A 71,340-nucleotide genomic window follows, 5' to 3' on the forward strand; every position below is an offset into this window, starting at 1 on the left:
TAGGGGGGCAGGTTGGCAAATAAAAGGAACTCAGGTTGGCTCACTTGAGTTGCTTCTGCATTGAGATAGTCTCTTTCTAAGTAGGCTATTTTAAGTAGGAGTTAAAAAGAAACAGGAGTTGGAAAGAGGAAAAGGGGTTCCACAATGTACTGTATTTATACTGCTATATATTTATTGGACTGTTTTTGTTGAACTATAGTTCTGTACTTTTAACTGTTTATTTTTGACGGGTTTTCTTGTTTAACTGTTATTTTGTAGATTCTCTTCTTTTTTTTCTTTTTCTTATACTTGATTGTGAATATGGTTATGGGAGTTAGCAAGATTGATGATCTGACTCAATGCACATCTTGCTTCATGTATGCATGCCTGGATGAATCCATCCAGGGTCCATACCTCTGTGGCAGATGTGAGCAAGTGGTTTCTCTGAAAGCTCATATTAGAGATCTGGAGAAGCAAATTGCAACTTTGAGAGAGATAGACAATCTTGAAAGGAGTCTGCTGCTCACTGAGCAGAGTTTAGTGGGTGCAGGTAGTGAAGAGGGAGGAGATAAGTCAGCTGGGGAACAGGCATGTATCTGGGTAACAGTTACACGTGGTGGTAGAGGGGGAGGAAAGAGGAAAGGTTTAGCTAGTCCTGACCTTTATTTACCTCTATTATTAAGAGAGTAGATAGGGTAATCTGCCGCTCTGTTTGCTGTCTCCCAAGTGCTCGGGTCCGGCATGTTGCTGACAGAATGGATGGATTATTGGGAGGGGCTGGGGAAGACCCAGCTGTCATGGTCCATATTGGTAACAATGACAAAGTCAGTGGAAAATGGAAGGTCCTAAAGAATGATTTCAGGGAATTAGGAGATAAACTGAAGAAAAGGACCTCCAAGGTAGTATTTTCAGAAATATTACCTGTGCCACGCGCAACAGTAGAAAGTCATGGTGTAGGAAGGAGGGTTTTGGCTTTCTAGAGCACTGGGCTGATTTTGCGCTTGGGTACAATCTTTATAGCGGTGATGGATTGCACCTAAACGGAAGAGGGTCTGCTGTGCTAGAGGAGAGGATGGCTAGAAAGCTGGAGGGGTTTTTAAACTAGTGGTAGGGGGGGAGGGACACAGAGATCTTGAAAATGGAGATAGCGCAGAAAGGAGAGGGGCTTCAGATCAGAACAAGAGGGGTGGAGATGGGGGGAGAGGCAAGATCAGAACAGAGGAGGTATGTATTAATAAAAATTCTCATAAAATTCAAGAGACTCAGGGTAATATTAAATGTATGCTTGCTAATGCAAGGAGCCTAAATAACAAAATGGGAGAACTAGAGGCAATAGCATACACTAAGCAATATGAAATAATAGGCATAACAGAAACATGGTGGGATAAGACCCATGACTGGGCAGTTAACTTAAAAGGTTTTACGTTATATAGGAAGGACAGAAAAAGCAGGAAGGGAGGAGGAGTATGCTTGTATGTTAACAACGAGCTAAAGTCAAATATTAAGCATCTTGAAGGCGACAAGGGATTTGTGGAAGCTTTATGGGTAGATATCAACTTGGGGCAAAAAAAGGAAAAGAACTACTGGTTGGGATATGTTATAAACCACCTAATGTTAATAATGATGAGGAAGAGCAGCTGTTAGAGCAAATTGAGAAAGCTACACATCTGGGTAACCTGTTAATTATTGGAGATTTTAATTACCCGGACATAAATTGGGATAGAGGGACTAGTAGTTCTGCAAGGGGATTCAGGTTTTTGAACCTGTTAAATGACACATTCATGTCACAACTGGTACAAGCACCAACTAGAAAGGATACTTGTTTGGATCTGGTGATAACAAACAATGTTGATCTTCTGTCTAACATTCAAGTGGGGGAGCACTTGGGTAATAGTGATCACAATATGGTCTCTTTTGAAATAAACTCAAAAAAAAGAATTGCCCATGGGGAATACTAAAACGTATAATTTTAAGAAGGCCAATTTCAATAAGATATGGGCAGCTTTACAACTTATTGACTGGCAAAAACTCTTCAGGGATAAAAATACTGAGGAAAAATTGAGTATTTTCAAACAAATATTAGCAGGGTACTCTTCTCAGTATGTACCACTAGGAAACAAATATAAAAGAAACAAATTGAAACCGATGTGGCTTAGTGGGGACGTTAAGCAGAAAATTAAAAATAAGAAAATGGCTTTTACAGCATTTAAATCAGACGATTCAGAGGCATCCTATATAAGATATAAGGAAGCCAATAAAGCATGCAAAAAGGTGATTAGATGGGCTAAACTAGAAAATGAGAGGGTGATTGCTAAAGAGAGCAAAAATAACCCCACAAAATTCTTTAAGTACATAAATTCTAAAAAAAAAAAAAAAAATGAAAACGTAGGTTCATTAAAAACAGAGAGGGGAGTGTTGGTTAAGGAGGACCAGGAAAAAGCAGAAACTTTAAATGACTATTTTTCCTCAGTATATATTAAGGAGGAACCTATGGCAATGGATATACATAGGACCACTGAGAAAAATTCAGTCAAACTGTGAGTGGATGGCTCAGGACAAGGTGCTGCAGAAACTAAAGAAAATTAATGTTAACAAAACTCCGGGGCCTGACGGTATTCACCCACGAGTACTTAAGGAGCTGAGTCAGGAAATAAGTGAACCTCTGTTTCTAATCTTTCGGGATTCTTTTCTTTCAGGAATTGTACCAGAGGATTGGAAGAAGGCAGATGTGGTTCCTATTTTCAAAAAGGGTTCAAACTCTGTGCCCGGAGATTATAGACCTGTGAGTTTAACTTCTTGGCTGGGAAAGTATTTGAAGGGCTGTTTAGGGATAATATTCAAGAATTCAAGGGATCAATTCAAGAAATGGTGTAGATGCAAATTCTTGTTCTTGGGTAGAACATTGGCTTAGAGATAGAGAACAGAGAGTTGTTATAAATGGTAAATTTTCAAGCTGGTCAAAAGTGGTAAGTGGTGTCCCTCAGGTTTCTGTTCTGGGACCAATTTTATTCAACATATTTATAAATGACCTGGCAGTAGGCATTGAAAGTCATGTTTCTGTTTGCAGATGACACTAAACTAGGTAAAGTTATACAGGGCGAGCAGGATATTACTGTGCTGCAGAGGGATCTAGATAGACTGGGGGACTGGGCACACAAATGGCCGATGAAATTCAATGTAGATAAATGTAAAGTTATGCACTTCGGGGTAGCGAATGCACAAGCAACCTACACCCTAAACGGTAGTGAATTAGGGGTAACGACAAATGAGAAGGATTTGGGAATTGTTATAGACAACAAACTAGGCAATAATGTGCAATGTCAGTCTGCGGTTGCTAAGGCCAGTAAGGTATTGTCGTGTATAAAAAGGGGCATCAAGTCGCGGGATAAAGATGTTGCCTCTGTATAAATCCACGGTAAGGCCGCACCTTGAATATGCTGTGCAATTTTGGGCACCTATTCTAAAGAAGGATATCATAGCACTAGAAAGGGTGCAGAGGCAGGCTACAAAATTAATAAATGGAATGGAGCACTATAGTTATGAAGAAAGGTTAACTGATTTAAATCTGTTTAGTTTAGAAAAACGTCGCCTCAGAGGGGATATGATAACGTTATATAAATATATTCGGGGCCAATACAAACCATTGTGTGGAAATCTGTTCATAAACAGGACTATGCATAGGACACGTGGTCATGCGTTCAGACTGGAAGAAAGCAGATTAAGACTAAAGCAGAGGAAAGGGTTTTTTACAGTAAGGACAATAAGGATGTGGAATTCTCTGCCTGCAGAGGTAGTTTTATCGGAGTCTGTACAGACGTTTAAACTGGAACTGGATGGATACCTGGAAAAACATAATATTTAGGGATATAATCTTTAATCATGGGGAAACAGCTTTTTGATCCAAGGAGAAATGTGACTGCCATTTTGGGGTCAAGAAGGATTTTTTTTCCCCTGGTTAGTGCAAAATTGGAAAGAGCGAAACGGGGGGGTTTTTTTGCCTTCTTTTGGATCAACAGCAACAAATTAACAGATATAGGAAAGGCTGAACTTGATGGACGCATATCTTTTTTCAGCCTATATAACTATGTAATTACTATGTAAAATACTAAAATTTCTCAATCATAGCTTTTATTAAATATGAAAAAATAGTTTACATGAATTCATAAAGAAATGAAAGAATATCGTGAAGAATAATGTGCTCACTGAATAAAATGGAACCTTTTCATCTACAAATTTTTGCAATAGCAAATGTTTTGATTCCAAAATCAAAGGAGGGAGGCTAACGTTAGCCTTTTTTTAATAAATAAAAATCTCTGCTGCTGTGGACTACTCTTCCAGTGATGCTCAGCCAGCATTATGGTGGACACCTGGCTGGCTGAGAATCATAGGAATTTTAGTTCACAGCTAGCATCTGCAGCTTTACTGTTGCTGCACTTCCCATGACACTGAGCCAGTGTTGGTTATTTTTCTTATGCATGACGGTGCTGACAAAAATAAAGCGTGTTTTAAGTGGCGATGCAAGCGCGACATTTTAAAGTGTATTGGTGAGCTCCGCAAGATTTTTTTTTAAAAGTGTCCCTCTTTCACATTTTGAAATGTTGGACGGTATGTTACTAATACTGACCACGTCTTGTGTATTTTGGTTTTCAATTCATGAAGAACCTTACAGATGTGTAGGGAACTGTTTTACACTAAAGAAGCTGAGATGTGTGGAAAATTGTAGACAAACCAATATACCAATGTATTCCCTTTTCTTTGAGTTATCTTTGCTTCTCTTTACCAATCCTTACAAGAATAGCGTTTTTCATCCATATACAGGATTACACAGGTTTACTGAAATGCAAACTGGAAATACTGAAATTTAACTGGAAACCTTCTTGGAAAACGTGTGAGAGGGAGAAATGACTGGCCACAGCACGGAAAAGAATTAACAAATCTCAATGTAATTTCAGGGGTTTCACCAAAAGATGTTACTTTTGTTGGGGCCAGACAGTCTTAGGCTAGGTTTCCACTTGGTTTTTTTTTTGCTAAAAACGCCCATAAAAACGCCAATACCGCCACCTGGCGTTTTTTAAAACGCTGCAGCCAGATGTTAGCTGTTCTTCAATAGGAAATCGCACAATCCCATATCCACTTGGCGTTTTTTTGTTTGGCGTTTTTTCAGTCCTCTTTGGCGTTTTTTTGCTTTTTTGGGCTCTGTGGCAGTTTTTCAAAATCGCAGCATGTTGACACTCTGGCGTTTTTTGCAAGGAAATCTTGGCGTTTTTCTCCAATAGAAGTCTATGGGAGAGAAAAAACGCCATGAAAAAGCCATGTGGGTTTTTTGCCTTGGCGTTTTTTATGGCGTTTTTTTCCACAGTTACAATGCAGAGGATGGACCCAGTATCTGTGTGTCCTACGAGAAATAGGCTGGAAACAAACAGTTTCACACAAAACAAAGCTTATATTGAATTTTACACCATTGGGAACAAACATGCCATTACAAACAAACCAACTGGATCCTGCGTGCCAACAGCAAACAATTTGCACCATCATTTGGGGCCAATCTTCCTAGAGGAGCAGACATTCGGAATAAAGCATGCCTTACAAACCACAGAAAAGAGACAAAAGGGTCCGCCGGGCCGTGTTTAAGTAGAACTCTACCAAGTAAATGACATCAGGAGGGGGCAGATACTTGCCATTTATCCCAATCCCTTTTAGCTGGGTGAAACTTCTAACTTGTAAAGGCTGGAAAAACTGCCTAAGGTCAAAAAAAGCAATTTCCACAGAAAGGCTAAAACGCCAGGAAAAACTCCAGAAAAAACGCCAAAACGCAGGTAAATGCAGTGGCAGTTTTCTTGGCGTTTTTCCTGGCGTTTTTCATCAAGAAAAAAACGCAGGACAAAAACCCAAGTGGAAACCTAGCCTTAAGCTGTATTAGCATGTTGGCAGTGTTCCCAGAAAATGTGGGTTCAACTGTTATGGGTATAAAGTCACATGGGTTTCAATATCAAAAACAACATGGGATTACCTTAGGAAGATCATGTCAAACTAATCTTTTTTTTTTTTTTTGATTGGGTGAATAAAGTAATTGATCAAGGTAGTGCAGTAGACATTGCGTATCTGGATTTCAGTAAGTCTTATGACACTGTCCCAAATAGAAGACTTATCAATAAACTGCAATCTTTGAGTTTAGATCCCAATATGGTTGAATGGATTAGGCGGTGGCTGAGTGACAGAAAACAGCAGGTTGTAGTCAATGGTGTATATTCGGAGCAAGGTCTTGTTACTTCTGGGGTACCTCAGCGATCTGTGCTTGACCTCCCGGCTTGTTATATGGTTATCCACAACATCTAGTTGTTAACAGAACCACTGGATTTTTTACTTTAATATAATGTAAAGAATATTTACTTTACTGAGAGGGTGGTAGATAAGAGGAATAGCCACTCACAGTGCATCCTGGGGTGGGTTTTCTGTGTTGCTGAATGGCTAGCTATCAAGGCATTTCAGCAACACTGTTCAAGCTTAGATTGTTGATTGCCTCCTAAATTCTTTAACCCCTTCAATCCCAGGGCGATCGGGCATTTCTATCTGTAACAGCTTTCCGGCTTTGTGGAGGGTCCCTGGAGCAGCTTTCGGTGTTGCTGAATACCTTGTCATTCAAGTATTACAGCAACACTGTTTAAGCGAAGAAAGAGAACATTGATCCCTTCTTAGCTTATTTAATGCCATGACTTGCCAGGCACGCCATTGGTGGTTAACTAACCGTTTTTCCGTGACATGCTGTCATGGCAAGTGAGAACTGTACAGATATCTTTAAAGTATAACCACTATGCTCTTTCTGCTACTAATAACTAGCTATGCAACCCAGTGGCCTGGGTATTATAGCTACCAAGAATAAAGAATGCTCAGTTTTTGGACCAAGGTTTCTTCTTATGGAGTGGTTTCCAGATCTAGATACCTCTAATTGATAGGACAAGGTGACTTTTCTTACACATGTGATGCTTAATTAACCTGCATCTCCATGCAACATAATACAGAGTTTTATTTAGGTTTATTTAGCTGTATAATGCAGGATTAGGGAACAGGGACAGTTTCATCTTAATGCCACACTTGCAGGAAGAGGTAGTGATATCAGTAAGATGAAAAATTAGGACACTCAGTTCTGCACGGATAAAACAAGCTTCTTATTAATTGTTGATTTCTTTTAACATTTCTTCTTTTGACAATGCCATTGCGTTGTGAAATCCCTGACTTGTTCTGTTTTATACAACTCACAAACCATTTATATATTATATTTTGTATTGTGTTACCTTTAAAACTAACGTGCAAATAGTCCATTCAAATAATTGGAAGCTTACTATTAGGTGCTATCCGAGGACTACAAAGTTTCATGTTTAATGTTATCAGTCTCCTCCAGGCAGGGTGTGGGAACCAGGGGCTTATCTTGTCACAGAGTCTAGCAGCCTCAAGCAGTTGCTGAAACTTAGATGTCCTTTCCATGTTAACACCTGAACTGCCAGAGGGATATGTGTGGAATTCTTAATCAGAACTGTCAAGAAATAGAATTTGAAATACAGTTGAATAACCTGGGGCTAATTTAGTACATCCCATTTTTAGATATGTCATAGTTTAGTAAAATTGAAGTGTTGTTTGAGTATTCTGGAAACTTGCATCATATACAAGATCTTCTGAGTAAAAAAATATGTTGGCAACACTCCCATTACTCATGGAACTTTTTAAATTAAGATTAGGTTACGTTAATGCTTTTGCATAATAAAATATACTACCCACTATATAATTATATTTTTTTTTGATATGTGGGTGTTGAACATTAAAATTAAACTTTCTGCCACCTTTGCTGTTGAGGACTGTTGGTAACTTTGTTTTCCTCTGAATATTAGCATTAACTGGCATTAGAAAATGAGTTCATCATGAGTTACAGTTAGTCTGAAACAAAAGGACATATATATATGTAACAACATTGTTCTCTCTCCCCAGGCCCAGTCACCTAAAGAGCTGCTCTCAGCGCAGATAAGACATGCCAGTTACCTAATCTGATCATCATTCTGATCACTAATGCTATTTACAAACCTTAACCCTAACATTTACACTGTGTGCACATTTTTAGGCAAGTGAGTATTTTGATTATATCATCATTTTTATGTATATTTTCCAAATCCAAGCTGTATAAACTTGAATGCTTGTTGGATTTAAGCTTATCAGGTGATGTGTATTTGTATAATAAAAGAGGCTGTGGCCTAAGGAGAAACGAAGGGTGGCTATATTGTTCACTGATTATTTTTTGCAAATGTCACAAATGTTTATTTGTAAATTTTGAGTTGTTTGTTTAGTAGTCTCAATTTAATAGATGAAAATAAACACGTAAAATGGGACAATTATCATTTTTCATTTAGTTGCATAATAATTCTGCACACTAATAGTTGCCCAATAATTGTGCACACGGATATTCTTCTAAGAAAGCCAAATCCTCACTTATACTTTCTTAAATACTCAGGTTTAAGGTTTCTTAACATTTTGGATTGATGGAGAGCACCGTACTTGTTAAATAAATAAAAAAATCCTCAAAAATACAACTTGTCTCATAATTGTGCACACAGTGTAAACTATCATTATCAACCAACAGTACCCCAGCACTTCCCCTTACACTAGCTCGTTAGATTCTGCCCGCTTTGACCCGGCTTGTCAGCTTCCGATTTGGCTCTTATTCATGATCTGCTGGTATTGACTTGGCTTGCTCTGACCCTGTTCCTAGTCTCCAGATTCTGCTTGTTCCTGTGATTTGCCGGTTCTGACCTGGCTAGCCTGACCATGTCTGCCCTACCTGAGGGCTGCCAGCCCGGCTTCAGAAAGAGCGGATCCCTGCGAGACAGGCTATAGGTCAATACCACCAGTGGCATCGGAGGGGGGGGCAATTGAAACGCTGTTGTTGTTTTTTTTGCGCAGGCGAAGGAGAGAGGCGCCAAGCGGTTGCTCAGGAACTTCTACAAGGTGAACTTCAAGGGGGGGGAGGGTAGATAGTGAGGAGGGGGTAGATATGGGAGAAGGTAGTGAGAAGGGGTAGATAGGGGAGAAGGGAGGGAGAAGGGAGGGAGAAGGGGTAGATAGGGGAGAATGGAGGGTAGCAAGAATATTGAAATAAAGAGTGAGAGAGTGGATGGATTAATGTGTGGATGAATTGTGTGAATGAGTGAGAGAGTGGATGGATTAATGTGTGGATGAATTGTGTGAATGAGTGAGAGAATAAATGAATTAATGTGTGAATGAATTGTGTGAATGAGTGAGAGAAGTAATGAATTTGTGAGAATCCATTAATGAATATGTGTAAATAATTTGTGAAAGAGTGAAAGAATAAATGATTATGTGAATAAAAGTGAATTAGTGAGTGACTAAAGTGTGTGAATCATAGGTGTATAATTGGTTTGTCAAAAAGGCATGATATAAGCAGGATGTTTAAGCATTGGGGACCAAGATGGTGCAGGCAGGGTGTTTATGGGACAAAGATGGCACGGGTAGCGTGTTTATGGGACAAAGATGGCATACACTCGGCTGTTTGGGGACAATGTTGACTCATTCTGGGATGTTTGGGGACAAATATGGCACGTCCTATGTGTGTGTGAGTAATTTGGGTGCTGGTCAGGTTCTATGTGGGCAGTGTGGATGCCAGGGCTGGCTTTGGGGTATGCAACCTGTGATCTATGCCTGTAATTTAAGGTTTTTTTCTATACCTTTAATGCTGAGTTTTTATGTGAATTCAAATTGATCTATCCCTGCAAAGCTGGGTTTTTGGGTTATTCTGTAGATCCATATCTGCTATGCTATGTTTCCATACATTATTTATGTTTACCTGCAAATACAGGATTGGTATATCTTATTCAGTTGATCAATGCCTGGAGTGCTGTTTTCATGTGTGTATTTGATATATACCTTCAGTGCTGAGTTTACATGTGATTTCCAGTAGATCTATGCCTGCAATGCTATGTTTCCATACATTATTTATGTATACCTGCAAAAACAGGATTTTTATGTCTTATTCAGTTGCACGTGCTGTTTCCATGTGTTGTTTATTTGATCTATACCTGAACTACAGGGAGTAAGTAAAAGAGAGGTGTGGTTTAGTGAATGAGGGGACAAAGGGACTCTGTGGATGATTACTGGGGTGAGGACCTCTCAATATCACGGTGGTGCAGTCAGAAGGAGGGAAGACTGCACTGACTCTCACAGTCTTCCCCTGATCTGCAGTCAGTGTGGCATTTTTTTTTGTGTGTTGTAGTGGAGGGAGTGATTTTATGCTATGGAGCGTGGAGCAGAGCCCAAGAAAAAGCTTGGGTAGGATCCAATTTTTTCACTATAAAATATATTGGCAACAGGGTCTAACATTTTATATACATATATATTTACCGTATTTGCTCGATTATAAGACGAGGTTTTTTTCAGAGCAAATGGAAGGAGGTGCGGTTAGCAGCGGGGGTTGTCTGCGTCCATCGCACAGGCTTTCCCCAGCTGTCAGTGAGGAGAGTTCCGGTGCGGGGACACTGAATTGATTTGGGGAAAGGCAAAGATGGCACAAGCATGGTGTTTGAGCTTTGGGGACCTAGTTGGCACAGGCTGGGAGTTTATGGGACAAAGATGGCACAGGCAGGGTGTTTATGGGACAAAGATGGCACAAGGTGGGTGTCAGGCTCATCATATTGCAGCCCTTAACTAGATGTTGAAGTCCAGAGTGCAGGAGTGTAAGAACGCAGTGATAGAAACACACTTCACAAATGACACAAGCAGAATGTTTGGTTATAGGTATATTACACAAAGTAAAGCAGACATCTCACCATAAGCAGCAGAGTAGGAGGCATATCATGCATGCCATGCATACAGACTGCTGGGAAGTTTAAAGGTAGAAAAGTCCAGGTAAGTATCCAAAAGGGGTCTGGGACGGGTAGCAAGCAAAAAAGGGGATATCCAGTGGGCAGTCCAGGTCAAACAGTTAACAGGCTGGCAAAAGGGTAAATCCAAAAGACAGATCCAGAGTCTGGCATGAACTGTGGCTCCACAGAATTTAATGAACTCACACCTCTGTTACTGGGAGGTAAGGATATAAAGCCTGCTCATTAGATCAGGTTTGAGTTGTCTAGGCTTCAGGTGAGGGAGGCAGGGTAATAGTATAACAAAACACATAAATACACAGAACATTGATTATATACATGGCCAGATAATACAAACATGGTACAGGATGCCACAAAGTACAAGGAACAAGGCAAGGAACACAGGGGATGGAGTGAGGAGCTGAGATCCTCAGGTGTATAAGGGAAAGAGGGCAAAGGTACATAAAATACAGACACAAATAAAGGGGCGGCCACGCCTGGCAGTTTCCAGGGCTGGGGCTGAACCCTGACAGTGGGCTGTTTGGGGACAAAAATGGCTCACGCTGGGCTGTTTGGGGACAAAGATGGCTCAGGCTGGGCTGTTTGGGGACAAAGACGGCTCAGGCTGGGCTGTAATTTGTGTGTGTAATCTGGGTGCTGGTCAAGTTCTATGTAGACACCAGGGCTGACTTTGGGGTGTGCAACCTGTGATCTATGCCTGTAATTTAGTTTTTTTTTATCTATACCTTTAATGCTGAGTTTACATGTGATCCCCAGTTGATCTATACCTGCAAAGCTGGGTTTGTGTGTTATTCTGTTGGGCTATATGTTTACATGTGTTGTTTATTTGATCAATACCTGAACTACAGGGAGGAAGGAAAAGAGAGGTGTGAATGAGGGGACAAAGGGACTCTGGGGATGATTACGGGTGAGAGGACCTTTCAAAGTCACAGTAGAGTCATAAAGAGGGAAGAATGCACTGACTCTCACAGTCTTCCCCTAATCTTCCCCTAGTCTTCCCCTAATCTGCAGTCAGTGTGGCAAATATGTATTTTTTTGGTGTGGCAGCGGAGGGAGCGATTACAGGCTAGGGTGTGTGGAGGGAGTGCAAAGGAAATAATTGCCTAGGGTCCAATTTTAAATAGTTTTCCCCCCTATATTTAATGTATTTAAGGTACATTATTGTTACCAGTGTTTCCAGTTATATATTATTGTACTTGTTTGCACTTGCACTTAAATACTGTATTTGCTCGATTATAAGACGACCCTGATTATAAGACGACCCCCCAAATCTTAATATTAATTTAGGAAAAAAACAAAAAGCCTGAATATAAGACTACCCTATAGGAAAAAAGTTTTACTAGTAAATATTAATTCATGTAAACAATATTTTCATATTTAATAAAAGCTATGATTGAGAAAAATATATTTATTTCCTTTTATTTGCCAACCTGCCCCCCCAGTTATGCACATCTGCCCCCAGGGTTGCCACTCTGCCCCCAGAAATGCCTTATACCCCCTATTTGCCACTCTGCCCCATGATGTGCCTTTTAATCCCCTATATGCCAGAGTGGCATATAGGGGGTTAAAAGGCATATCATGGGGCAGAGTGGCATATAGGGGGTTAAAAGGCATTTCTGGCGGTGTGTATATATATATATATATATAACTGCTAACAGCAATCACACTCCTATCAAGCCAAGGCAGCCAGTACATGCTGGAACCTGGGGATGATAGGAGTCTGAGTACAGCCTCCCTATGCCATGCTACCACCCCCACTCCCCTTACACATCCATGCTATCACACACACTCATTCACAAACAATTAAATACTTAATGATACTCATTCCATTAATCACACATACTTCACACATTAATCACAAAATCCCTCCCCCACCCCCTTACCTGAACTGCAGATCTCTCACTCCAAGACTTCTGCAGGGGTCCGGCTGTGTGAGCAACTTCTCTGGCCCCGCCCCCAGAGGAAGGAGGGGGGAAGCAGAGTTATGCGACACTCTTCTAGCTTCCTATTCTCCTGCTGCTCGCGACCGAAGCCCGGTAAGCAGCATGGCCCCATCAGACATTTTGAGGTCTGATTAGAAGACGACCTCGATTATAAGACGAGGGGTATTTTTCAGAGCATCAAAACCTCGTCTTATAATCGAGCAAATACGGTAATTAAAAACATCTCTAATTAAAACTAGTTGTTTATTACAAGATTTTTTCCCTTTTCTTTTGTCCGGGGGGGGGGCGGGCAACAGAAGTAGTCTGCACAGGGCGTCTGAACACCTAAGGCTGGCCCTGTTCAAAAATATATGGTTTGATTGGGTAAATTGAATTAGCCAGCTTCAAAGATGGCCCTATGAGGACATGGGAGCAGTAGGACCAGATGTAAAAGTTCCAAGTAAAAAAATGTGCACTTCCTAAATGTGGTGTTTTACCTCCCAAACAACCCAACAAACCCATGCATGGGTGGTATCACTGTACTCGGGAGATATTGCTGAACACATATTGGGGTCTTGTTTGAAAGTGACCTATACAAGGAGCTGTAAATCCATTTCGAAGCGCAATGATAAAAAGACATCTAAACATGAGCACCGCAAAAGTGTTAAAACAGCCTCGGTCCCAAAGGGTAAAAAAAGTAAAACACAACCTGGTCCTTAAGGGATTAATGTACTCCCTGCCCCACACACACCCTTGTGTATTGCCCCATGTGTATTTGTGCCCCCAGCCAGCTCCCTTTGTGCATTTATGCTCCCACACCCTTGTGTATTGATTTTTATGTAATGCTCGAGCCAGTCTCCCTCCCTTGTGCATTGATGCCCACATCCCCTTTTGTACTGGTTAATGTAATGACCCCATACCCATGTGTTAACAGCCCCCCCCTTTTTGTATAGTCTACTGTTGTTGCTCTGTCAGAGCAGAGCAAGGGTCAGAGCAAGCAGGGCCCATACCTGTGCTACTGCTGTTGGAATCTACCTGTTTTGTCCCAGCTTGTCCTGACCTTGCGCTCAGCTTCTGATTTGGCTCTTATTCACGATCTCCTGTATGGACCCTGCTTGCTCTGACCCAATTCCTAGTATGCAGATTCTGTTTGTTACTGCAATATTCTGGTTCTGACACAGCTTGCCTGACTATGTCTGTTCTGCCCGAGGGCTCCCTGCCATGTGCCCTGCCTGAAAGCTGCCAGTCTGGCTTTAGAGAGTGCAGGTCCTGTTTTATACCTACTTGTCTTGCCAGCTTACTCAGACTGTATCACAATAATATCCACCCTTCGGTGTGGTTCTATTTGCCAGTGCCTTCCTATGCATCACGGGGTACAAACAGAGCCCCTGGTGTCCTCTGCAACTGGGCTCCTACCCAACCTGCTTACTTGAGTCCTGACAGTGTAGTTATTTCCTTTCTTGTTATTTTTAATATTTGATTTGTTTAGTTATTTTCTTAGTACTTCCAAATTGTTAATTTGTTAAGGTAACCGGTTTTTGATAGATTTAGTATATTACCCAGTGTATATTACCCATCATGATACATGAATGAAATGTGAACGGGGGGGGGGAGTAAAAATTATGTTATTTCAGATTTGTGGCTACAGTAGGTGTTGTAGAAATCAAGCGTTCACATATTTTGTGGGATAACTATAACTAAAAACCTTACTTCACCACTGCTGTTTTTTTAAAGCTTGGTACATTAACCCATTTTGGTGGGTCGCTGGTAGACATGCAATGCTACCATACCACACATACACCAATCAGCCATCACATTACGATCACCTGCCTAATATTCTGCAGGTCCCCCTTTTCTGCAGGATAGTGCCATGGGTTCTCCAGATAAGCAACACACACACCTGGCCATCCATGTAATGTAAAAGAAAACCACCTTCTTCCATTGTTCCGTGGTTCAGTTCTATGCCCACAAGCCCATTGTAAGCACTTTTGCAGCGGACAGGGGTCAGCATAGGCACCCTGAGTGCTCTGGAGCCAGGTAGCCCCATATGCAACAAACTGCGATGCACTGCGTCTTCTGACACCTTTCCAGGAACTTGAGTTACAGTAGCTCATCTGTTGGATTTGACCACACAGGCCAGTTTTAGCCCCTCCCCCACGTGCATCAGTTGACCACTGCAGACCAGGAACAAAAGAGCTGCGGTTTTGGAGATGCTCTGGCCCAGTCACCTAGCACTGACACTTTGACCCTTGTCAAAGTCGATCAGATCATTATGCTTGCACATATTTCCTGTTTGTAATGCATCAACTCTAAGGATGAAACGCTCTCTTGCTACCTAATATACCCCACCCACTGATGGTGCCATGATAAGATTATCAGTGTTATTTAATTCACCTGTCAGTGGTCATAATGTTATGGCTGATCGATGTATATGGTATGAAAAAAATGAAAGTAATAACTGTAAAACCTAGACCCCAAACATAATACCACTTTTAACTAGAAATTACAACGAAACTATGCATCTAAGGTAGTAATATTAGTCTGGAGATATTACAGAATATACAAAGCAGGGCTTTTTTGCGGCACCTAACTTGTGGAACAAATGTTAAGTACAATACGCATGCCTGTTTGTGATTTCCAAATTTTTACAATCAAATATTTTATTGCCAAAATATACCCATTTGGTTTCAGCTTGAAAACCAATTGGTTTATCAAATTGAAATGGAAAGAAATCAAAATAAAATGCAGAAGGCGGCTTTAAAATTTGGGAAGCAGTATTTGAAGAAGAAAAAAAACCAAAAAAACTAAATATGTAACGCCTATATATCTGCCGAGAGATGCCCCCTTTTTTTTTTTAATTTATATTTTTTATTATTTTGAAATTTTCCACAACATACCCCTCCTTTTTTAGTACCAATTTGATTAACGTGATCAAGTATTTATTAAGATAATGATCTTAATGTTAATTGTATGTATGGATTTGTTATGTGTAAGTCTTGTCTTTTTTTCTATATGTTTGTTAAAAAAAAAAAAAATTGTGTAGCATATATTAAATAATGGATTATATACACATATAAAAAGTCTCTATCCAGGAATAAATTATATATGCGCGTGCACACACAAAAAAAAAAAAAAAAAGCAGGGGGGTTTTGTCATTGAACAAAGATCATGGAGGAGTTAATTACATAAATGCACTGGTGGGATGGTTTTGTTACAATTGCTTTGTTGATAAATAGGAAGAAAAAAAGGGAATGATACTTGAAATTTGATAAATGTGTATGCTTCCTCATGACCAAAAGAATCTTGTAATAAACCTATACAGAGAAGGGAAGGGCTATGTGACAAGCATTTAAATGTATTTTAATACCTTAAAAAGTATATACCCTCCATATATACACAGAGAAGTGACAACAACATTATATGTTGAATAGTTGTACACAGGATTACAATAAACCCAAGCCAAAAACTTACATTAAATATAAAACCTCAAGATACCATTTTAGAAGATTTAGGGAAAATTCAAATTTAAGCAGTTAAGAAGAGAAGATTAAGACATTAAACAAAAATTGCATTCATTTTTGTTGTTTGGATACATATAGAGCAAAAAATATATAAATAAAAAAACTTAAAACAGAACTGCACTTCCTGGCACGATCCAGTGTATACTAAGTACAAAGACACCGACTCCAGAAATGCAAGGTATACATATATGTAGCAGGTCCTACAATACATTCTTAACTGGCATAAACTTGTTTCCATATCCACTTGACTGACACCTGGAACAAGATTAAAAGAACTTTACTCCTTTGCCATCATTTAGCGTAATAATCTCTGCTTTATGTTCCAACTGCAGGGCTTCCAATGATCGAAGTAGCATGGTCTCATCCAGTCCATGGAATTCTGAGGAGACAGACAAACTAACCAGTATTATAGCAATAGAGGAACAGGCATAATTTTATTTTAACTGCTACAATAAGCTCTATTATGAAAGGGTAACAAAATATTTTGCAACTGAAAAAGTGTTTTAAGCAGTTTAAACAATGTTCCACACATCAGTAGCAGACTATATCTGTACATAAAAATTATCTAATGCCATAGGTTTGTAGAATAAAGTCATAGCAGAAAAAATAAATAAAGCACCTGGAGTCCCTAAAACCGCAATGTATTACCTTGCTATATATTACCATCCTATAATTAACAAATGAGTATTCTACGTGTATGAGGTATTTCCAAAAAGATACCCATCACTAAACACAAATCAAAATTTACTATTTTCTTCGTCAAAATATTTACGTGTTGAAATTAATTATTCATGCTACATGTTGGACTGTACATCTAAAATTTGCTTCAAAAAGCTCTATCTACCCTTGAAAAAAAACATCCAAAGTTGTGGATAGACTACAAATGGAAAAAAAGGCAATCATGGTTGAACATACATATGGTAAAAACGCTATGGTGTAAAGCACCTGTTAAGCACTTACCTGCTACCCGTTCCCACGCAGCACACCATTCAAACAGGTCCACCGCTGTGTTGAAATGGCAAAACCATTGCCATGTCTCCAGCGACCACCACATTTTTGTAGTAGTCTACGAGAGGCGCCATTTTGGAGGTTGTTTGTATGTCATTACTAACACTGGTTTAGGCTACAATTTTGTCTAAACCACCTTGTTTCTATCCTATAGTACCCAATCGTTTAGCTTTGCTACTGTGTATTTTGTAGTGTGTTTTCTCTGTAATTTTGACCTTGGCTAGTTTTTTTTTATTTATTTCATTTGACTGCTTCCAGCCCTGACCCAGTTTCATTCTGGACTTTGCTTCTTGTGCCCCTTGGTACCTCCCTACTGATCTGATCTTAGACGCAGGGTCAAATCCCAAGTCGTGTTTCTCCCAGTTCCCGCCAGACCTCGGCTGTGTCTTTATTATCCCATGTGGTCAGTCCATTTACATGCAGCCATGGCGGCCGTGGGGTGCTCTGGAGCTCAACCCATGAGGAAAAGGGGCTGTCATTGGTGAACACTGTACACCCATCTGGGAACTGACCTGACTTCCCATAGAGGGTCCAGCTGGACTTATCATAGCACATGATTGGGCCCCAATTCTGGTGCAGCTGGTGTTTTCATAGACAAGAAATGGTCTCTACATCACTGCTAAAAGAAACTACAACTGTTGTATATTTCATCAGTAGACATCCTTCCTTGACGCTCTTGTCAAGTCACCTAATAAACCATTAAATAACTTTTCAAAGTAGGGGTTTTACACTCTGAGGAAATCACTTTTGGAATAATTGAAGCCCCCTGTACTTCGATAATAATTGGACTGACGTGACTAAGCATAATCCCAAAATTGAGTACATCCTATCTTCTTCATTGCATTGGTAATCAAAAGGTCCATCAATGATGTCCAAACTACCATTCATACGGGAACCAAACATGTGGTCCAATCAGCTTATTGGGACTTTTTAGATAGATATATTTTCAGAAAAAGTAATTATCCCCTGTCTGATTGATCTGTTACTTGGGTCTATACCTCTTTGTGGCCACACTTACCCTTTATCCCTGCCAGGGTTGAAATCATTAGAACGATACAAAAAGGAACATTTAGATAAGGGTTTTTTCGTCCCTTGCTCTCTCCTGCAGGTTCAGAGGGGTTTTTTTGTCTCCAAGAAAGCTGGGTCCTTACAACCTTTTATATATTGCTAGGGACTTAATAAAATCACTATACACAATCATTACCCTATCCCAATTAGCTGAGTTTTGATCAGATCGAAACAGGCCCAGGCCTGGTGATAAATAGAAAACTGCCTTTGTGCACCGCCCCAGTAGTTATGTCTAAATACTGGAGGACTTTACATAATCATTTGTGAATCCATGCTCTTTTTGCCTGCATGCCACCTCCAATCCAAGGGGCAGATGGAATGTACAATCTAAACTCAATTTCTTTGTCTTCACGTAATTATCCTGCTCCGCAGTGGCGTGAATTAGCTTCCTTTAGCAGAATCATTTTTCAATTTTGCCTACCATACAGCTCTAAAGTGTTCTATGTTTGCCGTGGTAGGTTATGACCCTAAGCTCTTACCTGGCTTGATTTCTTTCACCATTGTTCCCTTGGTGCAAAGAACATTGGTCCCCTATACATATTCCTGACCTATCCCTCACAGACATAAATCCAGACACACCTTCCCTCAGCGACAACTCAGAGCCTTCAATACCTATTTCTGAGCAACTACATACTTTTGCTGATATTTCTGTCTCTAAATTATTCTGCATCCTGTATTCTGATTTGTAACAGTCTGAAATTTTGCATTCAAAATTAGATTTGCAATCATCTGTTCCTCTGTTAATTACATCTGTCTACTTCCATTTGCTTAAAACATGGATAGAATTCTTCTCTTCCTTGCAGCTATCCCTCACAGACATCAATCTAGACACACCTTCCCCAAGCAACTCAACTGTTCAATGTTTAATTACCTCCCAAATCAACCTTTCTTCATTCCGACTTGCCCTTCTTAACTCTATACATATTTACAAACTACAAGGTTGCATTACACCAGGAATAAACTGCTCCCTTGATGCCAGCAATACTTTGAATGATATCTTCTGCTCTTATCCTACCAGCATCATTGCCCCACTTCCTAATCTTGAAACTAAGGTTGCTCCAATGCATGACTTTAATATAGCTGCTGCTTCAACACTTTTAGCCACATCCTCCACCATCTGATCTATAAAGTGATAACAGTATTCCAGAAGGAGAATATCTCCTCATAACCATAGCCACAGAATCATAAATCCTGGGTGCAGCACACTAGTTACCGACATCCCCTGGAAAGGGAAAGGACAAAGAGTTAATCTCTTTCTGGAGTTTTCTATTTCTCCAGGAACACACAAAGGGATTATTTAACAAGAAATAGTTGGTCTTCCAACCACAGAAGAAACGTATCAGTCTTTACTTTAGCCTTACCTTCTTCTATCTCCATAGAAAACCTAGCAGCTCCAATACCCTTATTCCTTCCTTCCTTCCATCAGGAAAAATAAAGCTTCAATACACTATATGACCAAAAGTGTGTGGCCATTTGACCATCGCATCTATATGAACTTGTTGGATATTTAATAAAAAAATCATGGGTATTAATATGGAGTTGACTCCCCCTTCTAGCTAAAACAACCTCCACTCTGGGAAGGCTTTCTTAGGGCGTGTGTAGAAATTGGTGCCAGTTCAGCCAAAAGCACATTTGTGAGGTTAAGCCCTGATGTTGGACGAGAAGACCTAGTTCACAAGCAACGTTCCAATTCATCCCAAAAATGTTAAATGGGGTTACGATTAGAGTACTGCATGGGCCACAGGTGTCCCCTAACAACAACAATCATCAAACCATGTCTTTATGGAGCTTGGTTTGTACACAAGGGCACCAAGTCATGCTGGACTAGAAAATTCCCTTCCTGGTGCCACAAAGTCAAAAGCACAATTATCTAAAATGCTGTAGCAATAACACAACCCTCCAATGCAACTAAGGGGCCTAATCCAAACCCAGACCTCCATCCTTCCTCCACTAAACTTTATAGCAGGCACTATGCATTTTGTTAGTTAGCCTTTTTCTGGCATCCACAAAACCCAGATTCCTCTATAAGACGTCCAAATAGCGAAGCGTGATTTATCACTCCAGAGAACACATTTCCACTGTCCCAGAGCCCAGTGGTGATGTGCTCCACACCACTTCTGCCTTCACTTTACATAATGTTATAACGGTCTTTGTCTAGTGTACAGCTGCACGGCCAAGAAGATGGATTACAAGACAGTTTGGAAATCTAATGAGTGATGGTACAGAGGACAAGTTATTTTAAGTGCTATGCTCTACAGCACTCAGCAGCCCTGCTCTGTGAGTGTGCATGGTCTACTGCCTTGTGGATGAGCTGTTAAACTTAGATGTTTCCACTTCACAATAATAGTGGACCTAGGCCACATTGAAAGTAATTGACCTCTTCAGTACGATCCATTCTACAGCCAATGTTTGTCTACGGCATGCCTATGTGCTTGATTTTATACAACAATGGGTGTGGCTAAAGCATCTAGATGCAATAATGAAAATTAAGACCAATTGAAGATGTTTAGAATACCCTACATCTATTAACATTACCTGTAATGTAGGAACATCCGCCAATTTTTTCAGTGCCCTTGGGGGCCTAGAACGTCCTATCTCACCCCACAGGCAACATACTTACCCGGACGTACCATGGATAACCTGTATGTGTACACAAGCGCGTACACCAAACTACAGTCATGTGAAAAAGAAAGTACAACATCTTTGAATTCCATGGTTTTACTATCAGGACATAATCATCTGTTCCTTAGCATGTCTAACAATTAGGTAAATAGAACCTCAGATGAACTACACATGACATATTACACCATGTCATGATTTATTCAACAAAATAAAGTCAAAATGGAGATATGTGTGCAAAAAGTACAATATTATTTGAGGTTTTTATTTTGCATCATCCAGTGTGACCACCTCTATAAAACGTTTTTGCTGGTCTGGAGCAGTCAGGTGTGTGAACGCAATGCCAAAGAAGAAAGACAACAGCAATGACCATAGACGAGGAATTTTTGCTGCCCGTCAATAGCTAATTTTTAGACCTGCTAAGGAACAAATGATTATCACATCCAGATACGTAAAACCATAGAATTCAAAGAGATACTTCACACCTACCCAGTACCAGGCAAGAAAATAATTCCCTGTCCTATCTGGATAGGCTAAACAATCTTCTACTTGATTCCAGGGTTGACATGGAAATTATGTATTTGTTTAATGTAGCCTTTTATGAGGTGATGCTAAAGATTTACAGATTAATATGCTAAACAAACCAAAAAAGATTATCCTTACCTTCCCCCACCGTGTCATCACCACTAATCAGTTCATAAAGTGTGAACACAGAATTGGCCATACCAATTTTTGACACCTAAGAAGGAATAAAAATGTATATTTATACATACAATCATTTAGCAAAAGTAAAGTTGGTAAAAAGATAAACAAGTTTTTTCCATTTTTACCCATTATAAATTGCTGTTTATCTACCCTTACTATTGACAGTCAAATATTAGAAGGTGCAGTCTTTCCTAAGAGATGCTATTCTGGAGAATCTCAATGAAAATAAATGTATGACTCCATATCAGCATGGGTTTACAAGGGATCGGTCCTGTCAAACTAACCTGATCAGCTTTTATGAGGAGGTGAGCTCAAGACTGGATCGGGGTGAATTGCTGGACGTCATATATCTTGATTTTTCCAAAGCATTTGATACGGTGCCACATAAAAGGCTGGTACATAAAATGAGAATGCTTGGGCTGGGGGAGAATGTGTGTATGTGGGTAAGTAACTGGCTCAGTGATAGGAAACAGAGGGTGGTTATTAATGGTACATACTCTGAGTGGGTGACTGTTACTAGTGGGGTACCACAGGGGTCAGTTTTGGGTCCTATTTTTTAATATTTATTAATGACCTTGTAGAGGGATTGTATAGTAAAGTATCAATCTTTGCAGACGATACTAAGCTCTGTAACGTGGTTAACACAATAGAGGACAGTGCAAGATTACAAATGGATCTGCATAGGTTGGAGGCTTGGGCTGGGATGTGGCAGATGAGGTTCAACACAGATAAATGTAAGGTTATGCACATGGGGAAGAAAAATCCAGGCTGGGAATATGTATTTAATGGGAAAACACTGGGGACGACTGACATGGAAAAGGACTTGGTCTTGGTTAACAGTAAATTTACCTGTAGCGACCAGTGTCAGGCAGCTGCTGCTAAGGCAAATACAATCATGGGGTGCATCAAAAGGAGCATAGATGCCCACAACAAGGAAATAATTCTACCATTGTACAAGTCACTAGTCAGACCACACATGGAATACTGTGTACAGTAGTGGGCACCAGTGTACTAGAAAGATATAGTGGAGCTGGAGAGGGTTCAAAGACGGACAACCAGAGTAATAAGGGGAATGGAAGGACTACAGTACCCAGAAAGATTATCAGAATTAGGGTTATTTAGTTTGGAAAAAAGACGGCTTAGGGGGGACTTAATAACTATGTATAAATATATAAGGGGGCAGTACAGAGATCACTCCCAGGACCTATTTATACCCAGGACTGTATCTATAACAAGGGGACAGTAAGAGCGGTGAGACTATGGAACTCTCTGCCAGAGGAAGTGGTAATGGTAAACTCAATAAAAGAGTTTAAAAGGAGCCTGTAAGGAACAGGCCGGTCTGGGCCTCCCGGACGTCGAGGGCTATTGGGTCGCTTCCCACCTTCGGAGGGTGGCGGAGTGGACGTCTTGCACCCGCAAACAATGGGTGCACATTGAAAACTCCCTTTTCCCCTTGGAGATCGCTGCCGTCCCATGGCTGCCCTGTCGCCATGGCCGGCCCGCTGTCCCTAATCACCCGACCGTTACCCCGACGCTCCGTGTCCTTTGGAGGGCCCTCGCTAAGTATCCCCTCGCGACTTGTCCTGGCCCCTTGTCCCCAGTTTCCTCTAATCCCGACTTTCCTCCGGGCCTTTGCCAGGCGGACATACGGTTTCTCCTGCCGGCACGGGAGCGGGTACTTCGTGCTTCGCGCCTCTTTACCGGGGACTCGGTCCGCCCCATCTCGGACTTTATACCTGATGCCCCGGTCCCCTTTAGGGCCACTTTCCTCTATCACCAAATTAGGCACTTTCTGTCCTCCCTGTCCCCTCCCTCCGACTTGACTAGACCACTGACGCCGTTTGAACTGCTCTGTTCGGACCCCTCTAGGCATTCCCACCTACTCTCTATGCTATACAAACTCCTACTGACTCACCGTACCCCTAGGAAGCCGTACTTTCTCAGCCTGTGGGAAAGGGATCTGAACCTGTCGTTTGAACCCGTGGACTGGGATAGGATGATATTACTCGCCCTTAGAGGGGTCACTAGTAGTAGGTTGCAGGAGTCGGCATATAAGCTCCTCACCAGGTGGTATCGGGTACCCGCTGAGCTCCATCGCTTCCTTCCACAGGTTTCCCCCCTGTGTTGGAGGTGTGGATCTGCTGAGGGGTCCTACATGCACTTATGGTGGTCTTGCCCCCTGGTGCAACCACTGTGGGCGGCTGTGGCCGCGGTGATACGGGCTGTTGATGACCCTTCCTTCCGGCTCCTCTAGCCTGGGCTCCTACAAGAGGTCGCTCACGATTCATTTCATTACCGCCGCCAGGGCTACCATCCCCTGTTTTTGGCGTCGGGCTGTGCCCCCGCCTGTCTCGGTGTGGCTGAGGAAGGTTAATTTCATATGCCAGATGGAGGATCTGGTCATGACCTCCAGGGGCTTCGGGTATAGAAATGGTTTGAAGTGGTTGCCGTGGCGGGAGTTCTTGGCCTCCCCCTCCTTTCAGACCGTCCTGGGTAGTTTCGTTGCAGCCCCCCCTGCTCTAGATTGAGATTGCCTGTGGTTTTATATCCTTGCGCTTTGTCTTTGCTCCTAACGCTCTGCGCTATTGCGGCGCCATTATCTCTGTATGCTCTTGGAGACGGCACCTCACCCACCCACCCATCCATTTATTCGCGTGCGGTACTGTTATGTTATTGTTACTATTTTTTTGTTACTTTTTGCCTTTTCGCCTGTTTATCTCACCAACTTTCCGCTGCGAGATCATCTGCTGTCAATCCCTGTGACATTGTATCTCTGATATTTTGCACATTGTATCTCTATACACGGTATTTTGTCCTCTGTCACCTCTGCCGTTAATTTGCCATCTTGTGTGCCTTTGAGAACTGGCATTCCCCAGTGTGACACTCGCCCGATGTGTACGATTTTGTACGATTTTGTCTTGCTGCCTGCTGTACTGTGTTCACAGTGATGTCTTGCTGCCTGATGTACTATGTTTCTTACTTTGTGCACTGTTACCTTTTTTCAATAAACGGTGAATTGAAAAAAAAAAAAAAGGAGCCTGGACGTGTTTCTTGAAAGCAATAATATTACAAGTTATGGATATTAGATTAATAGGGACAGAACGTTGATCCAGGGATTTATTCTGATTGCCATATTTGGAGTCGGGAAGGAATTTTCCCCCTGGTATGGGGCAATTGGCATCTGCTTCATAAGGGTTTTTTGCCTTCCTCTGGATCAACACAGTAGGGACACAATATGTATATAGGTTGAACTTGATGGACTTTGGTCTTTTTTCAACCTTATGAACTATGTTACTATGTTACTTGCAAGAAGAGTTAACACTTGTTCAAAACATCTAAAAGGCATCACTCTGAACTAGATCTTTCATTGACAAGAACTCCAATATTACATAGAAAATGAAAACCAACAACCATCCACATCAAGAAGGTCACCATGACTACTATCACTGACCATAAGTCAATGTACCTACAGTGGCAAGAAAACTCTTTGGCATTACCAGCATTTAAGTATAAACATGACACAATCATCTAAGTTACAATCATGAACAAACAATTTGTCCATATTGAATACAGCATCCAAATTTTCAAAATGTGTGTTGGAAAAAGTATGTGAATCCCAATCCAATCACTTCAACATACACTAATTGAGTTTGCAAACCTAGTTTCCAAACATAAAAAAAACAACAAAAAAAAACACACACTCCTATAATGCCAAGGCAGCTAGTACCCAAGTATGATAGGAGTGTGATTATAGGCTCCCTATGCCATGCCACCCCCCCACACACACACACGACTCGGCTGGGTTCCTGTTTCTCCTGGCCGGTACAAGAGACGATGATAAGCAGCCTGGCCTCTGCTGACGATTATTTTCGGCCTTTTTTTGGCATTTTGCCAATAATGCCCTTTTCGCCCAATATATTGGTGCATCCCTATAGAAAATCATAACCTGGACGTCGACAGAATAAATAAATGGGACTCATCCTATCTCTTCGGCAGGAGATTCTGGAGTGGCTGTAAGTCATCCAAGGCACAGCATACCCAAGGGTTCATGCCATACTAGAGTGACAAGTGAGCCAACACCACTACAAACATTTTTATGAATAGCTTTGGGGCTGAACTGCATGTGTGAATCCACTTGAGAAGTTGGAAATGTCACTTAGACACATTTCACAATCCACACATGTAAACATGCAGAAAAGCGACCATAGATGGTGTATCAAGGTCATAAAAGAAAGAGCAAAAATTAATGTGGACAGTTTCCATTTTGAACCAAATTGTTGACTAGATGAAAGTTCACAATAACACACTTTACATATACTTAATCAACAATTTTCAGGACCCAATAGTCAGAGATTTTGCCTCTTGCAAGATGGCGGTGCCCATAAATTTTTTTTAAAAGGCGGATATACGAAAAATAAACAGCCTGGTCCTTAAAGGGGTTAAAAATTTGCAGGCGTATAGTTGAAGCCCACAATTATACCAGGGAAACCATAGAATAACACACCTTAAAATACATAAAACAAATATACCTTAAAACAAAGACAAAAAAATACCGTAGCAAATAAGTTATCATAAACTGGAGATCAGCACAAAAAAAAAAATGCATGCACAATAAACAAACATCCTAGTACAGAACATTCAAGGTATCTTGAATGAAAGAAAAAAAACAATTGCACTACCGTATTGGCCCGATTATAGTCCGCACTTCCTCCCCCGCATTTTAAGTCTTAGAAGTGGGGGTGTGGCCTATAATTGGGGTTTAGAGCAGGGATGCACAATTTGTATCACACAGCGCCACAGGACATTAAGTTCCAGGTGCGGGGCAGGTGTTTTTTTTTTTCCTTCTTCTGCCCGCAGCAAGGTTAGGATCCAGGTCCCCTCGATCCTCCTCTCTGGCAGCTGGTGGGCATCTGTGCGATGCAGACAACCTCCATCACCCAGACCTCCACTGGCTGCCCCTGCTAGACACCAGGGAGTCTGGGGATGCATTGGTAAATTGGGGGGGGGGGGCGTACAGAGTGGCACATCAAAGGGGCGCGGCAGCATGGCACATGGCACATGGGGGGGCAGCAGTGGCAGAGTGGCACATCAGGGGGTGGGGTGCAATTTTTCTCAGGTAATTCTACACTATGAGGTTAGAGACTATGAAAAAGATGAGTAATGTCTGCTCAAATAGGCTAGACGCAAGATTCTTACCCATTGATAGATAACTTTTCCCCACTCATCAGGTCTCCTCCACATGATCAGGAACCTAGACTTGTTTTTGTCTAACCACTCAAGGTCACCTTCAAGAAAACAAAAATATTGAGTATAAAGACTATTACGGTTCTATAATGAGGTCCCTGAATGGTATGTTAGAATACAGCTAAGTAGAAAGTTCTACCATAGTTCCATCTTAATTGGTCTTATCTCTAGAATCAATGACTCATCCAAATTTAAATGTCTACACATTTATCAAGAGATAAAGCTCTGTAGAACTGTAACAGGAGATCTTACCTTTTTTCCTGAGTTCCTCCAAAATCACCAGAACAGATTCCAAAGATAATCTTCCTACATGGTGTTAAGGATCTTTTGGTTTAATATTACATAATTTAGTTTATTTTAGCCTAATGAGAAACGCACAGGGGTGAGTATGGTTAGTGGAGCATGTGTGCTGTGTTTAAGCACCATCCCTACCCCTGAACACAACATACTCACTCACGCTCTCGCCATACTAACACACACTCGTGGTAATGTCATACTGTGACATACTTTCACACCACTCCTCTTACAAGTTCAGTGCAGCTCTCGCAGATTTCTCACCCCCTTACGTTGAAGATGGCCCTTATCTTCTGCAGGGTCACACAAAACACTTCTGGATGCCTTGGGTACCAGGGCGTTTGGATGCCATGCCCCTCTTAGTATACCACTTCAAATGGGCATTTATGCATTTCCCATCATAAAGACACATTTTACATATAATTTGTACACAAGTAAGACATCTTAAGAAAAATATTCCAAATTATCACCTTACTCAGTTGCATAAGATTTTTAACTGTTTGGCAACTACAAGGCACTAAGCCTTGTACTTTATATGTCTTTATTGGTAGGCACACTATTTCTCTTTCTAGTTTGGTGTCAGTGTGAGGTAGAAGGTAGAGGGAGAGACAGAGCTGCAGACATAGCAAGTGTTTGTATACTTTGGCTTTGTTATCTGAGCTGTGATGGCTCTTTAAAAATGGTACTTTTTATTTTTGAGCGCAACTCCCTTCCATTGGATTCGTCTGTAGTTTAACCCGTTGGGCACAAGCAGTAGTTTATTACATTTTTTTGTTTTATTATTTACACATTCTTAGGATTTTGGTTTGCCACTTGGTCTATATTATTTTGATATGGAATTTATAGATTTAAATGTGCAATATATTAACGATTACAAACTGATATCTTGTTTTTTGCGGAAGTACTCCAAAAGGCCTCCATCACTGGGACCACTGGAGAGGCCTAACTCCCAGCCTCCTCCCTATTGACTATGGGCCCTGGGTTTGTAAAGGCTTCTGTGGCTACCCCCAGCAGTATCATCTCATCACTGGTTGAGGGGATTATCTCCAGCAGACAGCCAGGATCTGCAACCAGGGAGTGACTGCCATTGTCTTAATTTAATATCAGACCCCTCCAACTCATGGTGCATTATGTTGTGTAAATCAGTCTCTCCCCCCACCCCATTGTATTGTTAATCCCGTTACTGCCCCTGTTGTCTCTGGGAGGCAGATTAAAGGGGCGGTTTGTGTCCCAATATCTTGTTTTATGTAAATATGTGTTTCGCTGGATATATCCAGCTCTGTGTGTCCAAAATAAGTCAGTCTTCGTTTGGTTTTAGCCTACAAAGAGTCTCGGCTAGTGACTGGGGAACCGGAGAAAGTGTGTTGTCCCAGGCTAAGAGAGCACAAGTCAGCGGAGGTAGTCGGTCAGACTATCCAGCTCCGTGACATTGGTAGCAAGCAGTGGGATTGCTTCTTAGTGTGAGGGACACTTACTTTCTACCGGAATTGACCGACAGGACGGCAGACTTCGGTCGCCTTGACGAGGACATGGATGTGGTATCAGAATTCCAGGGGCTACTGTGGGTCATCCTCTCCTGCTACACCACTGCTCTGCCTACAGAACAATACCAGAATCTGAGGCAAGTGGTTCGACGGTTACTATGGCAGAGGGCTGTTATACGTCGGGGTCAGTGTCTTCCAAGCTCCGAACAAAAGATTAGAGACCAGTGGGAACTACGGATGTCATTCCTGGGACAGCAACCCCAGAAGCAATGGGTATCTGAATTGGACAACCTGGTCCAACAGGAGGTGGAGCTGGAAAATGCGTATCGGGCACTGCAGTGGTATGCAGAGCAAGCATATTGGGGAACTGCGAAATAATTTTCTCCAGACAGCTATGACTTTGGTGGCCTGGGATTATTATGGGATAGTCTTCAGGAGGACCCGGACTTTGGCAGTACAGCGGAGTGGCGGATTGAGGACATCCGGGATTTCAGGGAGTGGGCCCTCCCAGATGCACTAGGACTTAAAGGTGATTTAGACTATTTACACAGGAGTGGGAACTGGAGAAGGCATATAAAAAAACTGTTTGACCATGTTCAACAGAATGCCCCAGTGTGCAGGGATTTTGTGGATGTTATGGAGTGGTCATCTGAGGATGACCCAGGCGGGGTGGATGGGACTGTGGTCTCCACCCCTGAGTCACAGGGATACTGGGCAGCTAATCCAGATCCATGTGACTTTACACCACAACCGGATCCAGAGATTGTGGATCTAATTGATTTTACATCTGAGTATGTTGGTCCAGGAGGGCTTGCAATTGGTTTCCCTTCCCAGGGAAAGGAAGAAAGTTTTCTGGGTGTAGTGGATGGGACTGCGGTCTCCACTAGCACCCACCCAGCTGAAGAGCTGGCAACAGGGCAGAGCGCTGCTGGCTTCTGCCCCCACACCTTCAATGGCTACAGGGATCCAGGGAGATGCGGCAGCCGGCCCATCTCCCCAGCGGCAGCTCACCAGTCCGCGAGCGGAGGAACTGGCTCTCCCTCCCCAGCGGCAGGCCGCCCCAGAAGATTCCCTAACCCCAGCTGAAGCGCTGGCAACCAGGCAGAGCATTGCTGGCCTCTGCCCAGCACATACCAAAGCTGCAGGAATTCAGGGAGATACAGCAGCCGACCCGCCCCCCAGCAGAAGCTGGGAGTTGGAACAGCCGGTCCATCTCCCCAGCAGCAGAAACTAATTCCGAAGTTTCCAAACACTGCAGACTCCATCGCTGTACTTTTTTCCACCTTGGCAGGTTGCCAAGTTCACAATTGAACACCTATAATAAGAGTTTAAGACGTTTCAAAAATTGTCCTAAAAGTATTTATTTTAACATGCTTAGAAAGGATACTTTGTATTTTCTTATTGTTAAACAACGGGCTTTCCTGGATTTCCATAATATTCAGCGTGTATAATTTGTTGTGCCGGCAGTAGGACAGAACTAAAGAGCCCCATGCTGACAACTGCTTTTGTCTGGTATCAACATTCGGTTGCAACCTACACAAACATACAAAGAATAACACAACTATTACACTTGGAAGTATTTATGCAGTCTTGGTGTTTGTTACTATTACACATACAAACATTACTGATGTAAAGTGCTATCTGCAGTATGAGGATCCACAAATTAAATGTTTTCATGCCACATACTGTGAGAGCAATCTACACATTTGCTGATAACAAAATCAAATCTATTTTGATATAAATAAGATAAAGGTGATATATAGCTAACCAACTTGACACATATGACTGGTTCAACTTTAAGTTAACAAAGAATTTCAGGGCATAAAGTAAAAAGGAAATGATATGATTACTTTCATAGAATATTGTGATTGCAAAAACAGTTTTTGTGCAATACATAAATACCAGGTCAAACTTTGTATTAGCGCACTTCCAACAAAAAGAAATGCAGTGCTGTAAACAATCTTCGGCGCTTGTCTATGTGCAATAGTCACACAAGAACATGGGTTGGCAGAACTGCAATGCAGATAAATAATTGGAAACAGATTAAAACTTGCATAAATAAAATGCCCTTGTAATGCCTTTGGTTGAAGCCAAACTTAAGAACATACTGATTTCCCATCTGGATTACTGTAGCTATTTGCTTATTTGTCTTCCTAGCTGGCCTCTATAATCCATTTTCAGTGCATCACCTTCAAAGCCCTCCTTCTTAACCTTCAAGGATATTCAGCACTTTTTAATCTCTAATATCACTCCCTCCACACCCCATCCATTCAGGAGTCTCTCTGCCCCTTCAAAAGCTAACACTCCATCACCACTATAGGCTTCTCCAGATCTCTGCCACTACCCACCACTGGACAGTCACCAAGCCACAGCTCTCCACGACTTAAACGGCAAACAATCTCTGCATAAATCAAATGCAACCATGCCCCTAATTTACAAATATCAGAAAGAAGCCCATTTTATCCAGGGAACAATGAAGCAGATCAGTTTGTTTCTCTGTACCAGAGTTTGAATTCATATTATAGGTTTCGTGAATTAAAATGCTTACAGCCGATGCTTGTATATGCACATGTCTGCACTCAAAACACGTATACGGGCATTCCCAGTGTTTCTCCCCCTCACAATTAGGCTCAGCATTTAAGACAGAGACATGGCACAAGGGACATTATGCTCGTTAACAGACAAATAGAGAAGGAACTATTTACTATTAAAACAAATGGTGTGACTGCGCATTAAAAACTTGCTTAAGGTTGTACCTCTGATACACAGGTATTAGACAAAGTATACAACGTGGTCAGTCACCAAAGAACGTTATAAGAGAACTGTAATCGCATGTTTCCACACTCGTTTCGCCCGGAACTCATCTGTAACTAGGGGCGGCATGCTTGTGTATTTTTTTTTTGCCCCCTTTTAAACACCCCCCCTGCTTCTAACACCCCTTAACCTCATTTGAGCACCCGAGTATCTCACGTGTAGAACGGCGGAAAATTGTACTGCCACGGCCACTCAAACCCCATCATAACAATCGGTCCACCAAACTCTTCCGCCCGGTTACAGAAAACACACGCTGTAAAGGTTCCGGGTTCCGGATTCTGTCTTCCTACCCAACAGTGATTGGTTGATTAAAAAAAGAGAAAAACAATAAAAAAATAAATAAAAGAAATGACGGTATATGTAATCTTGCGAGTAGTTAGGCGTCCGATTCCAAACATTGCTGCCAATGCTTTCCGTACTTCTGCATAAAAATCTTCAGAGACCTCCAATGAAAATAAGTGTGTCCAATTAGGTAAGTAATGGCCGGGGCAATCTGTTAATTGTTATTTGGTATCAAGTAACTGCTTTTGCCAATTTTTTTTTGTGAAAAAAATAATAATATTAATTTGGGAACGTTACTAAGATTAGTATAAAAATGCAGGGGGTAGCAGAAGCATTATTAACCCTTTCGCTGCTAAGCTATTTCCCACCCTGGTGCTAAGGCAATTTTGAGCATTTCTTGGGAATAAACTATACAAACCATATATTGTTTTCAGCACACTCAGCAGATTCCAAATATACCATTTTTATATCTGTATGTCTCATTAGGTTTGCAAAATAAAGCCAAAAATGGGGAAAAAGTGTATTTTTTTCACTTCTGACTCAATAAAAACTCGTTTGTAATTTTATTTTTCTAAACTCTAATATCAAAACCTGTGTTGCTAAATATTTGTAGTAGGTAACCAGTCTAAATCTGGCGGGGGGCAGGTGGTCATTTCAAGGGGGCAGGTGGGCATTTCTAGGGGGCATAAACCATATCTGGGTGGTCAGAGTGGCTTATCTGGGGGCATAAAGCGTATCAGGAGTTATAAAGCATATCTGGGGGCAGAGGGGCATATCTATAAGTAAGGTGCATTATGAATTAAGGGGGGGGACCTTAAAATGGCTATTGGTTTTCTGTTTGTATATCAAATATGCTGACAAACTGATAGATACCAAAAATGTTAAAATACATATATTCCTGTTCATTAGATAAAATACTGTTTTACCATTCCACTCCTGTGTATTTTTTCTTTAAACATATTTTTTCTTTAAAATAGCAACAAACTTTAAGGGTGCGGCCTATAGTCAGGTTCGGCCTATATTCAAGCCAATACGGCATATACTGGTATATCTCCCTACAAAGTTATATAATTGTATTAAACAAATTAAAGGTAAATAAGAGACCATTGCCAGTAAATGAAGTTTTTTTTTAATAAACCAAATTTTGATTGATTTTGTCAATAAAGGAGGGAAAAAGGGACACACATAAAGGAGGGAGCCCTGATGCAGCAGGACAAGGTATAGTATATAGGGAAAAAGAAACAATAAATAATAATAATAAGAAAGTACATGACATTACAAAAAATACATAGTAATACAAAGAACGCAATCCAGACCTCACCAGCTAACCCATGATTCAATCCTGACCTACCCGTGTAGAGGGATCGGTCACAAAACATGACTAGTAGAACCATTTCCTCCCATGTTGTGCCTCCTGACCCATATGCCCAGCCACCAATACTTCAAGAACCCGTGTGTTCTCCACTCTCAATATCCACTCCCGAAAGTAGGGTGGTGATACCTTATTCCGATGCAAGGAGATCAAGGTTTTAGCACTAACATCCAGTTCCTGGACACTACCATCTACATAAAGAACAAGTCCATTCAGACTTCCCTCTACCGCAAACCAACAGATAGACCAACCTATCTGAAACACAACAGCTTCCATCCCAGACATACCAAAAACTCAATCATCTACAGTCAAGCTATTCGATATAACCGCATCTGTTCGGATCCTATGGACAGAGATAAACACCTCCAGAATCTCAGGGAGGAATTCATAAACCATGGGTACAGTACAAAAATCACAGACTCCCAAATACAGAAAGCCATCAATATCCCCAGAGAAAACCTCCTGAGATACCAGCAGCCACAAAAAAGAGATCGAGTACCATTAGTGGTCACAAATGGAAGCCCTGCGCAAGATCTCAAAGGAACTACAAGAAATCTTGCACACTGATGAAAGACTTCAGACGATAATCCCACATCCCCCACTGCTCTCATTCAAACAACCTCCCAATCTCAAACAATGTATAGTGAGGAGCACCCTTCACAGGCGAACAGCAAATGGTACCTCTCCCTGCCAACAAAAGAGATGTGAGACCTGTGCACACATCCTTCCCACAGATGAAATACAGATACCAGGCTCACACTTACACCACAAAACCAATGGCTGCTTTAGGTGCAAATCATCTAACGTGGTCTACCTCATCATGTGTGCTAGATGCCCAACAGCGATGTACGTGGGGGAAACAGGCCAAGCATTACACAAACGGTTTAATTCCCACAGACATACCATCAAACAGAAAAAAGTAGATACACCTGTTGGAGAACACTTCTGTCAGCCTGGACACAGCATTCAGGATGTGAAGCTGTCAGTACTGATGGGATCGTTCCGCACCCAGAGGGAGAGAAAGATATGGGAGATCAAACTAATATACCGTTTTAATACCCTACTTACTGGCCTCAACAGAGACAGAGAATTCATCTCCCATTATAACATCACCAACCATTAATCCTCCCACAATTCGAATTCACTACAAACAACTTATTCCTGGGAACATTTGACACCTTCATGGATCTGGCATGTGTCAGATGGTTTTATGGCCCCTCTAACCAGGGAGTGAACTGACCAACGATGCTTTGATTGAACCGGATCTGTCCATTGGATCTCTACTAGTCCAACTAATTTACTGCTGAACAAATTCCCCAATACCTCTGTGTTTATCTAATGTCTTTGTTAATGTGTGAATTGTGCTTTTGTATTTAGATAAGTCTGTGTTAGCTTCATTAATGCCTGAGGAAGGGACCTAACAACTTGGTCTCGAAAGCTCGCAATCAAACTCTCAGTTAGCCAATAAATGGTATCATTTTAACTATACTTTTCTCAAGGTTTTAGCCTCATTGAGTGCCGCACAATAGATTTTTTGTATGAGGCAATCGAGTCAGAAGCATGGTGCAACAAGTACCGTATATTCCGGCGTATAAGACGACTGGGCGTATAAGACGACCCCCAACTTTTACAGTTAAAATATAGAGTTTGGGCTATACTCGCCGTATAAGACTACCCCTCTACCCAGTATACAACAACCAGCCAATCACGGCAAGCACTGTACCTTACCGGTGATTGGCTGGTTGTTGTATACAAAGCCTGCTTGGATTGGGTGGGTCAGCTCTCCCTAACATACGTACACACCAGCTTACAAACACACATATACACATACACTGCCCTTAACATACGCCTGTCCATACATACACATTTATACACTGCCCTCACCACACACCACTGCCTTTACACACACTGCCACTCTGTGTGTCCCCCCCGAGATATGCTGCCACTCCGTGTCCCCCCCCAGATATGCTGCCACTCTGTGTCCTCCCCATATATGCTGCCACTCTGTGTGTGCCCCCCCCGAGATATGCTGCCACTCCGTGTCCCCCCCCAGATATGCTGCCACTCTGTGTCCTCCCCATATATGCTGCCACTCTGTGTGTGCCCCCCCCGAGATATGCTGCCACTCTGTGTCCCCCCCAGATATGCTGCCACTCTGTGTGTGTCCCCCCGAGAAATGCTGCCACTCCGTGTGTGTCCCCCCCAAGATATGCTGCCACTCCGTGTGTGTCCCCTCGAGATGTGCCCTACTCCCCTAGACTTACCAGTCCGGAGTCCCAGGTGTCTTGCGGGGCCGGCAGGGGACATCTATTCTACGCAGAACAGTATACAACTTCCGGCACCGGAAGTTGTATACCGTTCTGCACTGGTAAGGAGGATCGTTAAAGGTTGCGACTAGTTCCTATCCGGTAGAAGGACCATGTTCTTAACAGGGGTAGGAAATAGCTTGCTCAGTGTGTGTGAGCTATTTTCTATCCAGAAAAATTTCCTTTTGCCCCCTAGTGGTCAGGTCCTGTACAGGGATAGGAACTATCCAACTCATGTAAAGAGAGCTAGTTTCTATCCCTGTAAATGACCTTTTGCTCCATCGTGGCCAGGTCCTGTTAAGGGATAGGAACTAGATGGTTCATGGTGAGAAATCTAGTTGCCATCCAGCTTAAGGACCCTTATCTCGCCGGCTCACACAGGTCCCTTACAGGGATAGGAACTAGACAGTTCATAGTAAGAAATCTAGTTTCCATCCAGCTAAAGGACTTTTATACCTGCAGCTCACACAGGTCCCTTACAGGGATAGGAACTAGACGTTTCATAGTGAGCAATCTAGTTTCCATCCAGCTAAAGGACTCTTATACCTTCAGGTAACAATGGTTTCCATCCAGTTAAAGGACTTTTATACCTTCAGCTAACAATGGTCCTTAACAAGGATACAATATCTAGTTCTTATACCGCAAAGGGACTCATATCTCCAGGACATGCAGGTCCCTTACAGGGATAGGAACTAGACGGTCCATAGTGTGAGAAATCTAGTTTCCATCCAGCTAAAGGACTTTCATACCAAGGATAACAATCCCTAGTTCTTATACTGCAAAGGGACTCATATCTCCAGCTCACACAGGTCCCTTACAGGGATAGGAACTAGACGCTTCGTAGTGAGAAATCTAGTTTCCATCCAGCTAAAGGACTTTTATACCTTCAGCTAACAATGGTCCTTTACAAGGATAACAATCCCTAGTTCCTATGCTGCAAAGGGACTCATATCTCCAGCTCACACAAGTCCCTTACAGGGATAGGAACTAGACGGTTCATAGTGAGAAATCTAGTTTCCATCCAGCTAAAGGACTTTTATACCATCAGGTAACAATGGTCATTTACAAGGATAACAATCCCTAGTTCCTATACTGCAAAGGGACTCATATCTCCAGCTCACACAGGTCCCTTACAGGGATAGGAACTAGACGCTTCATAGTGAGAAATCTAGTTTCCATCCAGCTAAAGGACTTTTATACCATCAGCTAACAATGGTCCTTTACAAGGATAACAATCCCTAGTTCCTATACTGCAAATGGACTCGTATATCCAGCTCACACAGGTCCCTTACAGGGATAGGAACTAGACGGTTCGTAGTGAGAAATCTAGTTTCCATCCAGTTAAAGGGCTTTTATACCTTCAGTTAACAATGGTCCTTAACAAGGACACAATATCTAGTTCTTATACCGCAAAGGGACTCATATCTCCTGCTCACGTAGGTCCTTTACAGGGATAGGTACTAGACGGTTCATAGTAAGAAACCTAGTTTCCATCCAGTTAAAGGACTTTTATACCTTCAGCTAAAAATGGCCCTTTACAAGGATACAATCTCTAGTTGTTATACTGCAAAGGGACTCATATCTCTTGCTCACACAGGTCCCTTACAGGGAGAGAAACTAGACGGTTTACGGTGAGAAATCTTGTTTCTATCCAGCTAAAAGACTTTCATACCTCCAGCTCACACAGGTCCCTTACAGGAATAGGAACTAGACAGTTCATAGTGAGACATCTTGTTTCCATGGTCTTGCCATGGTCATAAAGGCAAGAAAAATTCCAGAAACACTGTCTATTAGATTTTATTTACTCTAACGCAGTTTCATAACATACCCATAGATATTCCTAATAATAATTGTTGTGTTAATGGGTACCAACGTGTCCTTTTTATGACTCCAATTGTCTTCCATCTGTCCTGGATTCATACCTTAACCCTGTGTGGTCCTTCAGGAGAAAGGCTCCATTGGCTGTGTCTTTCTTGGATATTCTCCCTTGTGTATGGCGGTCCGACGCACACAGCTGAGCTGTTCTCACTACCTTTGCACTTGTCCGCTGCACAATACTCTGTAGGCAACAGTTTATGCCTGGCTCCTATTCCAAAAAGCTGCCACCATGAGGACGTAATCTATTAATCTACCTGTGTCACTAAAAAGTTTATGTTTTGTGAGTGGTTGAGATAGACGGTAGAAGAAGAAAACAGTATAAACATCTAGTTAAAGAAAAAAAAAAACAGATTTTTAATTGCAATTCCAGATATATTACATGCGTTATGTTCATTTAATTATTCGTGAACATATATTATTATTACTATTATTTTTGAAACATATACAGCTGTTGCTTTATTTTATCACATTCTCATATACATTGTGAAGGTCTCAATTACAGACATGGCATTTAGTCTATAACAAATGAGTCTATTCACTGAAAAATGATGTGCAGGAGAGTTGAGATCCCTGTCTTAAATAGAGTGAGTTGCACGCTCTCTCTCGAGGCGCTCGCTCTCTCTCGAGGCGCTCTCTCTCTCTCTCTCTCTCTCTCTCTCTCGGCGCTCGTTCTCTCTCTCTCGAGGCGCTCGTTCTCTCTCTCTCGAGGCGCTCTCTCTCTCTCTCTCGGCGAGGCGAGAGAGACGCACTTACTGGCACAGAGAGAGAGAGACGCACTCACTGGCACAGAGAGAGACAGAGAGACGCACTCACTGGCACAGAGAGAGACAGAGAGACGCACTCACTGGCACAGAGAGAGAGACAGAGAGACACACTCACGGCACAGAGAGAGAGACAGAGAGAGACACTCACTGGCACAGAGAGAGACACAATCACTGGCACAGAGAGAGAGAGAGAGTGAATCACTGGCACAGAGAGAGAGAGAGAGAATCAGTGGCACAGAGAGAGATAGAGAGAATCACTGGCACACAGAGAGAGAGAGAGAATCACTGGTACACCGAAAGAGAGTGAGAGAGAGACAGACTCGCTGGCACAGAGACAGAGAGAGAGAGACTCACTGTGAATTATTTCACAGATTCAAGTTTCCTTCTGCCTCCATAATATTCTGTATTTCAGGAGTTCTGTTAAAGCTCCATCCTCACATCCCAGGTTATTGAAAAGAAAACAGCAGCCCAGCCCAGCACAGCCTATTTGTAGTCATTTCCACGTCCCGCGCTGCTGCTTCTTCTTCTTCCTGTAGTTCTTTGTACCATGTGACCAAACAGTCACGATGGTCACCCGATGCGCTTAGACAACCTAAGGGGGGAGTGCCGGCACGGGAGGCTGTCTGAGCGTATCGGAGAGTAGGATGCAGGTCCCCTGCACCGCTGCGGGGGATCTGTATCCTAACCCTGCCAGACCTCAAGCTCCCTGTTGGACTAGTTAGAGGGAGGTCGTGATCTTGCACCTACCTCGGCGCGACCCTGAAGACAGGCCCAGGGGAGGCGGCTTCTCCGCTCGCCCCTCCCCTAGAGATACGTGATGCTCCAGTCCGGCTCGGTAAGTACGGTAAGTATACCCGGCGTATAAGACGACCCCAGACTTTTGAGAAGATTTTCTCGGGTTCAAAAGTCGTCTTATACGCCGGAAAATACGGTAAGATACAGGTTGAAAAGGAGGCGGAGAGTCAGTGAAAAGTTTGATAGTATCATGAATCTCCCTCCAAAATGGAACAATAAGGGGACAATCCCACCAAATGTGTAGAACCGTGTCCACAACGCCAACACACATCTGGAAATATGGCATGCAGACGTGCTGTCGTACAGTACCACATCGTGAGGAATTTGTAAGAAAGCTCCTGAGTCTTAGTATTCATGGAGCCAGCATGAGTTAATTGAAAGATCTTTTCCCATTTTGGCCGAGATAATGAGATCCCTAAGACTCGTTCCCACTTTCCAGTGAAGGTAGGCAAGGAGTCATCCATTCCCTGATTAACAATCCCGTGTGAAAGAGAAATCCCATGCGGCGGGAGGGCTTCCCATCTATGCAACAATTGAAAGGGAGTAAACTTTCGCAGGAGATTGTGTTTTTGTGGGATTGAATTGACAAAATTCTGCAGTTGTAGGTATTGGAGGGAGTGTAAGGCAGAGGGATCCACCCCTTTTAATAGGTCAGAAAAAGAGCGAAGCTTACGCCTACACATATAGTTACTCAACGGTACCGATTCCTCAGGCCACAGCAACAAAAAGGTCCCGCCACCCACACCCGGGGGAAAATCTGGATTATGGCGAACAGGGGTCAAAGGCGAGGGATATGTCGTCAGATTACGTTTACGGTGCGCAACGTGTATATATCCTTCCTTATCGCATCGAGAAGGGGAGGAAAATTAAAACCATACAAAAGGGAAACGTCAGCAGTTAATCATAGCCCCAACTGCCGCCTCTTCTGAGAACACCACCTAAACGGGAACGCAGAGGTCAGAGATTTCACCTCAACCCGGGGGAGAGAGATATTTAACAACTCGGACTTCGACAGGTGGCCAAATTTATGATCTTCGTCCATGAGCACTGGCAAGGAGACCCGAGGGCTCGTAAGGGCAAATAGCATGTCATCTGCAAAAGCAACAGCCTGATGATGAACATCCCCACACCGCACACCTTTAATATCAGGGTTACCCCGAACAGCCTCTAGGAAGGGTTCCAAAGAGAGGACGAAAAGCATAGGGGACAAGGGACAGCCCTGCCTAGTACCACTGGTTATTGGAAACGAGGTGGAAAGTGCCCCGTTAATTCTGACTCTCGCCAAAGGTTTAGAGTAGACGGAGGCAAACCAGCATGTGGGGACCAAAACCCAAACTCAGAAGAACAGCAAACATAAATGACCAGGTCAAATGCCTTTTCTGCGTCTGTGAAGAGAAGCACAGCCTTAGGCCCAGAGTGTTTAATTAGGTGAATAAGATTGAGAGCGTGGATAGTCCCGTCTCTACACTCTCTACCGGGAACAAAGCCAGATTGATCTGGATGGATCAATGGCGGCAAAAACCGACCGAAGCCAAAATCTTAGCAAACAGTTTGAGATCTACGTTCAATAGGGATATGGGCCGATAATGTCCGCATATCTCAGCATCTCTCCCTTTCTTAGGAATTACCGATATTGTGGCCGTAAGGGTATGGGGATGGAAAGATGCCCCTTCCAAAATAGAATTATATATGTCCGAGTACCCAAAATTCCCAAAAACTTTTTTTAGTAGGCCGAGGATAACCCGTCTGGCCCAGGGCATTTCCCCGTTTTAAAGAGCTTGAGTGCTGTCTCCAGCTCCTCAAGTGAGATCGGGCTCTCCAACGACTCAGAGGCCACCAATGTCAGTTTACGGGTTAAGTGTTGCGACAGGTATTAAGCCAGAACTGACCTACGAGTCTCCTCAGCCTCAGGACGCATCTGCGTGGGGGAGCGGTTATAAAGGTCAGAGTAATAAGAAACAAACGTTGCAGCAATATCAGAAGGGAGATGACAGGCAACCCCATTAGTCCCACGAATCTTAGGGATATAAGCCTGACACCGCTTCACTTCCCCGGTTTATTGCCATGCTCATGATAGATAGCCTTAAGTCTAGTATAATGCCTCTGAGCTTGGTCATTAAGGAGGGAGGCAAGTTCTTGACGCAGGACAGACAATCTGGCAAAGTTAGCATCTTGCAACGTGCCCTTATGGATCCTTTCCAACCGCCCTCCAATCTGGAGGTAGAGGTCACTTAATTTACGAGCACTGACCTTTTTCTTCTCTGAGCCCAATCTAATCAACTGCCCGCGAATTACGCATTTATGCACCTCCAGTGTCAAGTTAGTGCTGAAGTAATCCCTGAGAGCAGATCCAATTGAATCACAGACCACAGTATCAGAAAGTAAGGACTCATTTGAGCGCCAGGTAAACTGAGTAGGTCTATGTAGTGAAGAGCAAAGGGACATCATTAGAGGTGCATGGTCTGACTAAGTGATATAGCCATAATGGGCCTCCGCCAGGGAGGACAGATGGTAATGCGGGAGAAACAGACAATCTTTTCGAGACTAACGCTTATGAGGAACGGAAAAATAACTAAAATCCCTATCCGAGGGATGTAGAGCCCTCCAGCAATCCACCAACTGTGCCTCCCTCAACACAGCCCATATCCTCCGAATCACGGAGGCTGGGGTCTGAGACAGGCCTGTAGAGGAATCTAACTTTGGATCCAGGACAACGTTAAGGTCACCCCCACAAATCAGAACTCCCTCCTGGAAATCCCTCAATCTCTGCAAAGTTTTAGAAAGCCACACATGTTGCTTGATATTAGGAGCATAAACATTGGCAAATGTATACATAACTCCAGCCACCTTCCCCTTAACAAAAAGAAATCTACCCTCCCCATGGGACGAACAGGCAACCTCCAACCAAGGGAAATGCTTAGAAATCAGTATAGCCACCCCCTTTGACTTAGCCAGAGGGTTTGTACTATAATATGCGAAAGGAAAATCCTGAGTGATTAACCTTGGGTGCGAAGAACCACGGAAATTAGTTTCCTGAAGGAATGCCACAGACGCATGGTGATGTTTCAGGTCTCGAAATAGGGCAGAGCGCTTCTCGGGAGCATTAAGACATCTAGAATTAAGAGAGAACAGCACCAGATCTGTAGGACGGAAAGCCATTTTCACCAAGCCAAGAGTTAAGAAGAAAGAAAGGGGCAGACAAATAAACAAAACAAGACAAAAAAAGAAAAAAAGGGGGAGTGGAGGACCACAAACACTGGCACACATAGAAACAGGCGAGGGAGGGCAAGGTAAGGAACAAAGGGGAAAGGGAAAGAAACCAAATACCTAGGGTGTCAGCCAGGAACAAAAAGTACGTCTCAGAGATCGGGAAACCTTATCAACGCCGCGGAACAATGACACCTACGGTGAGAGGACTTGTGTAGCCCCGAAAGACCAGACCAACAAAAGCAACCGCTCTGTCAACAAAACAAAACACTTGAACGGGTAAGTCTACCCACCAGCAACCTAACATTGAAGAAATCATATAAAAAGCCAAACTGTATGGACCATATACACATATAGAAAATAAATAAAACCACTCACCCCACCCCCTACCCATCACCCCCACTACTTCCACTGAATATTAGCCAGAGAGAGGGACATAACATAAAGAAAAGAAAATAAACGATACTCCCCTTAGTCCCACCCCCCTACACCCTAGAACCCTAGCCCCCCAAGACAACCCCCCCCTCCAATCTCTACACACCTCCCGCCCCCTCGTCCACACCAGACCCCCCTCCCTCCACACCAAATAATAGTAAAACAAATCTAACCCATAGCCTCCATATACAGTCATAAATTATAGCTGATATTGTAAGATATAGTAAGCACACCTCGTACAGGCGATGAAACATAGCATAATTATGTAGTGTCAGAAAAGTATAAGGGTGTAAACCAAGCTACACGATAGGGCTGACATGAGCAATAAGGGCAATACTATTGCTAGGAACACTAATCACCCCCCCTCACAAAACATAGATATTACCCAGATGACCAATAACACCCGTAATTGTTAGGGCAGAGCAATGCATAGTGAGAGCGAAAATGAGCAGAACCAAAAGCTTAATCGTGGTACCTCCAGCCCGTGCATTAAGGATAAAGGGATATCCCCAAAAACATTGGAAGCCCCGACGCCGTAAGTCAATGGACACAATGCTCTGTGAGCCTGGAGGGTGAGGTTGGAAAGATCTTGAAAGAAGGTAACGTTGTGACCTTCAAATCTCCAGGAACCCACCTCTCTTGCCCGGCGCGTAATCTGCTCCTTCACTTGAAAATCAGTCACGCAACATATCACATCCCGGGGAGAGATAACAGGGGACCTCTAGGCCTCAACGCCCTATGTGCCCTGTCCAGACGAAGGACAGTGTCCACTGGCTGGCCCAAGAGGTCTCGAAAGAGGAGCACCACCAGGCCCTCAACATCCTATTATCAAGATCTTCCAGCCGCCTTCTGTATTCCACCAGGTAGGTCGAGTGATGTGAAGTGATAGCGATCACCCCCCCTCTATAATATCTTACAATATGGTGTGATTTTACTGTGGAAATTTAAAGATATAGCACCCCAAATATCAGCAACTGGCATTTTTCAACATTCTACATGGGGTTAAAAGAAATTCCCCAATTGGACCAACACAGTTACACTGCACATATGTCTTACACCCCTTCTATTATATCCTACAATATGGTGTGATTTTACTGTGGAAATTTAAAGATATAGCACCCCGGATATCAGCCCAGTACTTGACAAATGTCATTTTTCAATATTCTACATAGGGTTAAAAAAGATCCCCCCATTGGACAAACACAGTTACACTGCACATATCTCACACACACACACAACCCTCTATTATATCTTACAATATGGTGTAACATTACTGTGGGAATTTAAAGATATAGCTCCCCAAATATCAGCTCAGTAGTTAGCAACTGGCATTTTTCAACATTTTACATGGGTTAAAAAAAATTCCCCTATTGGACCAATACAGTTACACTGCACATATCTCACCCACACCCCCCCTCTATTATTTCTTACAATATGGTGTATTTTTACTTTTTTATAACATTTCTGCATACGTTACAAAAATCATGTTGGACCAATATATTAAAAGTACACATATACCCCCCTTTATAATATTTTACAATATCGTGTGATTTCACTGTGGAAATTTAAAGATATAGCGCCCCAAATATCAGCTCAGTAGTTAGCAACTGGCATTAGTCTGCATTAAACAAAATTTCCCTATTGGACCAATAATGTTACACTGCACATATCTCACACACACATCCCTCTATTTTATCTTACAATATGGTGTAATTTTACTGTGGAAGTTTAAAGTTATATCACCCTAAATCTGGTCATTCTGCCCCCATGTGCTATTTGGGACATCTTTGGGACATGTGTTCAGCAACATCTATTGAGTACAGTAATACCACCCATGCATAGGTTTGTCAGGTTGTTTGGGGGGTAATAGGACACATTTGGGGCATGGATAATTCAGTTTTTCAACGTGGAATTTTGACATGTTGAAGATTCTGCCCCATGTCCTATTTGGGACATCTTTGAAGTCTGCCTGTAGGGACTTACCTGCCTATCCAGTCCCGCTCCGTTGCCGCTCCCGCGGCGCTTCCTCCTCAGGCGGCTTCCCAGGCAGCAAGTACCACCGCTACCCGGTCGGCATCCTCACCGAGTGGCCGACAATGCGGCAAACTGGTAGCACAGTTACATCTGTAACATTCTCTTATAACCTTGTGTGACCTCTTCATGTAGGACACACCTCCACCTTTCCCTATTTAAACATGGACTTCCTCTTCTGGGTCACCCTTGGTTGGTGTATTCTGCTGTTTGCCTGTGTGAGTTACTGTGACTGATTTATTCGTTTGACCCGGCTTGCTGACTTTGCTCCTGTTTACTGATTTGGCTCCTGTTCTTTGATCGTTTGGTATCGACTCGGCTTGTTTGACTACTCTTCTAGGTTTGATTCGGCATCCCACTTTGCTGGTTTTACCAGACCTGATTCTCGGTTCCTGCTCTCTTGGTTCCTGTTTGCCTGGCTCACTCCGCCATTCGGGGTCCTCCTCATCCAATCGTTATACTGCCATTTCAATTTACTGCACCAAACTATTTATGTTTGAAAACTAGACACCCCATGGGCTAAATGCCAGCATTTTAACTCTTTCCATACAGGATTTTTTGTGAAGATATAGCACTAATTCTAAGACTTGCTCATATAATTTTTTTTTATGTATTTTCTTGCGACTGGAAGGTTATTTATCTTAACTATTTTTATTTATTTCTCATTTACTGTACCCACACAAATTATGTATTGCATTTTTCAGGACAATAATGGTTTTCTTTATAATTATTTGGATCATATATAATGCAGCCATTTTGCCACCAAACTTAGCGAAACTTTACCAAGGAGGTACAATTCTTGGCGATTTGTCACACAGATTGCAATTCAGGTATACATTTAATGAGAATTTTAAAGGATTCTGTCACCATATTTTTGGGATGGGTGTGCTGGTCGCGCCTAACAGTAAGATGGCTGTAAGGGTCTTCCAATATAACCAGGGGAAAAATAGTGCAGTATGTCATATGGAGCCAAGGTGAATAATAACAGGAAACACTTACACTATATAGAGCCAGTGGCGACTCTAGAAACAATGTATAGGGGGGCACAAAAGATACCACAGTCAAACTGGGGGGCATTCATAATTTCCAAAAGTAATGTGCTATGGAATTATACTATTGTTATTTGGGCTAAAATAATACTTGATCATTCAACATGGGAAGCCTGAAGCCAAAATTGAGTGCGACTAATCCTTGAAATAAATATTATAACACAATAAATAACTTTTCCACTAAATGATTTCAGGGCCTTGAACGTTTTGTCCCCTGAAGTCACTATAACTTCAGGAGGGCATTTTATCTCTGGATAAATATAAATTAAATAATTCCTACTGTAAGTTAAGTGCCAGGAAACAGATGACCAAACACCCACACCAACACAGGCTCTGTGACACCAACACCCAGACACACACACACACCAGGACAGGCTCTGCCACACCGACAACCAAACACACACACACACACCAGGACAGGCTCTGCCACACAGACACCCACACACATCAGGACAGGCTCTGCCACACCCACATCCAAACACACACACACACACCAGGACAGGCTCTGACACACTGACACCCAAACACACACCCTAGGACAGGCTCTGCCACACTGACAACTGAACACACACACCAGGACAGGCTCTGCCACACCAACACCTATACACACACACCCGAGGACAGGCTCTGCTACACTGATAACCAAAAACACACAAACAGCAGGACATAATCTACATCACAGACATCTACATCAAGATGGATTTTTCACACTGCATTGTCGTTTATACCCCCCTTAGTGTTTTTGCCCCTTGTGTATTGATGTCCCTGCTGCCCATATATATTAATATTAGCCCCAGTTGCCGATAGCAGGTATAGATCAACACAATAACACACAAACCAAGCTTTGCATGTATAGATCAACTGAAATTCACTTGTGATCTCAGCACTGAAGGTATATATATCAAATAAACAGAATCAGACATACAAATCCTGTATTTGCAGGTATACAATAGTATATGAAACGTAGCATTGCAGGTATAGATCAAATAAATACATGGAAACAGCATTGCAAGCATTAATCAACTGAATAAGACATACAAACACTGTATTTGCCGGTATACATAAATAATGTATGGAAATATATAGATATGGATCTACAGAATAACGCAAAAACCCAGCTTTGCAGGGATAGATCAATTGGAATTCACATAAAAACCCCTAAATCACAGGCATAGATCACAGGTTGCACACCCCAAAGCCAGCCCTAGCGTCCACACTGCCCACACAGAAATCACACTCCTATCATACCCAGGCAACCAGTAAATGCTGGTACCTAGGCATGATGGGGCTGTGCTTGCTGTGATTGCTGTTAGCAATCACACTCCTATCATGCCAGGTCAGCCAGTACATGCTGGTACAGGGTGGCTGTAAGTGATGTACAGACGCCATACTGCTGGCAGCATCAATACACAAGGGGGGCAGCTAGCTAGTTTTCAGCATGTACTGGCTGACTTGGCATGATAGGTGTGTGATTGCTAACAGCAATCACAGTCCCATCATGCCTAGGTTCCAGCACTTACACTTCCATGCTATCACACACACACTCATTCATTCATTCATATACTCATTCATTCACAGATTAATTCCCTCAATCATGCATACTCATTCAAACACCCTCCCCACCCCCTTACCTGCACTGCAGCTCCTCGATGCCGCTCACAGACTTCAGCAGAGGGCGTGGCCTCCCTCTGCGTTCTCTGGTACTGCACAGAGGAAGCAGGACTGGAGCAGAGTCATGTGATGTCACGTGAACTCCGCTAGGTTCCGCTTCCTCTATGCAGTACAGAAGACCCTCCCACAGGTAAGTAGCAGGGCTCGAGGTGCGGCCCGCGTAAGATCGGTTGCCCTGGCTGCTGATCTTACGCGAGTCGCACCCTCTCTCTCCTCCGCATTAAAAATAAATAAATAAAAAAAAAAAGATTGGATTTAAAGTCGCATTGCGACTTTATTCCAAATTCGGCAGGGGGGCAACAGGGGGGGCAAGGATTAACCTAGGAGGGGCGATTGCCCCCCCTTGCCCCCTGTAGCGACGCCACTGTTAATAGAGCTAAATATAGCTCTCATCACCGTTGTCTCTCATCACCGCTTGGGGGCACCTTTCCTAGTACTGCAGCGTGGATTCACCTCCTGGCCAGCCGTTAGTGACAACATGTAAGTGCTGTTTCATGTGTTGTTTATTTGATCTATACCTGAACTACAGGGAGTAAGTAAAAGAGAGGTATGGCTTAGTGAATGAGGGGACAAAGGGACTTTGGGGATGAATACGGAGGGAGAGGACCTCTCAATGTCACGGTAGGGTCAGAAGGAGGGAAGACTACACTGACTCTCAGTCTTCCCCTAATCTGCAGTTAGTGTGACAAATATTGTTTTGGGTGCGGGAGCGGAGGGAGTTATTGCATGCTAGGGAGCGCCCAATTAAATGCTTGGTAGGGTCCAATTTTTTCAATATAAAATGTGTTGGCAGCAGGGTCTAATATTTATTTATATATTGTCAGCAGGGTCTAATATTTATATATATTGGCAGCAGGGGCTAATATTAATATATATCGGCAGCAGGGGCTAATATTAAAATATATTGGCAGCAGGGACTAATATTAAAGAATGAAAAATAACTGCCAGTTCAGCTGTTATTTTGAAATCATATTTCAATCTGCTTGTCTGTACCTTCCTTCTGGTAATGATGCATTGTGGGGTATAAACTAAGCCTCTGATATCCCCTGTAACTGGGCTCCTAACTGACGTGCTTACCTGAGCCCTGACATACTGCCACATCATTTCCTTCTACCACACCTCATGCAAGGCACCAACAGAGAAACCAGAAAAGCCAATCCTCCCTCCTACTACTACTCCAAGTAGTATATTTGTGTAAAGACAGAGAGAGAGAGCATTTACACATAGTGGAACTCCATCTATGCCCCAAACTACCGAGGTACCAGAGGAGAGTGAGACTGAGAGACCAAGTCCAACTGGTTTAGAGGACTTAGGCTCCGATCTTCCTGCTAGTAGTAGTAGTAGTAGTAGTAGTAGTCAAAATCAGGTAGCTAATCAAAAACTTGACTATGAGCCTGAGAAAGAAGAGGACATGTTTCTGAAGCACAAATTACCGTATTTGCTCGATTATAAGACAAGGTTTTATGTTCTGAAAAATAACCATCATCTTATATTCTTAGTCGTCTTCTAATCAGACCTCAAATAGAGGTCTGACTACAAGACAAAGATCCAGATCCCCCGCAGTGCTGCAGGGGACCTGGATCCTCCTCTCCGGCAGCTAGTGGAGACAACCTCCGCTGCTGCCGGCACTTCCTCTGGGGCTTCTATGACGGAGCGCCGGCATCACATGACCTTCCAGTGCTCATTCATAGAAGCCCCGGCGGAAGTGCCGGCAGCTTCAGCAGAGGTTGTCTGCGCACATCGCACAGACCTCCACCAGCTGCCCCACTACACACCAAGGAATCTGGAGCACGGGATGAAGTCTAGGGAAGCACTGGTAAGTCGGGGAGGGTAAGAATGGCATATGGGGGAGTATAAGGGCTTTCTAGAGGCCGAGTGGCATATAGGGGTTAAAAGGAATATCAGAGAGGCAGAGTGGCATATAGGGGGCTAAAGGGAATATCAGGGAGGCAGACTGGCATATAGGAGGTTAAAAGGAATATCAGGGAGGCAGAGTGGCATATAGGGGTTTAAAAGGAATATCCAGGAGGCAGAGTGGCATATAGGGGGTATAAGGCATAACTGGGGCCAGGTTGGCATATAAAGGAAATAAAAACAAAAATGCATTGTTCTCAATCATAGTTTTTATTAAATATGAAAAAATAGTTTACATGTGAATTAATATTTACTAATAAAACTTTTTGGGGGATTTTTCCCTTTTTTTATAAATTCAAATTTTAGGGGGTCATCTTATAATCGGGCAAATAAAGTACTAGTGCACAATTTTGCCTTCTCCCTCCACTTTCTCCGCTACTACTATCATCATCATCACCACCATCTTGTAGAAGTAAAAGAAAATTAGCAGTCCCACTACCATTTCCATGTCCAGTACTCCTGCTTGCACTGGCACAGTTGCCACTACCAGTACTGTAACTATGCCAACAAGAACAACCACAACCACTGTTACTCCTAGTAGTATTAGCCAAAGTAGCAGTGTAAAGAGTGAAACTATTAATGTGCCCGAGGCCGTATGGGAAAGTATGCGGTCTGAGATACGGGAGATGCTCGATCTAGGAGTTATGGAGCCCTCTAACAGCCCCTGGGCTTACCCGGTAGTGCTAGTGCCGAAGCGGGCCTCCGGGACTTTGCTTGCGCATACCTTGATGACATTGCGATATACAGCAACACCTGAGACGAACACCTCGTTCACCTGGGAGTTGTACTAGACCACATCAGGGCTGCGGGTCTAACCCTGAAGCCAGACAAGTGTACGATAGGGGTTTCTGAAGGTCTTCCCATATACTGTCTATGACAAGATAAGAGTATGTGGTGGAACTCAACTTTAGGCAATCCACAGTCCTGCACCAGAGCACAACATTGATAATGCATCTCCATTGAATAGGGAGAATTGGACAATGATCGCTCAGCTCGTGGCAGTCGTTAAACCATTCAGAGAGCACTGCCAGTCTTGCCCAGGTAATCCCATCTAGGCAGCAAGATGGATGTGTTTCTTGTAAACCATAAAGTTGTTCAAGATGGCCCTCTACATCCTGATGTCAGAAAGCTGAAGGATTATCTTAAAGTTCAACTTCGGGAACGAATGGTCAAATGTCCCCAAATGATGCTAGAGTGCCATTGTGATTCAAGAATTAAGGGAAAGTTAGCACTTAAATTTAATCTTCTTATTACCTACCGGGATCTGCTGATTCAAAGGGTACGTGACTGCCAGCAGAAAAGGGGGATGTTGTCCAAAGAGTGACAAGTACAGCAGGAGGATGAGATGACGTTGTTGTTTGCTACTCCTAGCAGCAGCGTCAGCAGCAGTGTCACACGCGGCAGAACATAGCTGAGTGGAGGTGCTTGGAAGTATAGTCGGACTGACTCTCCTCCTGCAGAAAGCTAGCAGCAGAAAGGAGAGTAGTGCTGGTGAAATGGTCAGACTTTACCTCTGTGAATTTCCTTTGGTGCTTAATGTTGACCCTCTAAGCTACTGTGATGAAAAGAGTGTGTGGCCTGCACTCTCATGGGTTGTGCAGCAGCTGCTATTGCCTTTCTTAAAATCAATTTGCCCAATCTGGGGTACCCAGCTCTTAACTTGGAGAGTTAGTTTTCCCAAAAGTAACTCAAAAAAGGTAACGGTAGTAGTTCTCCCCTCTGACTGCATCTTTTTGGCTGCTACCACCAGCAGGGGAGCCAGCTAACATTAGGGCTTAGTGTTTCAGCTCTAGAAGTCCACTTCCAAACCTCATAGACACAGTATTTGGATGTTTTGCCCTGGGGATGAAACAGGTTAGTGGGTCGCCAATTTCCCACCTACTTCCCTTTACCAGTTTCATCTACATTTTAATTTACTTTCTTTGCAAATCTTGCTTTTTCCTATTTTTTTCCTTTCATCTCCCTTTTCCTTATGGTTCAATCAAACAAAAACACACTCACACAAAAACAACACACAATGACCTTTCCTGTGATTTGCCCTTTCTGGTTATACACTCACTACACACACATTCTCACTAAATAAATACATCACAAATAATATGCACAGTGGTACATGCACACAAACACACTCTCACAGATAACATCGCACTCACTAATACATGCTCACACGCTAATACACACTATAACATCTCACACCCAACACATCATGATAAAACATAACTTAACCCAGTCCCTATCCTAATAGTAATAAATATAATAAGTTAATAATAAATAACCCCCTGTCAATGCTGAGTCCTAAAACAATAATCAGGCAGGCAGACAAGTAACAAAATATTTATTATTTAATTTATAAAATATGAAGTTATTCTTAATTATTAGGTTATAAACTTATAGGTTAAGCTTAAGGGTAGTAGTGGACTAGTTAATCTTTATTAGGTGATATGAAAGCATTGATTTGATTTAATAACACCTTCTAAAAATTAAGATAATTTAACCAGCCCACTACTAACCTTTAACCTTATAACTGTAATCTAATTTTGAACCTCGTTCTTCCATCCATTGGTCTCAAATTCCCTATTCAACGTTGCCTACATGTATATTTCTTGTTTCCATGGCAACTGGATGGACAAATGTGATTTGTGAAACTCTTGGATGAATTTCATCCAAACGCAGCGGTGGTTGAATCACGTCAAATACGGAGATTTTTTATTTTTTTACCCAAAAAACTAACACAAATTTTATGCCGGCGCCCAAGTCTACTAATTACTAACTAAAAATACATAAATAATGAAATACATTTTGTACTCAAAATATATACATATATATTCTGACTTTTCTCTTTGTTACTTTTTGGTTTACTTACTGGCTAAAAAAGAGGTACAAGCTGGAAAGCCTTCCATTTGATTAAAATATTTATATACAGTCCAACACCGGAAATAGGTCTTAAACCATGTCCACGCAGCCCTGCCCAGTCCAGACAGTCCGGCGCCACACTTAGGCCACCGAGCCCCACAATGCCCGTACACCCTTAAACCGTCGTTTTCGTGGTGATCCTGAAGGAGCGGCGGCGATCCCGGAGTACCGATGGATAGCTCTGAGGATAACCTGTCCAAAAAGCAACTTGATCGGTTGCAGTGCAAAGTTCTGCCGGGATGAGCCGTGAGGCAGCTGGGTGCGGTTTCCGTAACCGATCTCCCCCGCTCTCCTGAATGTCCCGTCGGCCTGGAATCCACAGGCGGCTCCTTCTCCGGACCACCCCTGGTCAGCACCCCCACCACTCGTGGGGTATCTCCATATGATAGTGCTGTGGTCGGGTTATACAGGGTTAAAAGTCTGGGGGCAGGACATGTGGCACATGGATAGGGTAGGACATGAAGGAGAACAAAGTAAACACAAATAAACACCACATATATGGGGAAAGTACATAAATCCACTTATTACTTTATGGCTTGCCCCTTGAGAACCCAAAATCCATGTTATATTGCTTCTTTTTTCTCTGATCGTATCTGTTTTGGATGTAAAATTTAATTACGGTCTTTTTGCCTGATTCACTATTTTCCCATTGTGTTTCTTCTCAATAAAGGATTGTTTGATTTTGTACCCAGTATAACTAGCACAAGTAGGGTTTTTTGTTCATAAAAGTAAGACATTATTTTCTATGAATACATTCCAAAAAGGCAAAAAAAATATTTAAACCAACATTTTTCACACTTTTACAGTTGTGCTTCCCTTGGAGAATGCGTAATATACGTACCATTTTTTAAAGAAAACATCAGTGAGCTCACATTTCTTTTATTTCTTCTGGGATTCATATTTAACTGAAGGTTCTAACAGAATGGCACAATCACAAAACAAAACATGGCAACAAAAGAAAAATAATAAAATGAACCCTGTTCAATAGTCTGCATACCCTTGTTCTTTACCCTTTGCAGTCCAATAACTTTTCACTTAGTGCGCCAAGCAGGTCCAATATTTTCGGGGGGAAAACACATCCTTTTGATTTTAATACAAAAGTTATATTTTCTTATAACTACAAAGCAATTAATAAATACTATTCTTAAACCATATATTAGTCTCAAAATGTTTTTCATTGTATGAAACTTTTTATAATCTTCATCACTAAAATCACATTCAGAATCACTCTGTACTAATATGGCTAATCCTTATCATAGCGACATCTAGTGGTAACTAGGAAATCCAGCATTGAACCACAAGCTGTAACATGTATTGTCGGATATATGCCAACAAAGGACTGCAAAGGGTTAATACTGTGTATTGCCCACTTTAGCATCAATTAGAGCGTACAGTCTTTTGTACTATGATAGAAAGAATGTTTTCCTTATTAATTGATTACACAAATGATTGTGGCACTCTAAGGATTTTATCATAGGGGTCTTGCAGTTTCATGGTTTTAAATATTTCTTATATCTTTATATACTGTGATATCTTTCTAAATAAACATTTTTTTATGTAGATTTATAATTTATAATTTATATATATATATATATATATATATATATATACTTTTTTTATATAGCGTGATATTTTGATAATCATGAGGTGCATACACTAATTGTATATATTGAGATGAGATGTATGTTTTGACTGTATTTTATAATATTAATCATTGTATATGCATTTTATAAACCCATGATCCCCAGAGTGATACCATGAAGGGTGAATTTGGTGGTACCTCAGGCACAGATTCATGTTCGTTGGTGATTCCTGGGAGGACTTCTAAAAGCTGTCATGCATTTAGAATACAGGAAACAGGAATTGTTGGCTGTATATATATTTGGGACTAGCACTGTCACGCAAAAACGTCCAGATCTATGATCACTTTCTTTGCTTAAATTGTGTTGCTGTAATGCCTTGATGTCAAGGCATTCAGCACAACCGAGATCGGCATCAGGGGCCATAAAACTTCAATGGTGTCACGGAAATGCCTCGATCACGAGGCATTTAGCGACACCGAACAGTCACCCCAGAACGCTCTGTAACAAAAAATAACAAAGTTGGAAAAGTTTGTCAGAGGGTCTCCAGACCCTCTAGAGAACTCTTGCTCCACTTGCAGGTTGAGTACAGGTACTGCATTCAACCATGCAAGTCAATGGAGCCCAGCCTTCTAATCGCAATGTGATTAGTAAAATATTTTTTTAAAAAATCTGGATTTTTTTTTAAAATGTTAACATTTAAAAATAATTATGCATCAGAGGAACCATCCAGTTCCAGCAAAATGTAAAAAAATAAAAAAATAAATAAAGTTTATTATGAGCAAGTAGTAAAAGCACAAACCCTATATTTGCAGGTATACATAAATAATGTATGGAAGTATACATGTTATCTCAGTACTGAAGGTATAGCTCAAATAAAGAACACATGGACACAGCACTCCAGGTATTGATCAACTGAATAAGACATACAAACTGTATGCAGATATACATAATGTCGGGGTCCACAGTTAAGACCCTGACAGAGGCAACTCACCTGAATACCGGGCACAATGCGGCTTCTACTGCTCCTGCTTCCTCTCCTGCTCCCCGGGGAATGGCGGGGAACGCGCTCTGATGACGCTGTACACGGAGGTGGGGCAACATCTAGTGGTGGATTTATAAACCAGCACTGAGTTGTACTCAATGCTCAGATATTGTGTCTTATTGAGCTTCCCTCTGCGTATTGCTGTTTTTGGATTGATCTTGTTGCTGACCTTGGATTCCCTTTTGACTTTGCTGACTTCTATTATCCTGACCCTGGCTATTGTTTTCCGGACTTCGCTGATCTCTCCAACTCTGACCCTTGGCTTTGTATACTGAACTGTGTTAACTTACTCTGTCTCAGCTACGTTTCTGGACCTCGCTGCATGTGGCACATCTGCCCCTACTACTTCTACTTGGCTGTGGTATTCCTGCATACTGGGTTTCTCATCCCTAACCCTCACACATACATAATGTATGGAAACATAGCATAGCAATATAGATGAACAGAATAACGCAAAAAAAAAAACAGCTTTGCAAGTAAAGATCAATTGGAATTTACATAAAAACTCAGCATTAAAGTATAGATAAAACCCCCTAAATTACAAGCATAGATCACAGCTTGCACACCCCAAAGGCCAGCCCTGGCATCCACATTCCCCTCATAGAACCTGATCAGCACCCAAATTACACACACAGGACTTGCCATCTTTGTCAAATTTGTTCCAAACAGCCCAGCATGAGTCAACATTGTCCCCAAATAATCTGGCCTGTGCCATCTTTAGCCCATAAACACCCTGCCTGTGTCATCTTGGTCCCCAAGGCTCAAACCCCCTGCTTGTGGCATCTTTGCCTTTCTACAAATCAATTATACATCTATGATACACACAAACACTTTTAGAGTCACTCACTAATTCACACTTTCATTCACATAATTAATTCACAGTCATTTATTCTCTCACTCATTCACACAATTCATCCACACATTAATACATACTCTCACTCATTCACACAATTCATCCACACATTAATTCATACTCTCACTCATTCACACAATGTATCCACACATTAATTCATAATCTCACTCATTCTGACTTTTTATTTATTTCAATATTCTTACTACCCCATTCTCACTATCTGCCCCCTCTCTCACTATCTACCCCCTCTCTCACTATCTACCCCCTCTCCCCTTTCTCACTATCTACCCCCTCTCCCCTTTCTCAGTATCTAACCCCCCCTTTCTCAGTATCTACCCCCTCTGAAGTTCACTTACCTTCCAGGAGTCCTGCGGTGCGCGTTGCTTCACTGCTGAGTGCCGGAATATGACGTCATGAAATGCTGGCACCGCGACCGAGCTAGAGGCCTCGCGGAGGAGAGAGAGGGGCTCTCCTCTGAGTCAAAAAAAAAAGGACGGCGTTTGAAGCCACTGATTCCTGGACACCCCAATATGTGTTCAGTGACATCTTCTGAGTACAGTGATACCCTATATGAATGGGTTTGCCTGGCTGTTTGGGGGCAAAGGGCCACATTTGAAACATGCGCATTTTTCAATGTTGAACTTTGACATTTGGCGATCCACTGCCCATGCCCTATTTGGTACATCTTTGAGTTTGGCAATTTCAGTGTGCCCTATAAAACCATTATATAGGGTTATGGGGCAATAAGTTTTGCTATTTCAAAACCATTTTTTCCAAATCTGTGCTATTTTGGGTATCTTTGAAGCCAGCCAATGCAATTTACCCCATCAAACCATATATTTTTGAAAACTAGACATCCCAGGGTATTTCAAATGCTGGTATTTTAACTCTTTGCGTGCACACATTTTACCACCAGCATATTTTCAAAGTTTGCAGTAGTATTTTTGTGTGTGTATTTTTCCCCACACACGTACTTTATGTATGTATTTATGTATGTCCCTGTCAAACAACAACAACAATATGTGTTCAGTATAGTGATACCCCACATGGGTTTGTCGGGTTTTTGGGGGGCTAAAAGGCTACATTTTGGACGTGTGCAGTTTTCAAATTGGAAATTAGACGTGTGGCCATCCTTCCCCAGACATGGCCCCTGATGCCGATTGTGGTGTTGCTGAATGCCTCGACTTTGAGGCATTACAGCAACACCGGTTGGGTGCAGAAAGCGAACGTAGATCCGTTTGAAGTCATGATGGTCCTGGCAGGTCAATTGATGTTAACCCTTTGTTCTCAGGTGACGTGCCCGGACCTTCAATTGTCATTAAGCAGTTAAAAAAAATAAAAAAAACAGCCTGGTCCTTAAGGGGTTAAACATATTGCACTATATATTTGTTTTTGCATTTGCATTTTTGTACAATAGATCCTACATTATGAGAATGAAGGTGCCAAGTGTTAATCTTTTTTTTTTTTTGCACATTGGTGTAACCACCTTGTTTATGTTTCTTGCTTTTTTGCTGGTCGAGACTCCAGAGAGAACTGCAGCTAATCTAGACATCAGGTGCAGTATGAATTCACTTTTGCAGTATTTTCTGATAACATACTACATTCACCCTGTAAATTTTATTTTTATTTTGTGAGGTGTGTATTTTTTTGCCATTTAGACATCTGGTCAGTCTGTGCCCACATCCCATATTTGGGACATCTTTGAAGCCGGCCAATTCAATTTACCCCATCACATCATACATTTGTTAAAACTAGGCACGCTATGGGCATTAATAATGCCAATATTTTAACTCTTTCCATGCGTGAATTTTTGTGAAGATATAGTGTGAATTGTAGAACTTGCTCATAAAAAACTTTATATATATTATATATATATATATATGTTTTTTTTTTTTTTTTTTTTTTTTTTTTTTTTTACTAATCACACTGATTAGTGAGCTGGGCTCCATTGAGCTTGCATTGTTGAATGCAGTACCTGCATTCAACCTGCAGGAGGAGCTTGAGAGTTCTCAAGAGCGTCTGGAAAGACCCTCTGTGAACTCTGATTTTTCTATTGTTGACGCCATCTTGTGAGTGGCGGCAACGTAATTTACATGATGGCGCTTGTGGTTGCTCTTCCTAAGCTGCTTTAGCCATTTTTCTTGTGGGGAGGGTCTCATTGTGTGTCTGTAACAAGTCCAAACTTTCAAGGGTATGTAAACTTTTGATCAGGGCCTTTTGCATGATATCTGTTGTTATGATTTAAAAGGGAAACAAACAACTATGTGATAATACATGGTTTCATATGATCACTAGCCTTAAAAAAAGACTTATTTTTTTGTATGATTTTTTTAAATCAATGCCAACATTTCACAATTTATGTCAATGTATGCAAACCTTTGAGCACAACTGTACATGTACACAACAAAGAGCCAATGAAAAAAAGGCCCAACATTCATTCATTAACTTGCCCTGACTTGAAAACCAAAATAACCCTAAGATTTCCATGAGTATTGTCTATTATAAGACAAATATTACAGGTTGTGCTCCATGTTTTCCAAATTCCAGCAATGCTTCAAATAGCTTTAGTAATAAGAATTTTAATTTAAAGTCTATACAGCCCAGATTTTTTTATGTGATGTCATCACATTTGATCTCCCCCAAATAAAAGGGACATCTCTAGATCAAAAACGATCATTTCAAAAATAGAAGTCTGTCAATCACCAAACTAATATCTCAAAGTACTCAAGGGTTAATCTCATCTGGTCCAGGCTCTTTATTAATCTTTAGTACATTCAGTAAGTCTTCAATTTTTGTCCTGGCCTAGTCAAGTAGATAATGATAGTATACCCCTCAAATACAGCAATGTATAAATAATAAGAAGAATGGTAGCCACATGCAATTTCTTATCCCAGGTGGCAGCATCTTTACAATAATCAGTAATAATAATTGTTAATGTGTTTCACTAAAATCAGCTGTGAACTGAATGTTTTGCCTGTAGAGGGCCAACTGAGAAGAATACCCTAGTGTGTAACTGTGAAGGAGTCGCATATAAAAAATAATAATAATAATATGAGTTTCCTTGGCACTCTTTTCAGATTATAAATGCATTATTTGATACTTCTGTTAAAAAAAGGATGTAAAAAATGTTTCATTATAAATTTGTGAAATGTAAGTTACGTTGGCATTATAGTAGATACAGATATTATATGGGAAAAGTACAAAAGCCCCATGGAAAAAAATGCAATACTCTTGTGTTCTCGGTAGTTACGTGTTTTGTGGTTTCACTTTTGGCTTATAACTTTAATTTCTTTAGGAGCCAGATTTATCGACTGGGCTTATCCGTTTACTCCTAGAATGATGAATTTGGCACCCCACCAACAAGAATGCTTGATGTTTGCTCATTTGAAAACAATGTTATTGTTCATAACACTTTAAATGTTATTGTGGTATTCTGTATTATTTCCTTATTTAACAATATACTGATGTGTTCTGCTTCAATTTGGAGTTTTTCTGGGCTACAATTGGGGTGGATTAATTATGTTCAAACTACTCCATCTACTACAATTATCCATTACATATTTCATTTTTTAGCCTGTGAAACAAATAATGTAGATAATAATTTTGCATGGTAGTGGTACTTTTCATTACCATATAGCAGTATACATATTGTATATGCAGTTGTACATAGTAACTTTATAACAGAAGGAAAAATATACTGTCCAACTTTCCACATGAGCATTTTTCCAAGTGCAATATGAATAATTTGGATATAAAATGAATACAATAACTTATACATAAACTGTTGTTCAATACTTCACTTCCTGGAAATATGGTCTATAGCCAGGTCTATGGTTTCTCATGCCTTAGACAATTTTCTGTCAACTTCTTCACTGTACTTCCATTGGCTGTCAATATGCAGATAACAATAAAACGGTATGGCAATCAAGTACCTCACATTGGGGGCATCATGGGTGGACAGAGGCATGCTCTTGGAGTAGGGCTAAACAGGTAAGATCAGGCACCTGGACTTACCTCTAGAGAGGCAGCTAGCAGCGCAAGCTGCATCAAGCGCAGGCTAAGGCTTTGCGGGGTAAGCGAGCTGTGTGTATGTATGTACAGTATCTCACAAAAGTGAGGACACTCCTCACATTTTTGTTAATATTTTATTATATCGTTTAATGTGACAACACTGCAGAAATGACACTCTGCTACAATGTAAAGTAGCGAGTGTACAGTCTGTATAACAATGTAGAGTTGCCGTCCCTTCAAAATAACTCAACATACAGCCATTAATGTCTAAACCTTGGCCACAAAAGCGAGTACACCCCTAAGTGGAAATCAATTCATATAATTTAATCAAATTCATCTAAAATTGTATTTAAATAAAATGTCTTAAATATATATAATATCAAATCATAATAAGAAATGAAAGCTTGATTTCTATAAAGGTATTTATGAAATTGGAAAAGCAGTACCTCAAAACAAAAAAATTAAAAACTTTACAAAAAGTTATGCAAATCAAACTCAGCATTTAATTCTTCAGGTTTTAGTGTTCCCAAAATGAAAACCCATTTAATTTCACATTTTCCCATGTTTTTTATATTGACAATGTGCAGCTGGTGGATAGGTGCACTTTTTGCGATATTATATTAGTGTGTGAACATGTGTCATTGTCAGGGTATGTTAGTGTAAGTGCCTGGGTATGTTGGTGTGTGTATTTTAGTGTGTGAACATGTGTCTTTTTCCGTATGTGTCTGAGTATGTTTGCGTATGAATGTGTGTGGTAATTTAGTGTGTGAAGATATGTCCTTGGTGATATTAGTGCGGGTGTGTGTGTATGTTAGTATGTGTGTGACTAGTTGTGTGAGTATCTGGGTATGTTTTGTGTGGGTGTCTGGGTGTAGTGCTGAGTTTCTGAATGTGTGTTAGTGTTGAGTGTCTAGTTGTGTTGGTGTGAGTGTCTGAGTAAGTGCATTAGAGCGAGTGTCTAGGTGTGTTTTGGTGTGAGTGTCCCTGCTGAGGTCAGGCTCTTGATCGACCCTTGGAGGGCATTTCCCATGCCTATATTAAGGGTAGGGTTGCTAACTATTCAATCTGATTATTTCTGATTTAGTTCGGAAGAACACATATTGGGGTGTTGTTTGACAGTGACGTATACCAGGAGGTGTAAATACATACAGTGGGGCAGGGGCGTACCTAGAGTATTTGGCACCCGGGGCGGATCCTGTATGTGGCACCCCCCCACACACACACTTTAAAACTACCTGGCCGAAACTGAATATGACCCCCCCCACACACACACACCATAAAAAAATCTAACACTTTTATTTAAAGTAAGTAACACACCAAAATAGGACAAAACAATTAAATAACAATATATATATATATATATATAATTGTTAACAGCAATCACATTCCTATCATGCCCAGGCATACCCAGATTCCAGGAGGCACTCGCAGACTTGGCGTGATAGGAGTATGATTGCCCTATCTACCCCTTCTCGCTCCCTTCTGCACCAAATCTACCCCTTCTCACTCCCGTCTCCCTATCTACCCCTCCTAACTATCTACCCTCTCCCTCTTTGAAGTTCACTTACATTTCAGGAGTCCTGCGGTGGGGGTGCAAGGCCTCTGTCTCCCAGCTCTGCCACTGTATGGAACAGTATAGAGTGATGGGAGTTATGATGTACTTTAGAGCATAATTATATAATGAAAAATACATTGGAAATGGTACAGCATAACACCCATCACTCTCACACAGTTACCAATCCGCACTTACCAATCCACACTTACCAATCCACACGCATACCAATCCACACGCATACCAATCCACACACACATACCAATCCACACACACATACCAATCCACACACATACCAATCCACACATATACTAATCCACACACATACCAATCCACACACATACCAATCCACACACATATACTAATCCACACACATACCAATCCACACACATACACCAATCCACACACATACACCAATCCACACACATACACCAATCCACACACATACACCAATCCACACACATACATCAATCTACACACATACACCAATCCACACACACATACCAATCCACACACACATACCAATCCACACACACATACCAATCCACACACATACCAATCCACACATATACCAATCCACACACATACACCAATCCACACACATACACCAATCCACACACATACACCAATCCGCACACATACACCAATCCGCACACATACACCAATCTACACACATACACCAATCCACACACACATACCAATCCACACACACATACCAATCCACACACACATACCAATCCACACACATACCAATCCACACATATACCAATCCACACACATACACCAATCCACACACATACACCAATCCGCACACATACACCAATCCGCACACATACACCAATCCGCACACATACACCAATCCACACACATACCAATCCACACACATACACCAATCCACACACATACACCAATCCACACACATACACCAATCCTCCGACCTCTGATACCGCTCCCTTGCGAGCCTGCTCCTCCAGCGGCGGACATTACTGTCCGTCTCTAGAGGGGTGCCGGGTGCCAGCAAGTTGGCACCCCCCTGATGAGCGGCACCCGGTGCGGACCGCCCCCCCTTGCCCCCAGGGCAAAAAAGTATTTAGTCAGCCACCTATTGTGCAAGTTCTCCCACTTACAAAGATGAAAGAGGCCTGTAATTTTCACCATTGGTACACTTCAACTATGAGAGACAGAATGGGGAGAAAGAATACAGGAAATCACATTGTAGGATTTTTAATGAATTCATTTGTAAATTCCTCGGTAAAATAAGTATTTGGTCACCTACAAACAAGCAAGATATCTGGCTCTCACAGACCTGTAACATCTTCTTTAAGAGTCTCCTCTGTCCTCCACTTGTTACCTGTATTAATGGCACCTGTTTGAACTTGTTATCAGTATAAAGGACATCTGTCCACGACCTCAATCAGTCACACTCCAAACCCCACTATGGCCAGACCAAAGAGCTGTCGAAGGACACCAGAAACAAAATTGTAGACCTGCGCCTGGGAAGACTGAATCTGCAATTGGCAAGCAGCTTGGTGTGAAGAAATCAACTGTGGGAGCAAGTATTCGAAAATGGAAGACATACAGGACCACTGATAATCTCCCTCGATCTGGGGCTCCACGCAACATCTCACCCCGTGGTGTCAAAATGGTCATAAGAACGGTGAGCAAAAATCCCAGAACCACACGGGGGGACCAAATGAATGACCTGCAGAGAGCTGGGACAAAAGTAACAAAGGCTACCATCAGTAACACACTACGCCGCCAGGGACTCAAATCATGCAGTGCCAGATGTGTCCCCCTCAGTGGCGTCGCTACAGGGGGGCAAGGGGGGCAATTGACCCCCCTAGGTTAATCCTTGCCCCCCCTGTTGCCCCCCTGGCGAATTTGGATCCCATCTTTCTTTTTATTTTTTTTATTTCTTTTTTTAACGCGGAGGAGAGAGAGGATGCGGCCTGAGTAAGATCGGCAGCCAAGGCAACTGATCTTACGCGGGCCGCACCTCGAGCCCTGCTACTTACCTGTGGGAGGGTCTTCTGTACTGCATAGAGGAAGCGGAACCTAGCAGAGTTCACGTGACATCACATGACTCTGCTCCAGTCCCGCTTCCTCTGTGCTTTACCAGAGAGCGCAGAGGGAGGCCTTCGAGCGGCATCGAGGAGCTGCAGTGCAGGTAAGGGGTGGGGAGGGAGCTTGAATGAGAATGTGTGATTGAGGGAATGAATCTGTGAATTAATGAGTATATGAATGAATGAGTGTGTGTGTGATAGCATGGATATGTAAGTGCTGGAACCTAGGCATGATGGGACTTTGATTGCTGTTAGCAATCAAACTCCTATCATGCCAAGTCAGCCAGTACATGTTGAAACCTAGCTAGCTGCCCCCCTTGTCTATGGATGCTGCCAGCAGTATGAGGTCTGCACATCACTTACAGACATCCTGTACCAGCATGTACTGGCTGACTTGGCATGATAGGAGTGTGATTGCTAACAGCAATCACAGCAAGCACAGTCCCATCATGCCTAGGTACCAGCAGTTACTGGTTGCCTGGGTATGATAGGAGTGTGATTGCTGTGTGGGCAGTGTGGACGGCAGGGCTGGCTTTGGGGTGTGCAACCTGTGAGCTATGCCTGTAATTTAGGGGGTTTTAAATATACGTGTTTTTATGTGAATTCCAATTGATCTTTACCTGCAAAGCTGGGTTTTTGCGTTATTCTGTAGATCCATATCTATATATTTCCATACATTATTTATGTATACCTGCAAATACAGTGTTTGTATGTCTTATTCAGTTGATTAATACCTGCAATGCTGTTTCCATGTATTTATTTGATCTATACCTGCAATGCTATGTTTCATATACTATTGTATACCTGATAAAAAGGTTTTGTACCGTGTTAGCCGTTGAGAAAACAGGAGAAAAGTATAGTTAAAATGATACCATTTATTGGCTAACTGAGAGTTTGATTGCGAGCTTTCGAGACCAAGTTGTTAGGTCCCTTCCTCAGGCATTAATGAAGCTAACACAGACTTATCTAAATACAAAAGCACAATTCACACATTAACAAAGACGTTAGATAAACACAGAGGTATTGGAGAATTTGTTCAGCAGTAAATTAGTTGGACTAGTAGAGATCCAATGGACAGATATGGTTCAATCAAAGCATCGTTGGTCAGTTCACTCCCTGGTTAGAGGGGCCATAAAACCATTAGACATATGCCAGATCCATGAAGGTGTCAAATGTTCCCAGGAATAAGTTGTTTGTAGTGAATTCGAATTGTGGGAGGATTAATGGTTGGTGATGTTATAATGGGAGATGAATTCTCTGTCTCTGTTGAGGCCAGTAAGTAGGGTATTAAAACGGTATATTAGTTTGATCTCCCATATCTTTCTCTCCCTCTGGGTGCGGAACGATCCCATCAGTACTGACAGCTTCACATCCTGAATGCTATGTCCAGGCTGACAGAAGTGTTCTCCAACAGGTGTATCTACTTTTTTCTGTTTGATGGTATGTCTGTGGGAATTAAACCGTTTGTGTAATGCTTGGCCTGTTTCCCCCACGTACATCGCTGTTGGGCATCTAGCACACATGATGAGGTACACCACGTTAGATGATTTGCACGTAAAGCAGCCATTGGTTTTGTGGTGTAAGTGTGAGCCGGGTATCTGTATTTCATCTATTTCATTAGCTTCATTAATGCCTGAGGAAGGGACCTAACAACTTGGTCTCGAAAGCTCGCAATCAAACTCTCAGTTAGCCAATAAATGGTATCATTTTAACTATACATTTCTCCTATTGTATACCTGCAAATACAGGATTTGTATGTCTGATTCTGTTTATTTGATATATACCTTCAGTGCTGAGATCACAAGTACATTTCAGTTGATCTATCCATGCAAAGCTTGGTTTGTGTGTTAATGTGTTGATCTATACCTGCTATCGGCAACTGGGGCTAATATTAATATATATGGGCAGCAGGGGCAAAAACACAAAGGGGGGTATAAACGACAATGCAGTGTGAAAAATCCATCCTGATGCAGACGTCTGTGACGTGGATTGTGTCCTGCTGTTTGTGTGTTTTTGGTTATCAGTGTAGCAGAGCCTGTCCTCGGGTGTGTGTGTATAGGTTTTGGTGTGGCAGAGCCTGTCCTGGTGTGTGTTTGGGTGTTGGTGTGGCAGAGCCTGTCCTGGTGTGTGTGTTCAGTTGTCAGTGTGGCAGAGCCTGTCCTAGGGTGTGTGTTTAGGTGTCAGTGTGTCAGAGCCTGTCCGTGTGTGTGTGTGTGTTTGGATGTGGATGTCGAAGAGCCTGTCCTGATGTGTGTGTTCAGTTGTCAGTGTGGCAGAGCCTGTCCTGGTGTGTGTGGGTGTCTGTGTGGCAGAGCCTGTCCTGGTGTGTGTGTGTGTGTGTTTGGATGTGGCAAAGCCTGTCCTGATGTGTGTGGGTGTCTGTGTGGCAGAGCCTGTCCTGGTGTGTGTGTATTTGGATGTGGGTGTGGCAGAGCCTGTCCTGATGTGTGTGGGTGTCTGTGTGGCAGAGCCTGTCCTGGTGTGTGTGTGTATGTTTAGTTGTCGGTGTCGCAGAGCCTGTCCTGGTGTGTGTGTCTGAGTGTTGGTGTGCCAGAGCCTGTGTTGGTGTGTGTGTCTGGGTGTTGGTGTGACAGAGCCTGTGTTGGTGTGTGTGTTTGGTCATCTGTTCCTGGCACTTATTCTTACAGTAGGAATTATGTAATTTATTTTTATCCAGAGATAAAATGCCCTCCTGAAGTTGTAGTGACTTCAGGGGACAAAACGTTCAAGGCCCTGAAATCATTTAGTGGAAAAGTTATTTATTGTGTTATAATATTTATTTCAATGATTAGTCGCACTCAATTGTGGCTTCAGGCTTCCCATGTTGAATGATCAAGTATTATTTTAGCCCAATAACAAAAGTATAATTCCATAGCACATTACTTTTGGAAATTATGAATGCCCCCCCAGTTTGACTGTGATATCTTGTGTGCCCCCCTTTATATTATTTCTAGAGTCGCCACTGGTCCCCCTGCTTAAGCCAGTACATGTCCGGGCCCGTCTGAAGTTTGCTAGAGAGCATTTGGATGATCCAGAAGAGGATTGGGCGAATGTCATATGGTCAGATGAAACCAAGGTAGAACTTTTTGGTAGAAACTCAACTCGTCGTGTTTGGAGGAGCAAGAATGCTGAGTTGCATTTAAAGAACACCATACCTACGGTGAAGCATGGGGGTGGAAACATCCTGCTTTGGGGCTGTTTTTCTGCAAAGGGACCAGGACGACTGATCCGTGTAAAGGAAAGAATGAATGAGGCCATGTATAGTGAGATTTTGAGTGAAGACCTCCTTCAATCAGCAAGGGCATTGAAGATGAAACGTGGCTGGGTCTTTCAGCATGACAATGATCCCAAACACACCGCCTGGGCAACGAAGGAGTGGCTTCGTAAGAAGCATTTCAAGGTCCTGGAGTGGCCTAGCCAGTCTCCAGATCCCAACCCCATAGAAAACCTTTGGAGGGAGTTGAAAGTCTGTGTTGCTCAGCGACAGCCCCAAAACATCACTGCTCTGGAGGAGATCTGCATGGAGGAATGGTCCAAAATTCCAGCAACAGTGTGTGAAAACCTTGTGAAGACTTACAGAAAACGTTTGACCTCTGTCATTGCCAACAAAGGGTATATAACAATTTATTGATATGAACTTTTGTTATTGACCAAATACTTATTTTTCACCATAATTTGCAAATAAATTCTTTAAAAATCAGACAATGTGATTTATGGACTTTGTTGTCTCATTCTGTCTCTCATAGTTGAAGTGTACCTATGGTGAAAATTACAGGCCTCTCTCATCTTTGTAAGTGGGAGAACTTGCACAATTGGTGGCTGACTAAATACTTTTTTGTCCCACTGTACCTGAATTTGTGTGATAAAAAACACAAAATAAATTACTACCACAATGGGTGGTAGTAGAATTAGTGCATGGAAATGGTTAAAATACCAACATTTAAAATATCTTAGGGTGTCTAGTTTCAAAAATATATAGTTTGTTGGGGTAAATTGCATTAGCCGGCTTACCAGAAATAGCGCATGGGGCAGAATGACCAGATTTGAAAAAAAAGGTTTTGAAATAGCAAAATGCTACTTGTACTTATTGCCCAATAACTTGCAGAAAAAAGCAAAAAAAAACATTGGGTATTTCTAAACTCAAGCATTTTCTGAATGCGGTCAGGGCTGTGATTCCACAACTTTGGCAATCTACGTCCACCCCTCCAATAGAGGCCTGGTTGAAAAGGTTACTTTTCACTTATCATGTGTAGAACATAGTAATGGTGTCCAGGGGCTTGGCTCATAGGCATGAGCTGAAATGGATATGTTGGAAGGAATTTCTCCTCTCCCCGAGGTTCAAGGCCATTTTGGGGGTTAATGTCCCAATTGTCTCTTGAACATCCTGTTATGGTCTGGCTGCTTTCCTGCTCATGTCCAGGGCTACACTGCTAAAGCTAATTATACCCTGTCTGGGTTGCCATGGCTACACTACTTATTGACTCTGCCCATTGTCCAGCCCACAGCCAGCCCCTTCTGGCTACTTAAGTAGCTAAGTTCACTTCCTCTTGGCCCTTGTGGTGTTTCTGGCCGCAAGTTCAATCTCTGTGTTCTTGAGTTCCTGAGCATGACCCGGCTTTCTCCGACGTCCCTCGTGGCTCCTGATTCCTGGCTTGTTCTTGACTTCACTGATCTTTTTATTCCTGACCCTGGCTTGTCTGAGTTCCCAGTCTTGGTTCCTGTGTCACCGCCACGGGCCCTGTCGCTGGCGGACGGAGGTCCGTCCGCAGCTCACGGAGACCCGATGTCTCTGGTGCGGGTTCCGGCAGCTCGCAGAGACCCAATACTGTAACCACGGGTTCCGTGGGCTGCGGGCGCTCCCTCCGCTCGCGACGCACGGATACACGAGGCGCCGGTTGTTCCCGCCGGCGGTCAATCTCTTGACCGCCGGTATGGGAGAAGGAGTTCCCGGGGAGTTACACTTACCTCCCCTCCAGTCGTCCGTCACTCCTCTGGGGGCGCAGCTGTGCGGCGAGGCAGGTCCCGGGGAATTGATGGACGGCTGAGAGGCGCGGCCATGACGTCAGCTGGAGGTGGGGCATGAGAGTGGCGCCAGATTTAAAGGCCAGTCTGTGTTACTCTCAGGCACCCTGTTGTGGTCTATTCTAGTGCTCCTGTGTTTTGCTGCGAATTGATCTGTGTTTTGACCCTTGCATTTCCTGACTATGTTTTGCCTTACGATTCTGTACCTCCGCCCGTGATTCCTGTGTACCGACCCGGCTTGGCTGACTACCTCCTCGTGTTTTGAACCTCGGCTTGTCTGATTACCTGCTTCGTTACCGACCAGGCTACCCTGACCATTCTTCTGAGATTAACCCCTTCTGTTCTGGTCCGCTGGTATACCGCATATTTCTGTTCACCTTGCATCGAATTCAGTGCATACCTACATTCTGCCTACACACTCACTGTTGGGATCATCTAAGTCCTGGATTATCGCTGTTGAGGGCCCCTCTCTCTTCAGCGGTTCTCTGGGCAGAATAACTTCTGCGGTGACTGCCTCAGATGTAGCAGACGCGACAGTTCCTGATCCTGGCTTGCCTTTTGGTATATGCTCTTGTATCACGATTTGGCTTTGTTTGCTTTTGTTATTACAATAAAGGCATTTTACGTTTTGTGTCTGGTTCCTGCTGTCAGGATTCGGCCCCTGCCCTGCAAACTGCCAGGCGTCGCCGCCACTTTAAGAAGTCTCCCTGGAGTTGAACTCCTCTCCACAGCTTGCTGCTCTGTTTACTTGTGTGTCTGTATTTTATGTACCTTTGCCCTCTTTCCTTTATACATCTGAGGATCTAGGTTCCTCTCTCCTCTCCCCATGTCCCAGTTTAAGATATCCTATCCTTGCTTAAAGGAGAAGCGTCTGAGGATCTCGACTCCTCACTACATCCTCTGTGTTCCTTGCCTTGTTCCCTGTCATTTGTGGTGTCCTGTACCATGTATGTCTTGTCTGGTTATGTTTAGAATCTGTGTTCTGTGTATTTATGTTAAGCTGTGTCGGTTATGCTATATCATACCACACCTGACCTAACCAACAGGCTTTTTAACCCTTCCTCCCTCACCTAAAGCCTATGTCATTAACACACCTGACCTAATCAACAGGCTTTATATAACTGCCTCTCAGTAACAGAGGTGTGAGTTACTTTGGAGCTATAGTTCATGCCAGACTCTGGATCTGTCTCTTGGACTTACCATTTCACCTGCCTGTTACCTTTTTGACCTGCACTGCCTTTTGGATTTATCCTTTTGCCAGCCTGTTACCTTTTTGACCCAGACTGCCTATTGGATTTACCCCTTTTGCTTGCTATCTCTCCCAGGCCATATTATGTGGGTCTAATTGGGCCTATATTTCTACTTCTGGTTATTGAATTGAACTATTATGCATAGGAACCATTTGTTATTGTCATTTCAATTACAGTTTTGTCTTATTGATGCCTGTATTTGACTCTTCTGCGATGTTGTGTTCTTAATCACTCTGTACAAGTTGTGTTATTTTATTATATCTGCATAACATACTTATGTACAAACTGGTCAATACTGACTATGTATGTTAATATGAGATGTTCATATTTTAATAAAAAATAATTGATTACGTTTGGTGTCAGGAGGTCCATATAAGCAACTGGCCCTGAGCTCCTCGGGCATCAACCAATGAAGAGCAGCTGTTTTTATAGCTGAATAAAAGATTTTTCACTATATTTTATACTTTTTTTATAGTAAATTATATGATACAATCAAAATGACATCTAAAGAAAGCCCTTCTTGTTCCGGAAAAAAACCCAATATATAACTTGTGTGGGTTCTGTAAATGGGAAAGACAAAAATTACAGCTAAACACAGGCACTGCAGAAATGTTAAAACAGCCATTGTCACGAAGGGTACAAATATATAAAATCAGCCATTGTCACGAAGGGGTTAAGAGACAGCATGACAGGAGGTAACAGAATGAGTGTGTGATTTGGAAAAACAAAAATTTGGAGCGCCCTGCTTCCTCCTCAATTTCCAGTCTAGGCCAACCCGGCCTGGTGCTCAACATTAAGTACCATAACGTAGAGGAGGTGGTAGTGGTGCTGTCGTGGGTTAGGCCTAGGGCAGCGCTGAAGATAAATATAGTACTGCTCTAAGTGATGGCAATGTAAAACATGTTCAATTTTGTCCTTTGACAAAATATCAAACCATCTAGTGTCGCCTATATTTACTGTTGGTCAGTTGCATGATATAAAAGTATTATGAATATGGAGGGGCACTATGTTTGCTCAAAGCAAAATGTATTTTGTAGACTGTTTGTTTCTAATGACCAAAATAATGTATTTGTTCTATAACATTACAGAGTCTATTTGAAATGTACAAATGTGATCATGCATACAGCCATACAGCATTATTTGCAGAGATAATTTGATTTATTTATGTGGATGTAAAGAGTTGTTGTTTATTGCTTATCAAAATCTTTAATATTTTTTAGATCCAAACAGTAATTTATATTCTACTATACATGAAGTCATAACATTGCACTTAGACTTTTAAAATACCTGCATTTTCATAAAAGTAATTATTGAATAAAACAAACCAGTCCATCTAAACAATGAAGAAAAAGAAAATTAAACTCCTAAAGTTAACAAAGATCAAAATTGATTTATACATATATCTAATTTAATTAGTTTTATATACTTATTAACAAGCATTCAAATGATTCAACACACTGCTTTTGCTAATTCATTTGAAAATTAGTGCAGATTTAACAGAAATATTACCTCTCTGGCGTATCTGTATGTAGTAGCAAATCAAATTTTTGTTGTCAAATGTGTCTTAGTCACATAGAAGTGAGTTAGAAGTGTTTTCAGTAGCCACAACTATTATCACCTTCAGCTGTATTCCATAAAATAAAGATAATCATTGTAGTGTAAAGGTAAGGAGCTCAATCTGTGGCAGATAATGGGTCATATACATGCTATATGACCAAACGTATGTGGACACCCTTCCTAATTATTGAGTTTAGGTGTTTCAGCCACAGTCATTGTTAACAGGTGTTTAATATCAAGCACATAAGCATT

The 71,340-nt window shown here is 42.1% G+C and overlaps 1 protein-coding gene across 1 annotated transcript; it reads right to left on the bottom strand.

The window, feature by feature from the left end:
• Positions 1 to 16,125: 16,125 nt before the first annotated feature.
• Positions 16,126 to 31,804, bottom strand: VPS25 (vacuolar protein sorting 25 homolog). The gene is made up of 6 exons (XM_053454214.1): positions 31,695 to 31,804; positions 30,112 to 30,257; positions 27,199 to 27,252; positions 26,899 to 26,987; positions 21,661 to 21,736; positions 16,126 to 16,681 (listed from the first exon to the last, which is right to left on the bottom strand). The coding sequence occupies exons 1-6, from the start codon at positions 31,742 to 31,744 to the stop codon at positions 16,569 to 16,571; spliced, it is 528 nt and encodes a 175-aa protein (XP_053310189.1). The 5' UTR covers positions 31,745 to 31,804; the 3' UTR covers positions 16,126 to 16,568.
• Between the last annotated feature and the right edge of the window lie 39,536 nt (positions 31,805 to 71,340).

Source organism: Spea bombifrons, chromosome 13, assembly GCF_027358695.1.
Source record: "Spea bombifrons isolate aSpeBom1 chromosome 13, aSpeBom1.2.pri, whole genome shotgun sequence".
Classification (NCBI taxonomy): Eukaryota; Metazoa; Chordata; class Amphibia; order Anura; family Pelobatidae; genus Spea; species Spea bombifrons.

Coding starts and splice junctions, on each gene's coding strand:
- VPS25 (XM_053454214.1), bottom strand. CDS start 31,744: ATGATGGGGTTTGAGTGGCCGTGGCAGTACAATTTTCCGCCGTTCTAC. Junction 30,258..31,694: donor AATTTTCCGCCGTTCTACAC/GTGAGATACTCG, acceptor ATGTTTGTGTAG/GTTGCAACCGAATGTTGATA. Junction 27,253..30,111: donor TAACAATAAGAAAATACAAA/GTATCCTTTCTA, acceptor AACACCATGTAG/GAAGATTATCTTTGGAATCT.